The 71755-nt window shown below is 37.6% G+C and overlaps 6 protein-coding genes and 2 pseudogenes across 6 annotated transcripts; 6 read left to right on the forward strand and 2 right to left on the reverse strand.

The window, feature by feature from the left end:
* Positions 1–2128: 2128 nt before the first annotated feature.
* On the reverse strand, positions 2129–5763 carry LOC110691722 (heavy metal-associated isoprenylated plant protein 3-like). The gene is made up of 4 exons (XM_021868655.1): positions 4433–5763; positions 3638–3822; positions 2913–3000; positions 2129–2799 (listed from the first exon to the last, which is right to left on the reverse strand). Exons 1-4 carry the CDS (start codon positions 4659–4661, stop codon positions 2468–2470), a joined length of 834 nt encoding a protein of 277 aa, XP_021724347.1. The 5' UTR covers positions 4662–5763; the 3' UTR covers positions 2129–2467.
* A 10670-nt stretch (positions 5764–16433) lies between these two features.
* LOC110691676 lies at positions 16434–21483 on the forward strand (annotated as a pseudogene).
* Positions 21484–21789: 306 nt separating this feature from the next.
* On the forward strand, positions 21790–28366 carry LOC110691723 (pentatricopeptide repeat-containing protein At1g30610, chloroplastic-like). The gene is given in 13 exon segments (XM_021868656.1): positions 21790–22359; positions 22742–23100; positions 23605–23663; positions 23821–24073; positions 24816–25007; positions 25637–25718; positions 25857–26045; positions 26251–26364; positions 26703–26793; positions 26870–27027; positions 27325–27747; positions 27843–28031; positions 28033–28366. Coding segments are annotated over 13 exon segments (2328 nt in total). The 5' UTR covers positions 21790–22305; the 3' UTR covers positions 28198–28366.
* A 128-nt stretch (positions 28367–28494) lies between these two features.
* On the forward strand, positions 28495–29893 carry LOC110691678 (60S ribosomal protein L19-3-like). Its single transcript, XM_021868615.1, has 3 exons — positions 28495–28525; positions 28636–28949; positions 29762–29893. Exons 1-3 carry the CDS (start codon positions 28495–28497, stop codon positions 29891–29893), a joined length of 477 nt encoding a protein of 158 aa, XP_021724307.1.
* Positions 29894–33640: 3747 nt separating this feature from the next.
* Positions 33641–35938, forward strand: LOC110691679. The gene has a single exon (XM_021868616.1). It carries the CDS (start codon positions 33641–33643, stop codon positions 35936–35938), a length of 2298 nt encoding a protein of 765 aa, XP_021724308.1.
* A 4877-nt stretch (positions 35939–40815) lies between these two features.
* Positions 40816–42457, forward strand: LOC110691680. The gene is made up of 4 exons (XM_021868617.1): positions 40816–40939; positions 41021–41076; positions 41163–41237; positions 41679–42457. Exons 1-4 carry the CDS (start codon positions 40816–40818, stop codon positions 42285–42287), a joined length of 864 nt encoding a protein of 287 aa, XP_021724309.1. The 3' UTR covers positions 42288–42457.
* Positions 42458–66867: 24410 nt separating this feature from the next.
* On the reverse strand, positions 66868–69036 carry LOC110691681 (protein FAR1-RELATED SEQUENCE 2-like). The gene is made up of 3 exons (XM_021868619.1): positions 68481–69036; positions 68341–68429; positions 66868–68010 (listed from the first exon to the last, which is right to left on the reverse strand). The coding sequence occupies exons 1-3, from the start codon at positions 69034–69036 to the stop codon at positions 66868–66870; spliced, it is 1788 nt and encodes a 595-aa protein (XP_021724311.1).
* Positions 69037–71166: 2130 nt separating this feature from the next.
* The window catches only part of LOC110691724, a 5678-nt pseudogene continuing 5089 nt past the window's right edge, over positions 71167–71755 (forward strand).

Here is a 71755-nt window from a genome sequence, read left to right on the forward strand (position 1 = left end):
AAAAGTGATCTAGTCATCTGATTTTTTGATGATCTGATGATTTTGATTATTGAATTAGAGTAATTAATTGGAGTAAGAAAAAAGAGAAAAGAATTTTGAGTAAGTTGAAGCAACAAAGCAGCTTGTGAATTGTGATTAATGTCGCCCACAAATATCTTAATTTTGTTTTCCATTTTTTATGCCAAACAAGAGGAAATGGATTGGTTGTAATCGTTTGTGTTTCCTTAGTAATACCAAATAACTAGTAAGGGTAACACTATATATTACCCTTTCCCCTCCTAATTTGTTTCCATTCCGTTACCTTTACTAAGTTGATACCAAACACCCCCTTAGAATGTAATGTATTAATTTGTAATATGTCATTATTATCAAACTGAAAGTAGATTGCTTATATATGTACACATTGAGACACTATGCATGTTTTTATTTCATGCGAAGTTGTACATGTATACGATTGACTTACTTAACTGTGCCTGCAGTAAGAAGGGGCTGCCCAAACTATCTTAAATATGAAAAAAAAATAAAAAAAATTGAGAGCCTTTTGCCCTTAGATTTTGCAGTGTTAATGCATACACTTTTTTAACATTAGATCTATTATATGTGCAGAGACATGGAATTAGTGTGGCTTTGGCAACTTCATTTAGGATTTTGCCGAATATGCTGATGAAGAAAAGCTGCATTTGTTGGACACCTCCTAAATTGCCATAAAAATTCCAAACTGCCATAATAATTCCAAACTTCTTGGTGCAAGACAGACGATATTGCCTGACTAGTGATAGCCATAATTTCTTCTCACTGTGCGAGTATGATTAGGTTAGATATTACGCAGTTGCTGTAGATAGGAAATTTCTGAAGCATGTTGAACATCATTTTAACGGTTGCTTTATTATGAGTTAGTATTTGAAAATGGATGAATGATTTTGATGCGTAATGAGGTGTATTGTGTATATATACAAAAGAGCGCAGATCATCTGCTTGAAATGGCTACAATGCTAAATTCATTTTCATTCCTGGTTGTCATTATGAATAAAATGAATGACAACATTGATGAAAATTTCAGCCCGCTGTTTTGGCTGCTTCAGATGTTGGCTGCTTCTCCGCTTCCATCAAGTTGGCTGCTCCTCAGCATCCTTTAAATTGGCTGCTTCAGATGCTACTACCCACCAGTACAAAGGACCCCTTTTGTTACATTTTACGCTTTCTCTTTATAGTGCTAACAATCAGTTTTTTTTTTTGGGGGAAAGAAAACAAACTAGCTCATTATTCAACAAAAGGTTCATAGTTACATATGGGGAGATTTCCATCGGACATGTTTTCCCAAACTTGCTCGACACCAAAGGAACTAGTTTAGCGAGATGATGGGCTATTTAGGCTTTTAGCATATATTTTTCGAGCTTGAAGCACATTTTTATCAATTCACTACGAAGTATTTGTTAATTAGCTAATATATTAGACGCTTAATTTTAGTTTTTTTTTTTCAATTGTCCCAATTAAGGAAAAGAAAAATGAATACAATGGTATAAAAATATGAACCAAGTAATAGGGTAACTGCAGCATGTACAAATCAGTGTTGTGAGTCTAGTGACTGAGACGCTCAGACTGAGTTAGGAGAACGAAAATTAATTGGTTTTGGCTTTTTGGGCACCAAAAACCATTTCAAGGTGAATATATGTTTTGTTTGTATTCTCTATTCCCCTGTTTGTCTGCTAGATTGCTACCAATTGTTGTGGCTCCTATTTGGGATTTTTTTTTAATTTTTTATTTATTACTACTATTACTATTTTTTTTAATAGTTTGATTTTTAATCTTGGTCTAATTTTGAACTCACAAACTATTATACGAATTATTTATTTTAAAGTACATAAAGAGTATAAAGAAAATGTAAGTATTCTGTCAAAAAAAATTAAATAAAATAAAAATATATAAGTGTGGGTTCCACCTTAGAAGAAAATGTAAGAGGTAAAAAGTACTCGCACTAAAAACAATTAATTTGGGTTAATTTGAAAAGAGAAAAACAATTAGTTGGAAATGGAAGGAGTAGTTTATAACAAGCTTGTTAGCTTATCCTATAATATAAAGCATTTACAAGTTTATATCTATCTTCCTGTCGTTCATGAAGAAACTAACATGACACCCAAGTGATGCACGGCTTTTAAATCAAAATATTAGTTTTCTCAAAATTATTAATAGTAATGGGATAAGAATATTTAATGAAAATTGCGCTTTGATTGATTGACAAATCTAAATTTAACTTTCAATATTAAACATAATAAGAATGTTATTGTATGATTAATTTAACTATCACCTTCCTAATTCGATGCATAAATATATGAAAATTTCATTATTATTTACAAAACATCCCAAAATTTCATTATTTACAAAACTCGTCAAAGTGTCTTGACTATCCTTCCCAAAAAATGGCCACAAAACCCATCAAACCCGGCCCAAACCCACTACAGCCCACAACTCACATAATTGCGCAGGCATTCGGGTTCTCATCACTGAAGAACCGGGGAGCCTCGAAGATCTCAAGAACCCGACCCGACCCGTCAACGATCCCGACATAACCCGACCCGTCAACAATGTACTTAAGCTCCTTCTTATCACCACCACCTCCGCCACCGCCTCCGCCCCCGCCGCCGCCACCGCCTTCTTTCTTCTCCTTATCCTTCTTATCAACGACGATCTCCACCGTCTTCTTAAGCTTCTTTTGCAGCTCCTCAGCCATCTTCTTCCCCTCTATCCTTCCTGTCACCTTCACCAAGTCCTTTTCCTTCTCAATGCTCACTTCATGCACACCTGTTTTATTCATCAACCAATACAAATAAATGAGAATTGTTAAATATAATCTACTGTAAAAAGTAAAAATAATTGTAAAAAGTTCATGTTCTTGTAGAGTTTGATAATTTTACCACTGTACGATCTAATTGTCTTGTACAATTTGTCACCACAGCCGTCGCAATGGTATGCAACCTTCAACGTCACCGTTATCACTGGCATCTGTCATTCATTAATTCACCAGAAAATATTAATCTAAATTATAAACGAAATTTATTAATTTTTTGAATGAAAATGAAAATTATTTTTGATAATTTCCATTTTAAATGCGGTACAGTACTATTTTCTGAAGCGAATTAATGCAGGTGTGTTTTTTGAAGCACAGAGCAAATTAATAATAAATGTTGTTACTTCCATTAAAGATAATTAAGGAGTGAATGTATTATCAGCATTATCATATTTTACCCAATTCCGTAGCGTTAATGCTGGAATGCACGATAAAATCACAAGTCGATGTTAAATAAATTAAATGTCAAGTATTACTACTTTGGACAGTGGTATATGAATCTGACAAATTCCCAAATAAGTCAAGACTACGTTAAACCCCTAAAGCAAACACTTAACAAATACAGTAAAAATCAACTTTAAAGATTAAGAAAAACAGAGTATGCAACTAATGAGTAATAATATTAAGTCGGAACCCACAAAACAAACGAGTCGATTGGTGTAATTAATGTTCGTTATTCACACTTCCTCTTTTAGCCTCTCAAAGACTCAAACCCAGTCCCTAATTTAATCATTTCTAACCAAATATACCAAGGTAAAATAATCATTCATTCATTTATTCATAATTTCATACCTCTTTGGGTTTTTCATCTTTGTTTTCGCTCTTTTTGTCATTGTTCTTCGAAGGTTGAGGAGAGATGAGTTCAGTCTTCTTCAGAAATTTCTGGCGGAGTTTATCAGTGAGTACAACTGGATCAACTTTGTTTTGGGCCATCACTTTCACCTTGTTCTCCCCTTCAAACTCGACATTTAGAACACCTGCATTTAGAAAACCAATTATTTTCAGATTTTGAACTAATATATTCAATAAATTATAGCATAACGCTTATTTTCTACCTATTTTGACAAATTTCACAACTATTCAGAAATTGTCCAGAAAAAATAAACCAAAAACAGAGGATGAATTACTTTTCCATGTTAGAAATATTTACTCCAGTAAATTTTCACTTAAATTGATTCTCTACTAATTTTATGAGATTTCACAAATAATAGAGATTAAAACAAACGCAATAACCAGGGAAGAAATTTGCAGAATGAAATAAATTTAAACATTTAACTATTTTCTACCTATTTTGTCTAAGTTCACATTTAATGAAAATTCTCTTAAAAATAAACAAAAAGTGATTAAAATCAAATGATTAAGAACGAACTCCTAGAATTTTTATTTATTTACCTTTGTTTTTTTTTTTTTTGTTTGTCATTATCCCAATTTCAAAGATTAAATGAAAACAATTTTCTACCAATTTTATCCTTATTAATAAGCATCGATTATCTCAAAATTCTCAATAACATACCCACAATGTACAAAATTCCAGAGAAAAACAAATTTCCTTAAAAAAAAAAATTGAAAAAAAAGTAGGAAATTTACCAGGAAAATTGAGAAGGAATTTCCGAATCCGTTTCGTGCAACCTTCGCAGTGCAAATCTGTTTGGATTACGATGTTCAGATAAACACCGCAACCGCCACCTCCGCCGCCATTGTCATCCTTCTTCTCTCCTTCTGCACCACCACCACCACCACCACCACCACCACCTCCACCTCCACCTCCTCTGTTTTTTTTCTGTAAATTTCGAAATGAGAAAAAATTGTAAGTCATCAGAAACAACGAAGAGAGAGAAATAGAAAGAGGAGAGAGAAAGAGAAAGAGAAAGAGGAGAGATAAACCTTCGCCATTGATGAGTTGAAGCAGAGCTTGAAAAATTGCAGAGAGAAAATGAGGGGGAGAATGAAAGTGGAAGAGAGAGACGGAAGAGGGTATTTATAAGAGGGGGTGTTTGTTGTAATAATGAGGGTGATATTTTTGTGATTTATTTCTGAATTTGTACTAACAAAATAAAAGAAAAAAAAAGGGAAAAAATTGATTTGCAGTGTACTGTACCGTGGTATGTGGGTTTGTGGTGGTGTAGTAGAGAGCAAAGAGGAGTGTGTTTTGCACACTGCACTGTCATAAATGGGGAGGGAGAGCAGAGGAGAGAGAATTGTACGATATGTGTGTTGTCTGTATTTTTTGGCTAGACTTGACTTGTGCCCCAACTTTTAGGAGGGAATAATAAGGGTACCATGCTATGGCTACATTCGGAATCGAGTCTGGTGGGTGAGTCCGTGATTGGGCTCGAGCTTAGTCCAGACCCTCCTTAAATGGTACCAAGCCTTTTATGTCATAACTTTTGACCAACCTCATATTAATTTCTTAGATTTATTTCTTCTTTAACTTTTATATGTAGTATGGAAACTAATACGAATTGTTTATTAATAATAACATGAGTAACACACTAGTTTGGGATGATTATTGATTCATTGCTACATAATTGATTATGCACATACTATGGGAAGTATGGAGTAAAAATGAGCTACTGTATTATATAGAGTAACATTGTACTTTAATTATTTGTAAAAATTCATGAGTTTTTTTTTTTTTTTTTTCCAATTGAGCTGGTAATATGTGACTTAAACTTTGACACATAATTGTATAAAGGAACTAATCGATCTGAACTTTAGCTTGTATAATTTTTGATATTATTGGTGAGCTTAAAATAAAAAATAATTAAACAAGTTTTGTTTACTACAAATTGTCCATTCCTGTATTTAGTTGGATTTTGCTAATGTAATGATGAAACTAAGATTGAAGATAAGCACTAGATCTTTGGAGGTTAATTGTACATATGAACCATGCGATATACCTACGAATTCTCGTATAGATTTTCAAATTTTTTGTGTCATTATTTAAATTATTTAATCTACTTTCTAAAACATAATATTGGGTGCAGGGGAACTAGTCTAGCTTTTGGTAGAATCAAGTATACAAGTAGCTTAGTCAAGTATATAGGAAAATGATCGATAATAAGAAATGGTAATGAAACCAATACTCTATATGATTCTATAAAAACCCAATTTATTTCTACTATTATAGAGGATTTGGCTTGCTCGATCTATGACTAATATAAAGTTGTGTTGCTGAAACATAAACATGAGATGAACTATTAGATTTTAAGTGAAATGAACCAATACAAATATCTAATACGCACCATTTGTTATATTATGTATATTCTTTGTTTTTGAAAATTTGTAATACTTAAAAAGTGACACATGTAATATAAGAAATGAAGAGTGAAAAAAATCACTTATTTTGAATTACTCATTTATCCTTATATAGTTATATTCCCACTCCCACCCGCTTTATGGATGGTATTTTATTTTTGGTATTTTTGGAATTACTCATATGCAAGTGTTCCAATTTAAGAAAATAGAGGAGGTGTGTTTCAATAAAAATATACTTTACATGATTTTATTAAATCAAACTCAAATTTGTTTCTTTTAATTTAACAACGACATTGAGGATTATATATAATTACTCTATGTAAAGATTATTGAATAACATAGAATCCAACTTGTTCAGATTATGACGTATATAAAATTGTGATGTTTAAACATAAACATGAGATGAACTTTTTACAACCTAATGCGCGCTATACACCCAATAATATACGGGATTTGTTAAACATCGCCCACAAATTACTACATAAAGCCCACAAAATATACTTGGTTTGACAATTTTGCCCATTTGTGAAATGTTACCAAAAACGAAAAATTATGACATCGAAAAATCAAATTAAAAAGGACACTTGGTTTGACAGTTTTGGCCATTTGTGAAATCTACCAAAAACGGAAAATTATGACATCGAAAAATCGAATTGAAAAAGACACTTCGTTTGACACTTTTGGCCATTTGTGAGATCTTACCAAAAACAGAAAATTCTGACATCGAAAAATGTGGAGCCGTACTGGGTCCCCACGGAAGACCGGAGAGCCGAGGGATGCCGAAGAGCCGTCGTTGCAGCAAAACGAGGTAAATCAACATGGACCACCACCGTCGGGGTTGGGGCGCCTGGCCTGGAAGCCGGTGCCATGGCGATGGCGCTTGGCTAGGACGCCGGCACCGTGGCAGTGGCGCCTGGCCAGGACGCCGGAACCGTGGTGGTGGCTTCCAGGCTAGGCGCCACTCCCACCGTGCCGGCGTCCTGGCCAGGCGCCACTGCCATGGTGGTGGTGGTCCAGCGAGGCGCCACTGCCTTAATATTTTTTTTTTTAATTTTTTTGTTTTTTTTGTTTTTGTTTATAAATTTGATAAATTGAAATTGTTAAAAAAAAAAGAAAATATTTTATTTGAAATTATGTTTTAAATATTTGTTAATAAATTTATATTATAATTTTGTATGTGGAAATTAGATTTTTAATTTGTTTGTTTTTTTTATTTAATAAATTTGATATCCCTAAATTTAAATTGTAAAAAAAAAAATGTATAACTTGAAATTATGTTTTACATATTTGCTAATAAATTTATTTTATAATTTTGTATGTGGAAATTAGATTTGTGTTAATAATTTACAAAAAAATTAATTATGTTTTTGTGTATGAATACTTTTAAACATAATTATGTTTTAATTTTGTATGTGTATGAATACTTTTATAAACGATTATGTTTTAATTTTGTATGTGTATGAATACTTTTATAAATGGTTATGTTTTAATTTTGTATGTGTATGAATACTTTTATAAATGATTATGTTTTAATTTTGTATGTGTATGAACACTGTTATACATAATTATGTTTTGAATTTTGTGTTAATTTACGCTTTACATAATTATATGTATTTAAATATAATATGTAATTGATGCAGGATTATGGTGGAGACGGAAATGATTACAGTGGGATATTTGTACATGATGGTCCCTTCGAAGATGCTCAACAAGCGATTGATTGGGCTAAACAGGTTGCAATTACTTCTGGTTTTTGCTTGGTAGTAACAAGTCATAAATCTCAACGGGATGGTAGAATTATCGCATTTTGAGATGCGACCGTTATCGCAAAAGAGAAGAAAGAGATTTCAGTACAGCCACTCAGTTTGATACAAAGCGGAAAGGTTGTGGGTGTGAGTTCAGAGTAAAGGTTCGGCAACTAGAGAGTCGTGAAGGTTGGGAAGTGAAGGGTTACTCCAAATGGGGGTATCACAACCATGAGATTATAGTATATGAAGTGGGTCATCGACAGTTGAGCGGCTTAAGTCCTGCTGCAAAACTGGTTGTCAAAGAAATGAGTGATGCTCAAGTGAAGCCTACTAAAATATTAGCATCTGTGCTAGAGAAATTTCCTGAAGACCAGCCAAATTGAAGACACATCTACAACGTTAGACAGCAACTGAGGTTTGAACGGTCAGAGGGAAGGAACCCTATACAACAGCTTCTACACCAGGCACAATCACGTGGTTACCTGTTCTGGTATGATTCTGATGAAGATACAGCGGAGGTGACTCTTTTATTCCTTGTGCATCCTAATTGTGCTGATATGATCAAGTCTTGGCCATCTGTCATTTTGATCGATTCAACGTACAAGACAAATAAGTACAGGTTCCCACTGGTTGAGATGATTGGGATGACTCCAACGAACCAGAACTTTCTGATTGGTCATGCAATCATCAAGGATGAGACGGCTGCGAGTTATTACTAGGTCTTGGAGAAGCTGAGAAACTACATCAACCCTAATGTTCAGCCATCAGCCATCGTCAGTGATTGTGAGGGAGGTCTCTTTGCCCCCATAGCAAAGCTGTTTCCACAATCGAAGCACTTGTTGTGCACATGGCACATCAATAACTGTGTGAAAGTGAAAGCCTACAACCTTTTCAACAAGAATTTGGAAATGGCAGAGAGATTGGTGAATGGTAAGTGGCGGAAGATCCTACAAGCTACCACAGAGGCAGTGTACGATCGAGCATTGGCTAACTTCAGGGATTCGTACCAATGGTGTTCGGCAGTGGTGAACTATGTGATGCAGCAGTGGGTACCTCACATGGAAAAGTTTGTCAAATATTGGACAAACCAAGTACTTCATTTTGGAAACACTACAACTTGCAGAGTTGAGAGTGCTCATAGAGCTACTAAGGACTGGACTGATTCTTCCACCGCTGCTTTGGATACACTGTTCGAGAGAATAAATAAGGCAATTGAAACTCAGAAGAACGACATCAGGAACTCTCTGGAGGACTCTAGGAGGCGACATGGTACGATGTATAGCCATTTCATATTTAAGATTCTACATGGGCGTGTGTCACACTACTGCTTGGGGTTGATTCTGGCCGAGCACAACAGGATGAGGGAGTTGGCGGATGAAGTTGATGTTCGGTGTGGATGTGCTATATCAGTAACTCATGGATTACCTTGCGTATGCACCATTCACCGCGTAATTACCTAAGATAGGATGTCGTTACACGTTGATCAGGTTCATCCATTCTGGCGGACGCTCGTTATTGGTGAGCATGCAGATACGCAGATGGTCGACCGCGAATAGGAGGAGTTGGAGCAGTTTTGTTCGATGTACGACCGAGTATCCTCCAGTCATCCTTCCATTATTCGTGATGCTACTCACGTACTGCATGACATGTTCAACACGTCCTGCTTAGATCACGAGGAACCTGAAGGGGTCGAGCGACGTAGAGGTCATCAACGGCGGAACATGAGTGCGTTTGAGTACATTCGTGGTCGTGGTCGTGGTCGTACATCGTCATCCAGTCGTAGCCGGTCTTCTTCGTCTGTGAATATGCCCGGCATTGGTACAATAGCTTACTTTAATTTACGTTTTATAATGGTTTTGATTTTACTGCTGACTTGTTCACTGTGTTTAATGATATGTTCAATAGGAAGATTTGATATTGACCAGTTTCCATACAAGGATAGGATACCTAACATCATCATGTCATACTTGTACGGCTGGAATGATGTAGTTGGAGATGGTAACTGCGGATTCCGGGTCGTGGCAGATGTGTTTCAGATGGGTGAAGACAACTACGGTTTAGTGCGTCAGTTGATGTACAGTGAAATTGCCTCTAACTGAGATGTTTATCGTCATGTGTACCAGGACGGCTTGGATAGTGCTCTGCGGCGTATCCGGTGGGGAGGAGGACCTTGCGGTCTAAATCATTATTTCGACGCGCCACTAGATCTCTTTGCCGTTGCAAACATTTACAAGTGTGCAGTAATGCATTTCGGGCTGGGATTGCATAGTCGAGCTTATTATCCTTGTACAACGGTTCTCCCTTGGTCATCGCGTGAGACTGTCACTACACCGGTCAGGGAGTTAGCTATTGCATTTCTTGGGTCGTCATACAAAAATTTCATCCGGCTGGACCTGTCATCCTATTTTCCTGTCCCACCGATCATACCTCGGTGGTACGACATTCGCACAGCAAGCGTAGAGGGTTGGGATGCGCTGTATCATGACCAGATCCATCAATGGAACACCCTAGCAGCTTTTTAGTTTTTCTTTTGTACACTATTTCTGTGTAACCTTATTTTTCATGATGTTAAAACCTAAAACGATAATTTCAAATGTTAGAACCTAAAACGATAATTTCAAATGTTAGAACCTAAAACGATAATTTCATTTGTTAGAAACTAAAACGATAATTTCAAATGTTAGAAACTAAAACGATAATATCTTGATGTTAGAACCTAAAACGATAATTTCAAATGTTAGAACCTAAAAGGATAGTTTCAAATGTTAGAACCTAAACGATAATTTCAAATGTTAAAACCTAAAACGATAATTTCAAATGTTAGAACCTAAAACGATAATTTCATTTGTTAGAAACTAAAATGATAATTTTAAATGGTCATGACTAAAACGATAATTTCAAATGTTAAAAACTAAAACGATAATTGCAAATGTTAGAAACTAAAACGATAATTGTAAATGTTAAAAACTAAAACGATTGTACTAAATTCTGCAAACTACAAAGATAATGTCCTATTTCACAAACTAATTTGATAATGAAAAAAATGTTCAACAAACAAAATGCCAATAACATCAGTAATCCCTCTTTTGCCGCCGACTCCCAATGCGCAAGGGTCTGTTCCAACTCATCAACAGCAGCTCTCGCTGCTGCACTCATGCTGTCCTTCTCCAGGGAGAGTTTTTGTACGCCTTGCATTACCTTTCCCATCCACTACACACACAAAAAAAATATAACATGAAATTGAATAACGATATATAAAACTTTAAAAAAACGCAACAATAAATTTTTGTGCAGACATACCGCATCTACGGCAGTTGGCGGTGGATCATGACCATCGGCGTCGTCGCTATGGTCGAGGTCTCTAATCAACCTCGGGTGCGAATACCGGTTGTACCATCCATGTAGTGCTGGTCACACATGGGAGGCACCCCAGTAGGTGGCCTCTGCAGCTCCGCAGTCCATAAGTGGGAAACCATCGGAAACTGCTCCCACGTGGCAATCATGCTATCCGGCCATTGGACGACGTACTCCTTCCACGACGCAGATCAGACCGCCTTACTCGGCCATGCCGGTGGAGGAGGGACAACTTGGACGAACCCAAGCTGGCGAAGACAGTGCTGGGGCATGTACGCCTCCACGATCTCACGATACTGTATGAGTCCCGTGTAAAGGGTCCTGGGTACCCTATTACTAGGGTTCTGGCCGAAAGGCATCCAGTTCACCTGCACAAAATGTTTCAAAGTAGTAAGATTCTATAATAAATGCATTACAGTACAAATTTTAAAATAATTTATACACTTTACCTCTAAGGGGGAAATCCTGTCAAGCAATAACCGTATCGATCGGAGGCGGTCAACAGACTTCTTCTCCAACCGCGGACTCCACGCACAGGCACGGGGCATCCCATCACCAATAGGAACCGGGTCACGGTGTGGTCGAAATGCAGGAATATACTCGTATATCTAGGTCTGCAATAAAGTCAGACATCCATTGATGCCTGCCGCGTCAGCCCGACTCGAAAATCCTAGTTGGTGATACAGATACGCCAACGTAGCCGACCCCCAAGAAAACTGACCAACACTGTCGGGCTCACACGCATCAACTATGTCGCGTGGCCTGAGCTTGTTTCCGCTCTTATTCGGAAACAAGGTACACCCGAGGAGAAGAAAAACATAAGCAGCCAGCTGTGCATCGTGCATCCTACATGCACTGGGGTGCAAACAACGCAGCAAGACGGATGCGATCTTCATACCGCCGTGGTCCCAAACACCAAGCACCCCGGTGTACAGCGCAACCTTGTCCACCGCCAACAGCTCCGCCAGCAAATCTGCCTGATCCGCATTAGTCACAACTGAAAGGCGTTTACCCTCTGTGAGAATCCCAAGAATGGCCTCGATGTCATGCAACATGATCGTCATCTCACTGAATGGAAGGTGGAAAGAGTTCGTATCTGGCTGCCATCGCTCAACGAAAGCCGTGATCAGCGTCCAATCAATCTTATCGTGCATGGTGGCAGGAAGGTGATTCACCCCAGTGCCCTGCAGTCGGTCGAGCATCTCGCTCTCCACCGGCCAAGCCTCAGCCCATCTGCTCGAATCGCTACAAGTCTTTTCCCGGGTTTGGCATTTCAAAATACCCGTCACCAAACCCCTCTCCTGGTCCTCCTAGATACGGGTAGCTATGTGTCCTAGAAAGCTAGGAATCACACTCCCGTCTACAGGCCCCCCAGGCATCGCACCCTTAACCACCCAAGAATCATTAACGGCCCTCGACCGTTTTCAGCTTGCCCCAGACACGGTGGACGCAGATGATGTGCCAGATCTACTCACAAACCTACCATCCCTACCCTTACGCACATCTACCCTATGCGTCTCATACATGTCATCTAGCCTCTGACTGAATGGACCGTAATCATCATATGGTCCACTCCTATCGTCCACATCCTCATATGCGTCCTCCTCCTCATCCCGATGGTGAACCTGTTCTCTACGAGCCGAAGCCGAAATACCACGAGATCTAAGATGTCTGGGCCCCGAGCTCTCCATCGAGTAGTTTCCAGACCTAATAAGGTCTAGAATCTTCCCCGCACCATGACGAAAATGCGACACCTTCAAAAAATTAAAAAATGTATACACATTAAAAAAATTAAAAGAAAAATAATTACCAAAAACCAAATCAAATGAACTAAAAATATACTAGCAAACTAACTTGAAAAAGAAATTAACAAAACACTTAAAATAAATTACAGAATAAAATCTACACAAAAAAAAAAAAACCAACACATACAAACTTTATATAAACATAAAAGAAAAAAAATAAAATAACCTAGACGAAAATATATCAACTAAACAGAAAAACATACTAACAAATTGCAATAACAAATATAAAAAAAAAATTGTACAAAACAGACATACAAAGAAATGCAAAGGAAGTATAAACGTAAAAAAAATATAACAAAATTGAAAAAAACTTAAAAAAACATAAAACACAAACAAAATATTAATTTCAAAAAAAAAATTACTGAAAAAAACAAAAAACAAAAATATAAAAAAATTATGATTTTCAAAAAATAAACTGATAAGCCGTGTTTTGTGCATAATTGTTAGCTTATTTCTAGTTGTTTTTATTAGTTTAGCCTAGTATTTTAGTTCATTTTGGCTTAATTTGGTTTAGTTTCGATGATTCGATGCTTTTATGGGTAGTTTCGTTGTTTTTGATGTATTTCAGGATTAACGGAGCTAATTTGGAGATTTTATGAAGTCATGAGGCTAAACCGAGGCCACGGACCTTCACAAAGCTCGTTGGTCGAAGAACGAGTCATTTGGGCCCTTTTGGAGTGAGGCACACCCATGCCCAGCCGAGGCACGTCCGTGCCTGAATCTCAGAAGTTGAAGAAGTTGTGTTCGATATGAGGCACGCCCGTGTCTCATAGAGGCACATCCGTGCCTGCTGCTACCATCAGATTTCATGTGAGGCACGTTCGTGCCTGGAGTCCAGAAAACAAGAAAAACCTTACACGAAGTGTTGTAGGCACGTCCGTGCCTCTTAGGAAGACTGCGCGATATATTTTTGTTGCGTTTTCTTATCTTTTTCGGAGTATAAATACTCTAGACTTTGTATTATTTCATTATTGAGTATTTTATTAGCATCTAGTATTTTCATTATTAGACCTAGTTTTCTCTATTATTTTTACATTGCTTTTGTAATTCAAGATTCAAGTTCTACTTTGGCTATCTCCAATTAATTCAAGATTTGGTATTTCTTTTCATCACTTATTTCTTAATTATGTTTTCTTTGATTATTTTTGCTATTGCTTATTTTAATATGTGTGAGTAGTTTTTATATTCCAAGATCTAGGGTTGCCCAATTGTGATTGATGCATGAATTAATTCTGTAAATTCTCTAATAACTACTGCAATTGTTATGCTAAATTGATTGTGATTATGCCAATACTAGATTAGAGATAATTCGTATTGTTATTATTTCATAGTTTCAATCACAACGAGAGTTGGGTTTTAACGGATTTGAGTAAATTAATTTAGGGTTTGAAATTCATCACGAGAGTAGTTGAATTGATAATTGGGAAGTGAAGTAAAGTGTTTAATGTCTCTAATTTGCATGATACCATGAGAATAGGCTTGATTGTGGGTTAGGGAAGCCATTGATACTCGAGAGAGGTCCTTGGTATTGGTTAGGGTTTGCTTTTCCCCGTGTTAATTGGAATTGTATGTTAGGGGTAGATATATAATTGCATCGATCGTAATTGCGGTGATACTTGATCTTGGATATTTTAGCTTATTGATTCATTATATTCGTTTGATTTATTCTAGTTTTCCATACATTAGCATTTAGTTTATTCCACCATTGTTTGATTCTTGCTTGGTAATTACTTGAGTTTAGATAATTTAGGTGAACTTTAGTCTCTTGGGATTCGACCCTTACTTGTTCGACTACATAGTTAGGAGGAATAGTTAGGTTATTTTTGTTAGGTACGCGACACGCCTATCATAAACAAAATTAAAAAAAACTGATTTTAAAAAAAAATAACCATTAAAAAACAAATAACAAAAAAAAATTACTTAAACAAACAAAAAAAAAAATTCCGATTTTCAAAAAAAAAATTCTGATTTTCAAAAAAAAAAAAAAATGATTCAAAAAAAAAGAGAAAAAAAAGGGCGCATGGCTGGGAAGCCAAACCATGGGTGGCGGCGCCTGGCTAGGACGCCTTTCCGGTGGTGGCGGCGCCAGATTCAAACGCCATGGTCGTGGTTCCGGCGTCTGATTCTGGCGCCACCACCACCGCCGTGGCATCCTCCCCAGGCGCCCCACCTTGCCTAAGCTGGTTTTTTTTTTCTTCTTTTTTCTTTTCTAAACAGAAAAAAAAACCTACCTTTCCACCGTGAGACCTCCTTCCCTCCGCCGCTAACTCCTTGCCTTGCCGCCTCGACATTGCCGGACTTTGATTTTTTTTTTTTAAAAACGTGGAATGAAAGTGGCACAGATTTTTTTTGGGTGATGAGAGAGTGTTTGTTTTATTTTTTGGGCTAAGGGCAATATTGTCAATTCAATTGAAATTTGTGGGCTTTAGTTGGTAATTTGTAGGCGATGTTTAGCAATCCACAAAATCAAATGCTCCTTTCAGCCCTTTGAGCTCTAGAAATAAATTAACCTCTCATTCCCCCCGCTCGGCCGCACCTCATCATTTCTGACTTGCAGGAGCTATCAAACAAGACTGCAAACAAGCTCTGAGTTTCCATGATCAGGTCAGTTTCAAATCAATAAAAGGGCAAAACTTTCTTTCCAATTTCATTTCTTGTTAATTTTAGGTTTTGCTCATTTCACATGCTTTCAAGTATTTCTCTGTATATTATCATTCAAACACAAAGTTAAACCCTAAAACAGTTTAAATTGATTCTCAAGCTTTGCAATGAAAGTTGCTGGTTTGAGCAATTCCTCAATTCTAGGTAAATTAGCAAGAAATAAATGGAATGTAATTCCAATTCCACATGGAACAATTCCTGAACCTAAAGGTCAAGACCTTGATTGTGTGAATGTAACACATAGCCATCTTATACACTCTGATTGGGAAAAATTGGAGAAATTATCAAGTGGTTTTACCCCATTTAGATTTAAGCATGTATTATTGAAGATTAAGAAGGATTATGTTCTTTCTTATGAGTTTTATAAATGAGTTCAACTCAAACACCCTAAGTTTCACAACCTTGAAACTCATTCCATGATTCTCCATGTTTTGACCAAACACCGGAAATTTAAGTCTTCTCAATCGATTATGAAGGATATACTGAGTTCGCGGCGGTCTATTTATTTGCCACGTCAGTTGTTTCAGGCTATATTGAACTCGTATCGGTTGTGTGATTCGTCTCCTCTTATGTTTGACTCGCTTTTTAAGACTCATGCCCATATGAAGAAGTTTAGGAATGCTACCGCGACCTTTTGCCACATGAAGGATTATGGGTTTCTTCCTACAATAGAGTCTTGTAATGCTTACATGAGTTCATTGCATAGTTTGAATCAGGAAAAAATTGCATTGGATTTTTATAAGGAGATTCGGAAAAAATGGAATTATGCCAAATGTTTATACTATGAACATGGTTATTTATGCTCATTGTAAGCTTGGTAGTTTGGAAAAGGCCTTGGAGGTGTTTCAGGATATGGCAAGTATGGGTATCTTTCCTACTGTAGCATCACATAATATACTTATTTCTGGGTATTGCAATAAGGGCCTCTTCACCTCTGCCGTGAAGCTAAAAGCCTTGATGGAAAAGGACGGATTGAAGCCGGATAGTATTACCTATAACACCCTCATCAATGGATTTTGTAAGCAAGGGAAATTGTATGACGCGAACAAAGTTTTTAGTGAGATGAAAGCAGCACGTGTGCCTCCAAATACTTTAACTTCCAATACTTTAATAAACGGATATAGCCAGTGGAGTAATAGTGAGATAGGATATGAAATTTATGAAGAGATGCTGAAAGACGGGGTGAAGGTTGATATAGTGACGTATAATGCTTTGATATTGGGATTCTGCAACGAGGGAAAGACTAAGAAAGCAGCCATTATGGTTAAAGAACTTGACAAGCAGAATTTAGCCCCAAATTCCTCAACCTATTCTACTCTTATTTTAGGGCAGTGCACGAGAAAGAATTTTGAACGTGCATTTCAATTGTACAAGAGTATGATAAGAGATGGTTGTTATGCAACGAGTAATACATACGAGATTTTGTTCTCTTCTTTCCGTCAGAATCGTGATTTTTATGGAGCAGTTCAGGTTTTGAGGGAAATGCTAGGGAGAAGTATGGTTCCTGGTCCTGAAACTCTCTCTGAGTTGTCCAATGGGCTTTGCCAAAATGGAAATGAAGATTTGGCTGTAAGCTTGCGCAATGAGGTGGAAGCTAGATGTCGTAGCTGAGGCTGAGGGGTTCTGGAGTTGCCTCAAGGTTTTATTTGAAGTTTGAAACAAATGGCTTTACAGCCTTCACCTGATGAGTTCCACTTTTGAGGTTTGCCACAACATGAATACAAATACCTCTCTTCTGTTACCTTTGCTCTTATATTTATTTTGGCAATTTGAAGTGTGAAAATATTTTTTCTAGGTGGATGAATAAAACTCAATGTCCCTCCTCACACTCACAAGGATGTATGGTTATCGCTTATTTCATAATATAACTATATTAAAGGATGAATCAAACCCTGTTGCCAACTAGTTCACATCTATCATCCAAAAAAAATTAAAAAAATAAAAACAAATAAAAAGGCGAAAGAAACATTGGATTATGAAATGGATGAAAAGTTATACTAAAGGAAATCTTCTGTTTTTGTCATTCTTAACAACATTTACTGATATTTATCATTACAGGACATTGGGAGTTTGGGACGTAGCAGTGTAGAACTATAAGAGGTCCTTAATGTTTCCCGGTGTCCATGTTAGGCATGCAGTTAGGAGATTGTTAATTGGCAAGTCTATAAATGGATATAGTCATATAGCTCTACAACTGGGCTGACAAAGCAGGAGTTATTAGGAGTTTGGTCTAAATCAACTCATCTTATGGGATCTTCTTTGAGAAAACTTTGGCTGAGGGAGGTGATTATAGAGTTCTTAGAGGATGGATTTGTGCTATTGTATAAGAACCATGTTCATCCTAATCCCTAAGCAGTCTATCACAAGTTCACGACTCATCTGCCACCTATTGTATAAGAACCATGTTCACCATCATTGGATTGTTACGAGTCAACTGAGAGGTATAGCGGGCCAACAACGTGTTTAGAATTTTATCCTTTTCTTTTGGAAATTTTCACTTTTGCTACAAGTAAAACACACGTATTTCACTTTTGCTATCAGGGAAAATTTTAATTTAATTTTACTACCATACCAAAACAAGTTTGTGAAAAATTGCTACCACACAAATGGTTAACCAACATATATGATGACATTAACATATAATTAACAGAGTTAACAAAAACAACTTCAAAAACAACAACTTCAACAAACAACAACTTCAACAACTACAACAACAGTAGCCAACTACAACAACTTCAACAACAACAACTTCAACAACAACAACAACAACAACCGACAACAACAACTTCAACAAACAACAACTTCAACAACAACAGCAACCAACAACAAAAACTTCAACAAACAACAACTTCAACAACAACAACAACAACAACAACAACCAACAACAACATCAACAACAACAACAACAACCAACAACAATATCTTCAACAAACAACAACAACAACATCAGCCAACAACAACAACTTCAACAAACAACAACAACAACAACAACAACCACAACAACCAACAAAAACAACTTCAACAAACAACAACAACAACAAAAACAACAACAACTAACAACAACAACTTCAACAACAACAACAACAACAACAAATAACAACAAACAAACAGACTAATCAACATTTGAATAAAAAAAAATTAGGGCATAATTAACTTACCCCAAAATCAGCCAACAGCAACAGCAGTTCGCCAAAAATATGTGTCATCGACGTCGGAGGAGAGGGAATCGTTGGGAGGCGACGGAGGGGAGAGGCGACGGAGGGGAGCAAGCTATGGGCAACGACGGAGGGGAGGGATGCGTTTAGAGGTGTCGGTGGCGACGGAGGGGAAGGCTGCGTTGGGAGGAGATGGAAGTAGGGGTGTCGATTTTTGGGCGAAAATGGTGGTAACTGATTTTAGAAGAAAGGGGAAATCATTTTTGTAAAAGAATAACTAAATGAAAACCGCTACTTGAAGTAGTGGTTTTTAACCCGTACACCGTTACTTCAAGTAGCAGTTTTATTCAGTACAACGCTACTTGAAGTAGCGGTTTTTAAAAAAAAACCGTTTTAAAAAAAATTCCCACTGAACCGGTGACGTGGACGGTATAGTGAGAATATATAAAAGAGTTGCTGTATTTTGGGAATTACATAAATTTCCAATATTATTTAAGGAAAGCGCTCAATTATACGACCCAATAATATGACTAGATCTAACATGTTTGAACGACTCATTTACAACCTCCAACAAAGGGGTTTAAGCCTTTAGTAAAATCAAATGCTCCTTCCAACAAAGGGGTTTGAGCTCTAGAAAAAAATTAACCTCTCCCAATTTCGTTTCTTGTTAATTTTAGGTTTTGCTCATTTCACCTGCTTTCAAGTATTTCTCTGTATATCATCATTCAACCACAAGGTTAAACCCTAAAACAGTATAAATTAAGAACACCCTTCTATTAAATTTGCTTGATTCTCAAACTTTGCAATGAAACTTTCTGCTTTGAGCAATTCCTCAATTCTGGGTAAATTAGCAAGAAATAAATGGAATGTAATTCCAATTACACATGGAACAATTCCTGAACCAAAAGGTCAAGACCTTGATTTTGTGAATGTAGCACATAGCCATCTTATACACTCTGATTGGGAAAAATTGGAGAAATTATCAAGTGGTTTTACCCCATTTAGATTTAAGCATGTATTATTGAAGATTAAGAAGGATTATGTTCTTTCTTATGAGTTTTATAAATGGGTTCAGCTCAAATACCCTAAGTTTCACAACCTTGAAACTCATTCCATGATTCTCCATGTTTTGACCAAACACCGGAAATTTAAGTCTTCTCAATCGATTATGAAGGATATACTAAGTTCGCGACGGTCTATTTATTTGCCAAGTCAGTTGTTTCATGCTATATTGAACTCGTATCGATTGTGTGATTCGTCTCCTCTTGTGTTTGACTCGCTTTTTAAGACGCATGCCCATATGAAGAAGTTTAGGGATGCTTACATGAGTTCCTACTATAGAGTCTTGTAATGCTTACATGAGTTCATTGCATAGTTTGAATCAGGAAAAAATTGCATTGGCTTTTTATAAGGAGATTCGGAAAAATAGAATTTTGCCAAATGTTTATACTATGAACATGGTTATTTATGCTCATTGTAAGCTTGGTAGTTTGGAAAAGGCCTTGGGGGTGTTTCAGGATATGACAAGTATGGGTATCTTTCCTACTGTAGCATCTATACTTATTTCTGGGTATTGCAATAAGGACCTCTTCACCTCTGCCGTGAAGCTAAAAGCCTTGATGGAAAAGAACGGATTGAAGCCGGATAGTGTCACTTTTAACACCCTCATCAATGGATTTTGCAAGCAAGGGAAATTGCATGACGCGAACAAGGTTTTTAGTGAGATGAAAGCGGCACGTGTGCCTCCAAATACTATAACTTACAATACGTTAATAAATGGGTATAGCCAGTGGGGTAATAGTGAGATGGGATATGAACTTTATGAAGAGATGCTGAAAGATGGGGTGAAGGTTGATATGGTGACGTATAATGCTTTGATATTGGGATTCTGCAAGGAGGACAAGACTAAGAAAGCAGCCATTATGGTTAAAGAACTTGACAAGCAGAATTTAGCCCCAAATTCCTCAACCTATTCTGCTCTTATTTTAGGGCAGCGCACGAGAAAGAATTCTGAACGTGCATTTCAATTGTACAAGAGTATGATAAGAGATGGTTGTTATGCAACGAGTAATACATACGAGGTTTTGATCACTTCTTCTGAGGGAAATGCTAGGGAGAAGTATGGTTCCTAGTCCTGAAATTCTCTCTGAGTTGTGCAATGGGCTTTGCCAAAATGGAAATGAAGATTTGGCTGTAAGCTTGCGCAGTGAGGTGGAAGCTAGATGTCGTAGTTGAGGCTGAGGGGTTATGGAGTTGCCTCAAGGTTTTATTTGAAGTCTGAAACAAATGGCTTTACAGCCTTCACCTGATGAGTTCCACTTTTGAGGTTTGCCACAACATGAATACAAATACCTCTCTTCTGTTACCTTTGCTCTTATATTTATTTTGGCAATTTGAAGTGTGAAACTATTTTTTCTAGGTGGATGAATAAAACTCAATGTCCCTCCTCACACTCACAAGGATGTATGGTTATCGCTTATTTCATAATATAACTATATTAAAGGATGAATCAAACCCTGTTACCAACTAGTTCACATCTATCATCCAAAAAAATTAAAAAAAGAAAATAAAAAGGCGAAAGAAACATTGGATTATGAAATGGATGAAAAGTTATACTAAATGAAATCTTCTGTTTTTGTCATTCTTAACAACATTTATTGATATTTATCATTACAGGACATTGGGAGTTTGGGACGTTGCAGTGTAGAACTATTAGAGGTCCTTAATGTTTCCCGGTGTCTATGTTAGGTAGGCAGTCGGGAGATTGTTACATGGCAAGTCTGTAAATGGATATAGTCATATAGCTCTACAACTGGGCCGACAAAGCAGGAGTTATTAGGAGTTAGGTCTAAATCGACTCATCTTATCGGATCTTCTTTGAGAAAACTTTGGCTGAGGAGCTGATTATAGAGTTTTCAGAGGATGAATTTGTGCTATTGTATAAAAACCATGTTCATCCTAATCCCTAAGCAGTCTATCACAAGTTCACGACTCATATGCCACCTATTGTATAAAAACCATGTTCACCATCATTGGATTGTTACGAGTCAATCGAGAGATATAGCGGGCCAGCAACATGTTTAATATTTTATCAAAGGGTGTTTTGGCAAACTATCCTCTTTCTACCTTCTTCAACATCTATCCCTCCCTCACTTATCTGAGATATGAATTTTAACTTTCTAGTTTCTACTGCGGAGTATCTATCATGCCATTAAGCTTCCCATTTCTTGTATGAATTGAGTATTTGAGTGTGTCATGTACATCCTTCAGCAAAATTCTATCTTCTTGTTTAATTTGGGTAATACCTTTCAACTATTTCAAGTTCCAATTTTTATTCTCTGCTGTTCAAATTACATTCAAACTTTGATAATTACGAAGAGGGATGTAGCCAATTTGATTAAATTTTGGTGGGTTTAATATATTTTTTTTATTTATTTTTTGGGGTAGCGCTTTCAGGTGAGCTTAGAGAAGCGGCTGCAATGCCAGTGAATTCAATGAGTTGCATTTCATTGCCTATGGGGTTCATGCTTCAGGTATTTATTCAATAAATTGACAAATTTTTATTGCTATTTTGGAATTATTTGATGTTTTAAATTTCATTTTTATTTTTTTACAGTATAATTTGAAACTATGAGTAAATTTATTGTGTACAATTACCTGCTAAAATTAAAAATTCACATTACAAAACTACAAATTGTATGAATGATTTGTCTATTGAGCAATTGAGATGTTGATTGTCTAAAATATGGGTATAATATGTAAAATAATTTGAGTTATAGTAAAGAATACTAAGGAGTAATATCTAAATTTATGTTAATTGAGCAATTTTTTGTGTGTAATCTTTATCTGTGTTGCAATTTTCAATCATTTTGTAATTGGCCTTAATACAGTATATTTGTCATTTATAAATTTCAGACACCTGCCATTGGAGTTGTTTCTAATGTGAGAAGAAAGAATGAGCAAAAATTGGTTTTAGTATTGAGACGACGAAATTATGTTAATAATGCTCTCTCAGCTTCACAGATAGAGAGAGACAATATTGTGAAAGAAGACACTAAATTTAAGTCTTCATTTGACAAGTATTTGAAGGCGATGGAGTCTATTAGACTTGATAGAGAGAAGAAGAAAGTTAAGGGAGGGAGTGGCCCTGGAAAGAAGCATACTGATGTTGCATTCAGTAAAGATGTTCCAAAGCATCGGAAACGGGGTGAGACTGTTCAAGAAACGTGGCTTCAAAAGTCGGATTCTAAGGAAGGAGATAAACGCTATGAAAGGTTTAAAGGAGTTGCTGTAAAGAAAAAGGTGGGTGGTAGGGTTCAAGCAAGAAGCAATGTTGCATTCAGTAAAGATGTTCCACAGCATCGGAAACGGGGCGAGACTATTCAAGAAATGTGGCTTAGAAGGTCGGATTCTAAGGAAGGAGATAAATTCCCTGAAAAGTTTGAAGGAGTTGCTGAAAAGAAAGAGGTGGGTGGTAGGGTTCAAGCAAGAAGAAATGTTGCATTCAGTGAAGATGTTCCACAGCTTCAAAAACGGGGTGAGACTTTTCAAAAAACATGGCTTAAAAGGTCGGATTTTAAGGAAGGAGATAAATGCTCTGAAAGTTTTGAAGGGGTTGCTAAAAAGAAAGAGGTGGGTGGTAAGGTTCAAGCAAGAAGCAACGTTGCATTCAGTAAAGATGTTCCACAGCTTCAGAAATGGGGTGAGACTTTTCAAAAAACATGGGTTAAAAGATCGGATTCTAGGGAAGGAGATAAATGCTCTGAAAGTTTTGAAAGAGTTGCTAAAAAGAAAGAGGTGGGTGGTAAGGTTCAAGCAAGAAGCAATGTTGCATTCAGTAAAGATGTTCCTCACAGCATCAGAAACAGGGTGAGACTGTTCTGAAAAAGTGGATTAAAAGGTTGGATTCTAAGGAAGGAGGTAAATTCTTTGAAAGGTTTGAAGGAGTTGCTGAAAAGAAAGAGGTAAAAGGGTTCAAGCAAGAAGCAGTGTAGGACCACAGAAAGTGTTGAGCTATGTAGGATCAAAAACTGGTTTGAGCAAGAAACTTGATGTGGCCACCACTGCTTCTACAAGGACCAAGTTCATTAAAGAGAAGAGCATGCCAGTGAACGAGATGAGTGTTGATGATGATTTGGGGACGGAAAGGTTTATCTTCCAACAGTCTGAGTTGCTTAATGGTGACCTGGATGGTCCGCGAGTTTCAAAGATGATAATGGATGAAAGGATAGAGAATCTTGCTAAATGGTTGGTATTTGCACTTCAGCACACTGGCATACAAATATTCTTTTATGCATATGCTAAATTTTTTGTGCTAGTCTAGGTGCTTGAATGATCTCAGATTAATGCAATTTTAACTTAGCCCTTCCTAAGACTTGGGGAATACCTTTAAGTCTCATCGCTTGTTGTCAAAGTTGTACAAATCTATAAAATTACATGCTCCTTTCCCCAACCACCCTAGACCCTTGCATGTGATGTGAAGAGATATTAATAGATATGTGATCGTTAAGTGTTGAATTTGGTGTATTATAAGGGGAAATTGAGAAAAAAAAAAACAAAAAGGGGGGGGGGGGGGGGGGGGGGGGGCTACATGCAAGTCATATGCGATATCTGGTTTTCATCTATGGGGGTTCCTCGAATTATGTGGCATTTACTCTCTTGTCCCCCATCTAAAGAGGAGAGACTCGGAGAGCATGGGGAGTGAAAGGAAAATAAAAAGGAAAGTTTGGGAGATCTTATATTGCATTGAACCTCAAACTTCATGCCCCTAAGTAGTCAGCATATCTTTCCAACTATTAGAGAACAAACCAAAAGTAAGTTTTTTTTTTTAGGTATCTTTTTGGTTGGCATCTGGCATGATTGGCCAAATGCTATATGCAGTTAGTTTTAGTGAGTAGTAGTTCGCGTTGTGGTGTTATTTACTTATGTATTTACCTATATATGTGTTTTATCTAGATATAGTTGATGACATATTTTGTTTTTCAACCAGTTTAAATTATGCTGATATGGACATGCCAGAGTGGATGTTTGCTAAGATAATGAGAAGTGCCAGAATTAGATATTCTGATCATTCTATGTTTAAGGTTATTCAGATATTGGGTAAATATGGAAATTGGCGAAGGGTGCTGCAATTAATTGATTGGCTTCAAATGCAAGAGCGCTACAAATCCAATAATATCAGGTTTGTTTCTCACCAAGTCTCCATTATTAAGGAGTAACGGTTTAAGTAAGATGCCAATGATGAGAAAGATTTTAGAATTCGTAAAAAAAAATCCCCTGATTTACCCTTTTCTTATCTCAAAAATGGCTAGGTAAAAAAAATACATTATTGGCCCTAAGGCCCATCATGAATTATTTTCGATTTAGGCTTCCCTCTTGCATGGGATCATGAGAAAGGGCCTTTACTCTTCTGTCTTTTAGAATTATGAAGAGCTTCTTTGAATATGCTGCAATTCGGTTATAGTTGATAGCCATAGAGGTGAGGAGGGTGGTCATAAAAAAGATGAAATACAAAACTGTTCTATATGTTCTCATTCTTTGAGAGAGGAAATTGACAGTGGTAAAGCGTCTTCTAGTTTTCCTTGTCTTGTTTGGTTATTGTTTCTGTTCCCTTCTCTAGCTTCTTTACAAGATGACTTCTTGACATTGGTATCAAACATATGTTATTTGGGCCTTTGTGTCTCTTTATTCAAGCACGGCCATTCTGCATTAAGTTGCAGATTATACTGTGCCTAATGTCAGATTTGTCATATACACAATATCTATCTGACACCGAAATTTACTTCTGTTAAATCATGCTTTTAATTTTAGATATGTCTACACAGCTGCACTTGGTGTGCTTGGGAAAGCAAGACGACCTGTGGAAGCACTAAATCTGTTTTGCACGATGCAGGTATTTGTTTTTTATTGATTAAGCTCCCCAGTGTACCCGTCCCTCCACCCTCCCCAGTTGTGGTGTTTGATTGTAGTTTAAAATAATAATTTCTTCAGTATAGGGTAAACTCTGACTGATGCTTGTATTCCACTGCAGCGACACAAGACTACTTATCCTGACATCGTAACTTATCGCTCAATTGCTGTTACTCTTGGGCAAGTTGGTCATATGAAGGAACTTTTTGAAGTAATTGACAACATGAGATCTATGCTAAAGAACTTCAAAGTTGAAGATCACGGTGATTGGGATCCACGGCTTGAGCCCGACATTGTAATTTACCATGCTGTAAGTACAATAAGAGTAGAAATTATTTGTTTCTATTGTTGTACTAGTGGACCATCCTCATCAAAATTGGCATCTAGGATATATATGTTGAAATGATTGAAACAAGAAGATTAATGATGATTGTAATAAAAGAGGGTGTGGCAAAGAAAAAGAGTTTTGATGACAGCGTGATATGAAAAGGTGATGAAGTTTAAATTGCTTTCAGGTTTTGAACGGTTGTGTTAAGAGCAAACAATGGGAAGGAGCAGTATGGGTTTTGCAGAAATTGGAAGAAATTGGTCAACAGCCAACAAGCACAACATACGGACTTGCTATGGAGGTAGAATATCTTTGCTCCATTCACCTCATGAAAACATAAAAACTATTGTGCAAATATTCTGTGAGTTCAATTCTTTCTTTCTTTCTTGGTTAATATAGTTGTTTCAATAGCATATGGCTTGGGATCTTCTCTTTTGGTTGTTATCGTGGATGCAGTAAATCAATTTAGGTCTTTTTTTTAGCATGTAACTGATTTTCCATTTCAAACATGACAAGGGGGTTGCAATTATTCCCATACATGCATGTGCTCCCATTTGTCTTTGTTGAGCACACAGATTCCTGTGATATTTTGATGTCTTCAGATTGATAACATAGCTGATAACTGTAACCTTGAACCAGGTTATGTTAGCATGCGGAAAGTACGACTTTGTCTATGAGTATTTTAAGGAAGTGCAACGATTTACTGTCCCTAGTGCTTTAACATATAGAGGTATAGCCTATCATCTATTTTAGGATATTATTTCTTGAATGTTTACCTGATGACTTATTTAGTTACCACTTTGCAGTTCTTGTTAATACTCTTTGGAAAGAAGGTAAACCAGATGAGGCTATTGCAGTTGTTCAAGACATGGAATATCAGGGACAAGTAGGTCCAGCCAGTCTTTATTATGACCTCGCTCGTTGTCTCTGTAGTGTGGGAAGGTGTGAAGAAGCACTGATGCAAGTATGTAATAGTTTACATCGTATTTCATCCAGCATTCGTTCCTACTATACTCCATTTCTGCATTAAGAGGCTAAATTGTTTTTTTTTCAAGTACTAAACACATTCTCTTAATGGTATTAATTTGGGCAAATACATATACATGGACTCCTATGCTATATTAAGTCCCTAATAGCAAAAAAAGGAAAAAAAAAAATGCAAGCTTGTGCTAAATGGACATGTTAGATACTGTCTATCATCCTATGCTATATTGACTCCCTGATAGCAAAAAAATCATGCAAGTTTTGTGACACATCACAGGTCGACAAGATATGTAAAGTTGCTAGTAAACCTCTGGTAGTGACTTTTACTGGTTTAATCCAAGCCTGTTTATCCAGCGGAAATATTCATGATGCGACATACATCTTCAACTATATGCAAAAGTATTGCTCCCCAAATACTGCAACTTGTAACATTATGCTTAAAGCATATCTTGGATATGGGATGTTTGATGAAGCTAAAGAGATCTTTAAAAAGATGATACAAAGTGGACAGGAAAGCAGAAAAACCAAGAGCGGGATTGTTCCTGATGCCAGTACATTCAATACGATGCTAGAAGCTTGTATCCGGGAGGAAAGATGGGATGATTTCGAGTATGCCTATGAGCAGATGCTGATGCATGGACATCCTTTCAATACCAAGCGACATCTTTGGATGGTCCTAAAAGCTTCTGCTGCTGGAAAGGTCTGTCTGTAGCCCACATCTCTCTTTATCAAAAAATTCTTCTACAAATCCGTACTTGACTTTCTAATTAACTTCACAAATTGTGGATTCCCTAGGTTGAAGCAGTTGAAGCAACATGGAGACACTTGGTGCAAGTTGATCATATCCCGCCACCAAAACGCGTTACAGAAAGGTTCAGATTAAAAATGGAGGATGACAATCTAGTCGAAGCAGTTTCAAGCGTTGCTTGCCATCCTTCCAGTCATCAGCAGTCATATTCAAAGGAGGCATGGTTAAAGTTATTCTGAGGAAAATGCACATTGTTTCAAGAAAGAAGCTCTTGAGCACTTGATATCTGAGGTGAACAAGTCTCTCGCCAAGAGCGAGACACCAAACCTCATTTTCCAGGATCTGCTCGACTCTTGTATGGAATTTGTTAGGGATGACAACTTAGTAGCTAGTTCATCTTGAATAAACAAAGACCTTGTAAAATTTCGATGTTAGGATTTCCCTTGTTTTAGAGGAAGATGTTGGAAATTATAATTAATCACTTGTATTGATTTTATTTGTAGTATCTAACAAGGAAGGGTCGTCACTCAGGATACGGCATGCGCACCATTAACCTGTGTTAATTGTTGAATTTTCTTTTGTCTAAATTTGTTGGTTTGTGTATTGACTTAATGTGTAGTTGATGTGTATGAAGCTCCTCACATTAAGTAAATTAGCTACCGGAAACACTAATGATCACTTGGAGAGCATTCAACAATAATGGCATGTGATTTTTCTAGTGAATTGTTGTGTATTGCCTGTTACATGATAAAATGGGAATCATTTGGTTGATAGCTAAGTATTAAGGCTGTTGATATTATGAAACTGTGCAATATTGAGCAAGATTTTGGTCTATTTTAGGTAAGCGTAAGGGTACCAGGGAGGCTAGGCTTTCAACCAAGATTTTGTGGGTGAGGAGGATCAGAGTTCTTAGGAGGTTACTCCGTAAGTACCGAGAGTCAAAGAAGATTGACAAGCACATGTACCATGACATGTACATGAAGGTCAAGGGTAATGTGTTCAAAAACAAGAGAGTATTGATGGAGAGCATCCACAAGACTAAGGCTGAGAAGGCTAGAGACAAGACCTTGTCTGACCAATTTGAGGCTAAACGTGCCAAGAACAAGGCTAGCAAGGAGAGGAAATTGGCCAGAAGAGAGGAGCGTTTGGCACTGGTAAATTTATATGCAATGTTTACTTTGTAACTTGAAAAAAATGTCTATTGACGCATTTGGATTTTCTTGCTACTACGTGTTAATAACATGTGTTAACCATTCTACAAGGACCAAATGCTGAAGCACCCAAACAACCTGAAGCAGCTGCGGTACCAAAGCTGCTGCCAAGCCAACACAGTAAGTTGATTGTTCTCTGTAATTGCTCAAAAGAAAATTTCCTATTCTGTGCCTGTATATTTGATTTACACAAGTATCTAACCTGGGACCTAATACTTTGCAGAGCCAAGAAACCAAAGAAGTGAAGTGTATAGAGCTGATGAGGAAATTTAGGGTAGTCTGTGGACCTTGTTATTTTGTTAGCATAGATATTTTTTTTTTGCACCTAATATGTTTTGTGGATCTTGTTATGTTATGACTGAGATAGAGTTGCTTGATAATCCTGATACTCAGTTTGAAATGTATTACTTTCTTTTCACATGTTAAATTGGTTCCATATTATCTAGCTGAGTTCGAGTATGTGTTTTGGAACGTGGTTTCTGTTGCTGTACACGCGATAAATTATAGGAAATCCATATGGTTGTGCTTTCCTATATAGCAGTTAACATAGTACGACTATACGAGCAATCACTTTTGTTAAAGCTTAAACCCTGAGATTTCCTATTTCAGTGTAGTTGGATTTTAAACTTGCGAGGTGATATAGATTAACTTCATATCTGTTTTTTCTTTTGCTATTTTTGTTTTAAATTATTGTGAAATTGACAAGGAAGATTTCTAATTATATTAGAAGTGTTATTTTTTGTTTTGTTCTGCAGGAGTTTAGTGACATGACAACCATCAAAGCAGAGGATATTTTGTCTACTCTCCAAAGTCTGGAACTGATCCAGTATCGCAAAGGGCAACATGTCATATGTGAACCTATTAGCTCAATTGGTAGAGCACTATGAAAATGCATAGGGGACGTAGGTTCAATTCCTACATAGGTTATCTTTATAAACAAAATTAATTAAAAAAATAAAAATCAAATTCGTACTAAATTATATGAGCAAAAAAATGGTTTGAAATGATTTATAACTATAAACTTTGTTACAATTAAACTCTCATACAAACTTGTGTTTCCACATTACATAAATGAACCTACATGGGATTCGAACCCACATTTTTTGTGCATTTGCACAATGCTCTACCCTTGAGCTAGTAGGCTAACGTATTTAAAACATTCAAACACCTCACAAATGAGCATTAATTTGACAAAATGAGCAAGAATCATTTGCTCCTTTGACAAATGAGCATTATATAGTTTGCTCATTTGACAAAGGAGCATTGAATTTTTTTGCTCATTTGACAAATGATCAAAAAATAATTTCTCATTTGACAAATGAGCAAAAAATAATTGCTCATTTGACAAATGAGCAAAAAATTAATTTCTGATTTTGATCAAATTATTTGCTCATTTTTGACAAATTAGTAAAAAATAAATATTAATTTTTGACAAAATGAGCCAAAATTATCTGCTCATTTGACAAATGAGCATTAAATAGTTTGCTCATTTGATAAATGAGCAAAGAATTGTTTTGCAATTTTATAACCTGTAATAGTGGGTGTCTTTTGTATTGTTTTCCCAATAGCCAAAAGAAATAAATTTCATTAATTACTCAAAATTTTCAAACTCTGCATTTTCACACTACTCTACATGCTAATTGAGTGTAGTTTGCTCATTTCTTTGCTCATTTGTGAAATGGGCAACCATTAGTTTGCTCATTTGTCAAATAAGCAAATAATTAGTAACTCATTTGTAAAATAAGCAAACATTTCTTTGATCATTTGAAAAATGAGCAATCGATTTTTTGCTCATTTAGCAAATGAGCAAATAGTTAGTTGCTAATTTAACAAATGAGGACTCACTATCAACACAAGATAGTGAAGAGAGTGAACAATTTCACTTTGGCAGGGACGATTGGTCAAATTAAGACTCGGAGATAATTGAACGGGAAATGGAACATGTTGAGCCGGATCTCGCGTTGTCTCCTGGTCGACGATTGGGTCTTAGTGGTGATCCATATGCAGAATTTACGCAACAGGGGCTTGATCTCTCAAAGAAGAATGTGAATCATGAGGGGCGTCAAAGTGTTGGAGGGGAGGAGGATAGGCAGGATGTTGATCATTTCGGCTCTTCAAGGAGGGAAGGCGAAGTAAACCCTAGCAGGTCTTTTGGTGTTAGGGTTTCGGAGACTCTAGAAGAGGGGCACTTTCATCCACCCCCGACCAGGCCCTTTTTCGGGGGCTCAAATTTCGAGGTGGGGGAGCCTGCAAGGCAGGAGCATAGACAAGGAAGGGGTCTTGGTACTTTGTTTCACACTCTGGGTATCTCGGAATGGGCTTTATCTCCTATAACTTTTGAAAGGAGACAGGAAGTAAGTCACGGTCGGGGGGAGAAAGGGTTTCAGCAATGGGCTTTTCTTTGACTAATCACGCCCATAGTTGGCTGGATAGTCCTTAAATTATGGCTACAAGAAGAGAAGATGATTTTGAGCAGCAAATTGATGATAAGTACGCAAAGATTATTGAAGCAGGCACCATCTTGTCTTTGGGAATCCAGAATGCCAGGAGGTTGGAGATACAAGAACTGCGTGGCAATGCAAGACCTACTTCGACACCTTTTCTAAGGCTGTCAACGGCGGATTTAGCGGGACTGCGTAATCTCCCCCTCACGGAGTTCGATCCCCCTAATACGCCGGTATCTCATTTTAGCTCTTTTAACTTTACAGATTTGTTTAACTATGATGACAGTTCTAATACCAAGAAGAGAATTCGAGAGGCAGTTGGTCACAAGCCACATTCATATGAAGGAGATTCAGTTAGATATAGTGAAACTGATTATGAGTGGGCTGAAAGAAAGAGGCTCAAAAGGCTGCACAGGTGGTCGGAAAAGGGAGGATTTTCGATTTGGTTGCGAGATGAGAATGGGGGGTGTAGGTTTGCTTCGAAGGCAATCTTGGATCCGGACATGGCGAGAGAGTTCGGGGTAGACATTGACGGAGATCTGCGCATGAGGGGTAGGAACAAAAGGCCCCAGGACCATTCTTCTTCTTCTTCTGAGGCTCCTAAAAGGCAGAAAAGTGAAGAGGTGACATCGCCTTTGAGGGAGGTTAGGGATGATATGGACATTGATCTACAGTTATCCATTTTTGACTCAATCAAGCTTACTACGGAGGGTGAGGTGGCTGCTCTTATCCAGCCCCTGACAGAATTATGAACATCGTGGATTGGAATTGCAGGGGCCTAAATGACCCACACACCCTTGCAATCCCTTATCTTGTGTGGCTTTATCGTACGAAATTCCCTAAGTTTTTATTTGTATCGAAAACTAAGATGGATGTTGAATCGGCCACGTCTAGGTTAGTGTCTTTAGGTCCTACTACCACTTTTGGGTGGAATTCGGAAGGTAGTAGTGGTGGCCTTCTAGTTTTAGTTTGGTCTAATGAAGTAGTAGATTGCTTGTTTTCTTCTAAAAACTTTATCTTATGTAAGATGAATGAATCAAATGGTAGTTGGAAGTATATCTTGTTTGTTTATTGCGAACCTCAAGTTGAAAAGAGAAGGATAATATGGGAACAATTGCAATGGTTTTTAGAAGAGTTTAAAAATGTTCTTGTAATAGGAGACTTTAATCAAGTTGAAAGTGGAAGCGACAAACTAGGGGGTTCAACTAGAATTAGAGGCCTGGAGGCCTTTCTGGATTGAAGGTTCAGCAGCAATGTGATAGAAGTTCCTTTCTCGGGCTCGAAATTTACCTGGAGCAATAAAAGGGAGGGAGATGAGTTGATACTAGAAAGGCTCGATAGGGCCTATGTGACAGAGGAATGGTTTGATCACTCTCCGGATGGGAGAATTATTCATGAACCAATTGTGTGTTCCGACCATGCGGCTATTACTTATCACGACCAACCTTCAGAAATGGTCTCTAATAGGCCCTATCAAATTGAAAATTGGTGTCTTGCTTTCCCAGAAGTCAAGAATATGGTGCAGCATACTTGGAATGAGGAGGTTTCAGGGTCTTTCATGTTCCAGCTTTCAAGGAAGTTAGATAGGCTAAGGTGTAAACTCCAATACTGGTGTTTGGAACATAAAAAAGTTTGGGGAATAAATTGGAGGAAGCTTACTAAGGATCTCCGAAGCTCTGGGATGAACATCAGCTCAATTCAGGAAGGGGAGGGGTATATTCGGTAGATAAACCACCTCATCCCGGAAAGCCAACTGAGTTTTAGTTTTTGGAATCAAAGAATGAAAGCGAACTGGATTAGGTGTGGGGACTGTCCAACACCCACTATGTACAGGAGAGTGAAACAAAGGCAGTTGCATAACACAATCTTAACCCTAAGAAATGAGGAGGATGCATGGGTGGAGGGACAAAGAGAGGTTGAAGAGGTGATCTTATCCTCAATCAAGGATATCTACAACCCGGTTTTGCCTGAGAATCATGGGGAATATATAGTTCTTCTACTTCGACAGCTCGACATCCCCACTCTCTCAGAAGAGGATCGTACTTGGCTTGATAGGGATTTCTCGGAGGGTGAAATTAAAAAAGCTATGTTCGATATGCATGGCTCGAAGTCTCCTGAGTCGATGGGTTTACGGTGGATTTCTTCAAAACTTATTGGAAGGAGGTTGGAAATTTGGTTACAGATAGCGTAATGCAATTCTTGAAGATAGGAAATATGCTCAAAGAATGGAATCAATCTCTGCTGGTGTTGATTCCAAAGGTTAAGGTTCCTGAACTTGCTAGCCATTTCAGACCTATTAGCCTGTGCAACACGGTGTATAAGTGCATTTCTAAGTGCTTGGCGAACAGGCTAAAGTCGGTTCTGCCAGGTCTTATCACGGAAAATCAGCATGCTTTCATACCTGGTAGGTATATGGAGGACAATATTCTTTTAAGTCTAATAAACTCGAAGAAAAGGTCTAATTTTACAGCGGTAAAGATCGATATGTCCAAGGCATATGACAGAGTGGATTGGCTCTTTATCCTGAAAGTCCTACAAAGTCAGGGATTCTCAAACCACTGGATAAGGATGATCTCACAGTGTTTTTCGACGGTTAGTTTCAAGGCAATCATAAACAGGAAAACTAGTGATCATTTTGCTCCTAAGTGTGAGCTGAGACAGGGGGACCCTCTATCCCCGTACCTTTCCATTCAGTGTATGGATATTTTGTCACGAATGTTGAACCTGGCCGAGGATATCAAGAAAATTCAAGGTCTAAAGGTATCCCGAAGGTCTCCATCTATTTCTCATCTGTTCTTTGCAGATGATGCCATGCTCTTCTTCAAGGAAAATAAGGAGTCATGTATGTGTATCTCAGATATTCTCCATAGGTTTGGTAAAGCCTCTGGCCAGCAGCTTAACCTCCAAAAGTCTGTCATCAAGTTCTCGCCGGAGGTTGATATTGATATGAAAGTGAGTATGAAACAAATCCTTTCGATGCCAGAATCAGCTAACATGGGGATTCATTTGGGAGCTCCGATTGACATCCAAGGGAAAAAGAGTAGCTACTTCCAATTCTTGGTGGATAATGTTTCGGAAAGAATTATGGCATGGGCATCTTTAAGGCTCTCTCAACCAGCAAAACTGATTCTTATCAACACGGTGTTGGTAAGTATGTCGGCACATGTTATGAAATGTCTGAAACTCCCTCAGAGTGTTGTAAGCAAGATTTATGCTTTGATTACTCATTTTTGGTGGGCGGGAAAGGGGGATAAAGGGATACACTGGGTGAGTAGAAGTTTCATCCAACTTCCTAAGAGTATGGGAGGTTTGGGAATTAGAGGTAGTTCATTTATCAATGATGCTCTCCTCTTCAAGCAAGCAACAAGAATGCACCTTAATCCCCAGCTCCTACTTTCAAGAGTGCACAAGAGTTTCCATCCATGTGGCATCGGTAGTATCATTGGTCAGCTTATTAGAAATTCTTCAATGGGAAGAGTAAGTCTTCAAAAGGCCATCCAAGCGTTTAAGAAAGGTTTTGCTTGGAAGGTGGGAAATGGCAATAATATCAAGGCCATTAGTATGCCATGGGTCGATGGTAACATACCAACTGTTAAATCAAGTCAAACTCTTAGAGTAGCAGCAAACTGGAAAGTGAAGGATTTCATTAACAGGGACGATTATACTTGGAATGCTGGTAAAATAAAGGAGTGTTTCGACTGGGAAAGTGCGAAAACGATACTGCCAATGGAGCTCCCTCGGTCTTCGGAGGAGGATGACTTCCTTTATTGGAAATATCATCCGTCGGGAAGGTACACAGTTAAAACTGGGCACTATTATCTATCAAAAGAAGGGGAGGTAGAGAGATCAAAATTCTTAGCAAGGGATCAAGAGCTTGTAAAGCTAGTGTGGAGACTGGTCATTCAACCAAAATGGAACGTTTTTCTTTGGAAGCTCTTTCATGACGGTATAGCAGTTAAACTTAACCTGGTAAGAAGGGGAATACGAGTAGAAGCTGTCTGTGACCATTGTGGGGTAGAATTGGAAGACAGCCAACACCTCTTCAGATTCTGTATTCTGGCAAAAGAATTTTGGGAGAACAACTCCTTAACTATTTTCCCTGATTCTTCTGGATTCAACTCTTTGGAAAGATGGATCCAACATTATATCCTGCTGTTTAATAGCGAGGATGGTAAGAACAGCAACCGATGTGCTTTGTTTGTTGCAACGTTATGGGGGCTATGGAAAACTAGGAACGCAAGATGCTTCAAAGGTACACCGGGGTCGATAAGTTTAGTAAAGGAATTTATTAATCTGGCCATGGAAGATCATGAAGCATTTATACACAAGACAAGGTCAACAAATGAGTGGAGGGCCACTAAGAGAGATGATCCGATCATCCCTCCGGGATTTAACTATGTGCATCTGGGAAAGGAATACAACGGCTTTGATAATTTCATTATGGAAGTCGATGGATCCTGGGATAAAAATATAAGGCGAGCAGGATAGGATGGGCTGTTAAAACTAATCACAACGGTTTTGACCTCGATAAAGGAGGAAAACATGGAGCAACAGCGTCAGTTCTACAATGTGAAGCCTGTGCTTGCCTGGAAGCAATGAATTGGGCTCGAGAGAAAGGGATACAAGGAATTCTTATTCTATCTGACTCCATTGGTCTCCTAAACAACCTGCAGGAAAGATCTGGTAAGGACATCTCGATAGTTTGGTTATTAAAGGAGATTAGGAAAGTAGGGGCTTCGTTTCAAAGATGCACAATTTTAAAAGTCCAGCGGGATCAGGTAGGAAAGGCCAATGACATAGCTAGGAACTGCCGGATTAACCTCGCTAATTTGTAGTAGGATTGTTTTATGGTTTCATCATTTGTTCTTGTCAAAAAAAAAAAAAAAAAAAAAATTAACAAATGAGCAAACACTTAGTTGCTCATTTGTCAAATGAGCAAATAGTTAGTTGCTCATTTGTCAAATGAGCAAACATTTCTTTAATCATTCATTAAATTAACAAGTATTTCTTTGCTCATTTCATCCAAATGAGCAATCAACAAGCATATGATATTCTTGTAATAAGCAGAGTATCATCCACATTCATTCAAAAATCTCAATAATAACACAATGGAGTCCTAGGAAGCCAACTCACAGATTCGCCACATAAGTTCATGTAGGTCTGAGGTTGTTTGTCCACTTGCCTCCATTAGCATAGACTGGTAAATATACATGGAGATCAGAGGTCTCCTCGAACTATGAGAGAAAAAGGGAGGGAAAAAAAATAAAAGAGTACTATAATTGAAAACAAGGGATTTAGAGAAGTTGTGAGGAATGATCAGCAGCAGCTGACGTTTTCCCTTGAAGATAGAAATTGCACGTCGAGTATTTAGAAGCTGCAGCTACTCTCACAGACAAATCTTTCTCTGGATCATTAATCTTTGATCTGTAGTCAAAAGAAGAAAAGGCATACCTTAATAAATTTTAAATCTGACCATTAAAACAATAGTTGATGGGCATAAGTTAACTTAAAAAATCATCACATCCAAACAATTTTGAAAAGCTAAAGTAACGCCAACTACTAACCAGCTTTTGCAAAAAAAAAAAAAAAAAAAAAAAACTTTAGCTCACAATATTAGCTCACAAAATTAGTCCTCATTTTGTTATGTGGTAAGGTTTAAATTGGTTGTCCTGATATAAGTTCACTCACTGTTTCATCAAAAACATTTCTACTAGCTCTTCTATACTTCTTTAACCTCTGTCAAAAATTAACTAAGACAAATATTGTTGTGGAACAAAAGGTTTTAACAAAAAAAGAACAAAGACGACGAGAGGCAATAGAGTTTACATTCTATAAGCTACAAATTTGAATATACAACCAAACATCACCCCACAATGCAAGGATTAACTAATTTCCTTGAGCCATGTGATGCAAGCATTAGCACATCATTTACACTCCAAAAAAGTTTTTTTTTTTTTTTTTTTTTTTTTTAATGACAGATCATTTTCTTTTATATTTATGCCTACAATTCTGCTAAGGTCAATAAAAACACTTTCTTAAATATGCTAAGCAAGCTCTTATTTTCATGCCTACAATTCTATGCTTCCCATTTAAGCATTATATAATCAAAGTTTAGAATGCAACACTGATGAACCAATTATCAGTCAATAGAGCCAATTATCAATAGCAACCAAAGTAAAATTTTCTAGCAGAACAGAGCAAACATTTTTTGCAGATCGAATACATATAAGAACCAAAGCACGCATCAGTAGCATAGGAAGTTATCAAGTAAAAATAAGCAATCACATCGTCACATGCTAAATCAGTTTAATCTAAAAGTAAGTAGTAATCAGATATATAGCTGAATGAAATGAACATATACTCTCATTAAAGCAATAGTGACAAGGACTAAAGCTCTACCTTAAATTGTTATCTACAATTCCCATATGCTGCATCTCAAATATAGCGTTCCAATGTACATGTTGCAGGCCTTGATCACAATGAAGCATCATTTCATTTACTTGGTTCAGCGAGCATTCCTACCACAAGTGAAATACGAGTAATTTTAGTTACTTTCATCTAAATAAAATATTAGCAAATGACTTTTAAGAAGTATATACAAATGATATCAATTAATATCATTTTTTTGAAAATCTAACTAACATCATGGGCCCTAACATGTAGGAAGATGATGATAGTTGCTGGTTATTTCATTGTCTAGCGGTTATGTCAGAACATATAGAAATGATACCTCCTACAAACAAGACTTGCCCAGGTAACGGACAATTTTCTAGATGGCTTAGACAACATCCCTCTATGCATATTTCTTAACACTCTTCAACTTTGGCTTAGAAACATCTACTCAAACCGAGCCAAAATTAGGCTAGGACAATGTTAATTCGCTCTAGAAAAAGTGCATACTCCCTAATCTTCAACTTAAACACCAATCCAATTTCCATAAGGTATTTACTTCGAAAATCTGACCAACACATGGAAAATACATGTATCCAACAATATAACATCAAATTGCTCTAATATTACACTAATAACATCAAAGTTTATACATGATTTTTTCACTAATTACACTAACTCAAGACACACCAATGCCATTTCATATGAAATGTTCATGAATCATCACAGGCCATTCATTTTTAGTGATTATCAAAAATAATATTAGTGTACATAAAAAGATAAAGTTTTAAGTCAGACGACAAGTTCAAGAATCATCATAGAAACTCAAATAAAATGAGCAAAGTAAAATAAAATGAGCAAATAAATAATGGACAAAACGAAAGCAATTCATGATTTGTTGTCAATAAAACCAAAAAAATCCTATTTAAAATCATGCTTAATAGAAAATTTACAGAAATTGTAATCAACGTATTTTACTTCTAAAGTTCCAAAATACTAAAGAAATACATCACACAATTCTTCAATTGCTCAATTACAGTGACAAAAAATCGAAAAAATCAATAAATTGATTGTGTTGACAAGTAAAAACGCTACAAAATAAAAATCAATAAATTGTTACTTACATTCTTCGTTCATAGGTAAGAACTGGAGATTTTGCTTCGTTGTTGGGAGCTTGTGTTGAATCCATTTAGCAATTCATGATTTCTAAGGTTTAAAGTGAAATTGAAAAATATTATAAGATAACAATATTTAAAGATTGAAGCCAAAAATCAAATTATAAGTAATTATTACAGACCTAACAAAATAATTGAAGATTCAAGCTGAAAATTGATGATATTGAGGCATTGCAATCGAAGATTTATGGGAAAGAAAGGGAAAAGTTGGCTGAATTTCTAGAAAAGAAAGGGAACATCAGATGAGAGAGAGAAAAAGAATTAGCTGCAACAATTTTAGAGAGAGAAAAAGCTAGGCTAATTTTTATAAAGTTTCTTAGAGTCCATATCAGCGCATAGGTGCTATATGCATCCTATGTATATAGGAGGGCAAGGACAAAAATTTACAATCCTTGAATGTTGGTGAGTTGCACGTGACCCCGTTATTATTTGAATTGTAACGGATCCTCGTTTTTGTCAATTTCAATATTCAAGGGTTTTTCTTTCTCTTTCAGTTAGGTCCAAAATTAGTTTCTTTCTCTTCATCTCTTCTCTCTATCTCATCTTCTCTAATCTCACGAAGCGGCTCTGTCTCATTGATTGTCGGCGGGAGGTGCATAATTCGACGGCAGCGTAGTGAGGTGGTTTCCGGACAAAGATATTCGTTAGTGAGAGTATTAGTTGCGTTGTTTCACTGAAAAGTATAAGTGTACCCTGTAGTTACTGTACTCTGTTCCAATGAAGAGACTATGACGGTGGTTGCTGCCGAAGCTAGAAAAGAATTTTGGTGCGTGGTAATCGTGAGCAGTTGCGTGAATTGTATTCCGGCAGTCGTTGGTTCCTTTGATTGAAGGTATGGGCTGGAAACCGACTGTAACAATTTTGCTATGGACGCATTTGTTGGCTATTAAGAAATTTAAAAAGCAATTGTAAATTGTTTGTTGTTATGAAGTTTAGTTTACGTAATTTAGGGTTTTGTAGTGAATTTACCGATTTAGGGTTACCTATGTTGATCATTTATTTAATTGGGAAAAATTTTAGTGGGCGTGGTTCTAAAACCCTTAATTAGAATGAATTTGTTGTTATGATGTTTTAGTTTATGTGATTTACGGTTATCCAGTGAAATTAGCGAAATAGGGTTTCCTTTGTTGATCATTTTTATAATTGGAATTAATTTGAGGATGTGAAACCCGTAATTGGAATGAATTTGTTGTTATGATGATTTAGATTATGTAACGCTTTGGTAACCTCTGAAATTTGCTACCCTTTGTTGTTTAATTGTAATGAACAAGCGAAATTGTTTTGGGTGTGGTGGTAGGAGTGTTGAATTAAAGTATTTAATTTAATTTGAATCCATGTAAATGAGTGATTAATTGTGAGTTATTTGTGGAAGACGTATTGAATTATGAATAAGTGATATTGGGTTATTGTTACATTAAGAAATTATGACTGTTGTGGTATGTATATGTGAATGTAGTGGAGAAATTATATGTGAAGAGTTAAGGGTTTGTTGAAATGGTTTTATGTAGTTGGGAAATCCCATTTATTGAGCGTTCATTTGAGCTTGGCAGGAGGAAATAATGCCGAGGAAGAGCAAGGGATCAGGAATGGTGAGTTATTGTTTGTTGAAATTAAAAGATTGTGTGTTTGCTTAGTGATGGTTGTGTGTTGTAGTTGATTTTTGGTGGCAAATATTTGTGTTTGTGTAGGCGCGGTCGAAAGCCGTGAACGAAGAGGCGCCTAAAAAGTAAGCAGCTAGTAAAGGGAAGAAGAAACTGAAATCTGATCCAGTTTTTGAGGTAGAGTATTTAAAGGACTCTGATGAAGCTGGTTTTGATGATCGTGGTTATGCTGAATTTTAGTAGTGATGAAGCTGTTTCTGATGATGCTGCTTCCACATCTGGTGATTATGAGGAAGATGATGATACGGAGGACGATGGTCTAGGTAGTGAGGAAGAACCAGAATAGGACAAAGTGAGCTACCAGGATTTCCTGATCAAGTTATTGCGGGAAAAGGTTGAAAAAGGGAAGTGCAAGCGAGGTCATATTGAGAAAAGGACAGGAAAAAGGGGCAAGCTAAAGGTATGTCATGTTACATGGAAATGATAAAAGCTTATTTGTTGTGTAATACTTGGATGGAGAAATGAAATGTGTAATGTCATGTGTAGGTCGAGAAGACGAAGGGAGAAGTGGCGAAGGAGAAAGGGGTTGTCGTTAAAACCCAATCAAGAAGTACGCAGAAGGTACTCTCTGAACATTATTTGTTGAAATCCATGACATGGAAATGTCTGTTGGGAGTTCTGTGGTTGGGCCTTTGTTTAGGTAGTTGGGAAAATAAACTGAATTACTAAAGATTAATTGTAAATTGTACTTGAGTTGTGAGTTAAGTATGAATATTGTGAGTCCTTAATTGGATGTGCAAGATTAAAATCCCTTATAGAATATTCACAAGTAATTAGAATGGGATTGTATAATTAGTTTCCATTTAGCTGGTTTATATGGAAGGACAGTTTCTGTAATTTAGTTGGAAATGTAAAAAATTGAGGTAACCTAAAAAGGAATTAGTTAGAATTGAAGAATTTGAGTAACCTAGAAGGAATTTAATCGGTTAGTGGTGTTATTTTGTGAGGCTTGGGCCGGTGTCATTTGATTGAAGTTTGTCTTGTTTGAATGTAATGTTGTAGGCCCCAAATTTGCATGGTGTGAAGGCTTTTGCAACTGCAGTGAAGAAGTTTGATGACTCTAGGATGAAGCTGGTCATAGAAATGGGTTTTGGAGGGTTGTTAAGTATACCCCTGACTTTTGTACCCCAGAAGTTTGTGTACTGGCTGTTGACAAGGGTGATGGGTGATGGTTCGATAACTTTTGGAGATGAGTGTGTGCTTCCTTTGAGTCCTGTGCAGGTCGAGTACGTACTTGGGATTCCCATGGGGTCGAAGGAATTGCCGTGTACGATTCCTGAGGATAAGCAGGCAGAGCATAGTAGAATTTTGGAAAAGTTTGGGAAAAATGAACACATTTCATTAGTAGCTGCTTTGGGGGCACTGATTCGAAAGGATGAGGAAGGTAATGTGTTGTCGCTATCGGATGACGAGAAGGCTGATTTCAAGATAGCCTTTCTCATAACAACTCTAGGCTACTTATTGTGTGCTACGGCAAATACAAGCTATCTTGGGGTGAAGCTTGTACCGTCGTTATTGGTTTACGATGAAGCTGATGAGTATGACTGGTGCACTTATGTATTTAACTGGATGGTTAGTAGCCAGGAGTTTCCAAAAGAAATTTGCTCGTGATGGATATGTTGCAGGTTGTGGGGGTTGTATCCTTTTTTGTTGGTGAGTAAAATTGGGTATTTTCCACCATACACCAAAAGCTTTTTGAGTAATTTTATTAAATTTTGCAGTTTTCTCGTTTGTAATGGTTAGTTGAACTAAATCATCCATCCTGTCCATTTTTTTGTAGATTTTTTATCTAGATCACCTCAATCGCGTCCCAATGAGGTGGGGTGTGAGACCGAGACTCGAGCATGGTCCGAAGAAAAGATCAATGAGGCGGTTGGCGATGATAAAAAAAGAATCTGGGAATTTCGAAAAATTGCCGGTTAGTATTAGTTTGACTTTCATTTGATGTGGATACATCCTTGCTGAAGCTGTTCTGTTTGATTCTTTTGCAGTCTCTGGATGTAGCATATGGGGAGGAGCATCCGTTGACTCCTCGGGAGGTTCCAAAGCAAAGGGTGGAAAGAGTTGACGTACAACAGACTACGCAGGAGGTAGACGCGGAAAATATTACGCGGCTGGTATAATGCAAGTCAATGATAAGTTTAGATGTAACTCTGTATTTTATAAAATAAGTGACATGTCCTAAGGCAGTTGTTAATAGTTTGTATTTATGCTTTCCTGAAGGTGTTAGATAGAATTACTCCGAAGTTGGTGGCTGTGATAGACTTGAAATTAGCTGACGTTATGAAATCAATGCATCAGCTGATGTCACAGTGTGTTGACGTAGCTAATGCCCAGAGAGTGATTAGGGGGAAGCCAATGGAGAGGGGTAAGCCAACGGAGAAGGAAGTTGTTGTGCATGAAGATCAGGCTTTAGGTAGTTGTTTGTTGGAGAAGGAACAACTAGAAGAAGGTGCGAACGGACTTGGTGGGGAAGATCCTCATGCTGATACAGTTTCAGGTGAAGATGACCTGGATCGTGTGGTTCAAAAGATTTTGGTTGATCCACTATTTGCAGAGGCTGGGGTTGTGGTCAAGGTGGTTGATGAAGGTGTTGTCTTAAAGTTCCATGGCTGGTGTTCTGATCATGAAGTGGAAGATGAGAACATGGAGCTTGGACCTGAAATAGTTGTGGGCTTGCTTGGAACGAGGGGAACTACCGTTGGTTGATGCTCGGTGCAGTTTGGCAAATTCATCTTCATCTGATGAGGAAGATGAGTCTGCTAGGAAAGGGGTCGGAACTACTGATAAGAGGGTGGTGAAACCTACAGAGGCAGCCTTGTCAGCCATGTTCACCAATGTGTCAAACACCCCTCGCCATACAACGGTCGAGGCACGTCTGCTGCAGTTTGTAAAGCGCTGGAAGGACTTGAAGGATCCACTTAGGTAATTCAGAAACGTGTAATTGAGTGAAAAGTCTTTTTTGTGCATGCCTTTTGTAATATTTTGGTTTTAATTGTAAATTATAATATGTTTATGTGTATACTTGGTGTTATGTTGTTGCTTCACTTCATAGCCCTGGTATTGTGTTGATAAAGTGTGACCACATGGAAGCCAACCAGAGGGATTGCTATGAAGTGGTGCACCATAAATCGCGGGTTTCCAGTTATTATGTTAGAATGGACAGTGTGCTATACACCAAGCAATGGGCCACCAAAGACTTTTGGAACAGAAGCAAGCGTATATTGCTTGACCTAAGCTTTTCGGTAAGTGGTTTGTGGTTCATTTCAGCTCTGGGGAGTCATATTTACGTGCACAGTAGATGATCATGCTTCTTGTTTTTTTTGTCTGGATCGTAGAATCGACTGTTGTTGAACGAAGGAAAAGAAGAACATATTTGTAACAAGCATGCCAAATCTCATTTGAGCTTCAAGCTGTCGTAGATTCGAGCAGTCAGCTACTTACTCTCATAATTCAATACTGTAGGTTTAAATGTGTTTCATGCATATACTCTAAATTGTGCTTATGGCATTGACATTGTCATTTTATCAAGTCTTTGTCCCAGTGCTCGAAGTTCCTAAGGATTCCCCTGACGAGTCGCACTGGTGGTGCTTAGCATTAGACATGAAGGCTCGACAGTTGTGGATGATAGATTCTATGTACCCTGAGCCGTTCACCACACATGCCAAAGAGTTTGATCTTCTGGTACTAATACTAATGCCTTTCATTCTAAACAAACATGGTATTTACTGGGACCATTTGGTTATGTGTAATGTGTTCGTCAAACTACAGGTTAGTGGTATCGATGTCCTTTTCCGACTCTGTGACCCAGCATGGAAGGCTGGTCAGCTGCATTCTTGGACGAGATGCACTGTTGAGATCTTAGAGCCAAAGGATAAGTAAGCACTTGTTTCCTTATTTGCTTACTATGCCAATAATTTTCAGCCTAGCTTAAAGGTCAAAAGAACGTATGTTCAACTTTTATGTTGATCGTGGTCCTCCAATGTGCAGCTCATACTGTGGTGTTCTTATGCTGGCGTGTATTAAGTTCTTTGCCAGAAGATTCACCACGAGGTTCAGTGTGGTAAGTGGTGTATATATCTGTGTTTTGTGTTAAGATCTCTGAAGTGGTTGGCTACAGTGTTTGTTCATACATTTACAGAGGAAGATTCCTAGTTCTCGGGCAAATTTGTTCTTGGACGACGTGCAGTGTGAAGTGAACGAATTGAAAGATGGTTTGGGGGATTTGATTCCAGGTTCTAGGAAAACAACGCGAAAACTGTGATGTGTTATGTTAGTGGCCTGGGCAATGGTGTAATTATTTTCTGGGGTTAAATTGTGGTGTCTCTGAGTACTGTCTATTGAACATTTAAACACTTGCTGGAAAACGTACTCCTCCCTGAGGTGGTCTGTCCACTCAGGGGTAACTATTAGGTTGCTTTGGCTGTGGAGGTGGTCTGTCCACTCATGGCTAAGTGTTTGATGTGATGTCTGCATTTGATGTTTTGTTGGGATAACTATTGGCGCGACTCGTTTTGTTGCATTTTGCAGATTATGCAGCAACTTTACATGAATTACTTTTTGCAATCTACACGAACAGGCTAATTGTATTAAAATCAACATACAGTGCCAAAGGTACATTGCAAGTGCCAGTGGTGGAATATAAATGATATTCTTACAATTTAGTTCACAATTGCAAGTGCCATTTGTCTTTGCAATGGTACATTAATTTGGTGTGGGTTGTACCATTTATCCGTCACTGTTTTCATGAATTAGGATGGATGTAATCCCCCGTATTTTTAAATATTTTATAAATGAAATTTTATTTTAGGGTTTTTCTATATAGTAACCCTATTAATTTCACTTTTCTACGTTGTGCCCCAACTTATATCACTTTCTACACTATAACCCCAATATAGATTTTGTTTCCATATGGTAACCTTGCCGTTATCCCGCCGTTAAAAAATTCCGTTAATGGGGCCCACTCTCTATTTATTAATATTTTTTTATCGATTTGCGCGTTGGAAAACCTTATGTTAAAGGTTTTAGGGGCTATTTTAGTCCTTAAGGACCCAAATTAAGCTCAGATTTCACAAAAAAGTAATGTAAATGCCTCGTTTTGCTTATTAAAACGTGAACACGTAAATCGAGACATATTTTAATAAGCAACACGAGGTTTTCCAAAATAGCCCCCAAAACCTTTAACGGAAGGTTTTCCAACGCGCAAATCGATAAAAAAATATTAATAAATGAAGAGTGGGCCCCATTAACGGAATTTTTTAACGGCGGGATAACGGCAAGGTTACCGTATGGAAACAAAATGTATATTAGGGTAACAGTGTAAAAAGTGATATAAGTTGGGACACAACATAGAAAAGTGAAATTAACAGGGTTACTTTATAGAAAAACCCTTTATTTTATTTATAATATTTATTTGTATTTTTCCAGAATTTAATTTTAAAAGTTTCAAATTTTTAATTTGGGTCAAAAATTATTTTAGGCTAAATTATTTTATGAACCTATATCTTACAATCTATCATCATAAAAACAAAGCCTAACCCATTTGTTTATTTAATTGGCCCATTATTTTCATGAGGCCCAATTCTACCTACAATTCTCTCCTATAAATACCCCATGAATCCCCAAATTTTTTTCCCACACAAAAAGGTTAGTATTATTTTCTTCCTCCTTTATTTCTTATTATTTTCATAAAGCTTATGTAATTGATTTTTGGGTTTTGGTTTTTATTGCTTGAAATTAGTTTATTTCATGTTTTTGATGGTTTAAACTAATAATTTCAGGTTATAATTCACTACACGAAAAGAAGAAATTGGCAACGGTTCAAACCCCCCCAAAGGCAACGGTTTTGAACCGTTGAGTATTTGAAGGTTGCCAAATCCCAAAATAATTGGCAACGGTTCAAAACCGCTGCCAACTCAAGCAATTGGCAACGGTTAACCGTTGCCATTGACCATGGCGCCCTTTTTTTTTGTTTTTAAAAATAATTGGCAACGGTTAACCGTTGCCAATTGCTTGAGTTGGCAACGGTTAACCGTTGCCATTGACCTTGGCGCGCTTTTTATTTTTTTTTTAAAATATTGGCAATGGTTAACCGTTGCCATTGACTTGTACTTTTTTTTTTTTTTTTTTTTTGCTGCAATATTGACCTGTATATTTTTTTGGGCTGTAATATTATTAATATTATAATATTAATATTAATAATAATAATTAATATTATTATAATATTAATATTAATAATAATATTATTATTATTATAATATTAATATTAATATTAATAATAATATTATTATTATTATTATTATAATATTAATATTAATATTAATAATAATAATAATTATTAATATTATAATAGTGATAATAATAATTATTATTATTATGATAATAGTAACAATAATTAGTATTATTAATAACAAAACATAAATAATAATAACAATCGCAAGAGATGATATAAATTAGAAAAATGTTTCATGTATAGTACATAATTAGTTAGCTAATGCTAGGATTGATGTAGTAGCTAGCTAGTAAACGATATTTACAAATTAAATGTGATGTAGGTCGCCAACATCTCCCGAATTACATGGAGTTCCTCGCTCGTGTATGGCTGTCCCGTTTGCCCCTTGCAAAACTTAGAATGCACAAAACGTGAGTTAGCAGAAGTGAATTAATAATAATTGGGATTATTTAAATGTGACTAATGCTTGAGATTACAAGAAAAGAGCAAGTAAGAGGTTTTGGGACGCAATTTCAACCAGAATGGCCCAAGTAAGGCCATTTTGGCTACTAGGATGCCTATTTTCTATATTTCTTTTCTATTGAACTCATAACTTGTTAAAAAATGTCATAATCATTTAGTTATAGGTGACTCATGCTTGAGATTACAAGAAAAGAGCAAGTAAGAGGTTTTGGGACGCAATTTCAACCAAAATGGCCCAAGTAAGGCCATTTTGGCTACTAGGATGCCTATTTTCTATATTTCTTGTCTATTGAACTCATAACTTGTTAAAACATGTCATAATAACTTAGTTATAGGTGACTAATGCTTTAGATTACAAGAAAAGAGCAAGTAAGTGGTTTTGGGACGCAATTTCAACCAGAATGGCCCAAGTAAGGCCATTTTGACTACTAGGATGCCTATTTTCTATATTTCTTGTCTATTGAACTCATAACTAGTTAAAACATGTCATTATCACTTAGTTATAGGTGACTGATGCTTGAGATTACAAGAAAAGAGCAAGTAAGAGGTTTTGGGACGCAATTTCAACCAAAATGGCCCAAGTAAGGCCATTTTGGCTACTAGGATGCCTATTTTCTATATTTCTTGTCTATTGAACTCATAACTTGTTAAAACATGTCATAATCACTTAGTTATAGGTGACTAATGCTTGAGATTACAAGAAAAGAGCAAGTAAGTGATTTTGGGACGCAATTTCAACCAAAATGGCTCAAGTAAGGCCATTTTGGCTACTAGGATGCCTATTTTCTATATTTCTTGTCTATTGAACTCATAACTAGTTAAAACATGTCATTATCACTTAGTTATAGGTGACTGATTCTTGAGATTACAAGAAAAGAGCAAGTAAGAGGTTTTGGGACGCAATTTCAACCAAAATGGCCCAAGTAAGGCCATTTTGGCTACTAGGATGCCTATTTTCTATATTTCTTGTCTATTGAGCTCATAACTTGTTAAAACATGTCATAATCACTTAGTTATAGGTGACTAATGCTTGAGATTACAAGAAAAGAGCAAGTAAGTGATTTTGGGACGCAATTTCAACCAGAATGGCCCAAGTAAGGCCATTTTGACTACTAGGATGCCTATTTTCTATAATTCTTGTCTATTGAACTCATAACTAGTTAAAACATGTCATTATCACTTAGTTATAGGTGACTAATGCTTGATATTACAAGAAAAGAGCAAGTAAGAGGTTTTGGGACGCAATTTCAACCAAAATGGCTCAAGTAAGGCCATTTTGGCTACTAGGATGCCTATTTTCTATATTTCTTGTCTATTGAACTCATAACTAGTTAAAACATGTCATTATCACTTAGTTATATGTGACTAATGAATGAAATTACAAGAAAATACCAATATGAGGGTTTAGGTCGCATTTTCGATCAAAATAGCCCAAATAAGGCAATTTTGGCTTCTATGATGCCTATTTTCTATATTTCTTGTCTATTGAACTCATAACTTGTTAAAACATGTCATAATCACTTAGTTATAGGTGACTAATGCTTGAGATTACAAGAAAAGAGCAAGTAAGTGGTTTGGGACGCAATTTCAACCAAAATGGCATACCTTTTCAAGCTGACGTGTGGCTGTACAATGACTCATCACTATGTCATACATGAATCTCATCACGTATAGGCCACAGTCAACTCCGTTTTCCTGTTGTGCGCACTAGCATGAGGAACAAAGCACATGAATCAAAATGCATAGCAAATAAGCAACATCTTAAGCATTGTAAAGTAAGAAAATCACAACATCATGGGTGAATTACCTTAGGTGCTTTCCATGTAGGACCTCGAGGAGATCGAGGATTTATCTTCTTCATGGTACTACAAAAAATCAAAGGAATAAGTTCAAATTTGACTAGTATAATCAATACATATGAGTTAAGATATGAAAATGAATAACAAGAAGTGAAACAAACTAGATGCTTACTTTTGCAGTATGGACCTCACGAGGCGCTTTCTTACTTGAGGTAACCGAGCAGAATCAAAGTAGAAGATTGTGTTACTGGAAACACAAATCACAAGTAGGGTCCAATGATAACTACACACGAGACAAACAAATCAATAGTTAGCCTATTACAACAAATAAACTGGGAAAACAAATGAACTTGACTAGCATAATCAGACGTACTCCTCATAGTATGGGACGAATATAAACTTGTCTCCCGCACTCACTGATTGCCTGATACCCCGTTCAGCATAGTACAACATGTCAGCGGAGTTGCCTAAGATTCTAGTAGTGGACATCTGCTCAGGGCACAACCACTCAACTTGACAAGGAGATTCAAGCTCCCATATTTGCTCCTGAAGTGCTCTGCATGCATGATAACAAAATGTTAATCGAAAACCAAACGACAAACACCACTAAACTGAATAACATAAATTGAGTACCAGTTGAATTACCTCATGGATATTTGAATGAGGGAAATGTTAAGCATTGCACCACTTAGAAATTCCTTCACATCTTCTTTGAATAGCCATGCCGTTGCATCATCATCGTAGTGGAACATTTCCTTAGGAAGTTGGATTTGGATGGGGCTGTCATTAGGCAACACGCAAACACGGTTGTGCAAATAAGCTAACTCCTGAGATAGCGATTGAAGCACCGTGTCTTCAACTAATGGAGTAGCTTGCGTAGCTGAACCTCGTGAAGGGCTCTTCATCGACGCTTTTCCACTCACCGAGCCATGTTCACTCCTGTTCTTTGGCCCCTCCTCCCTCTTCTTTGGAGTTTGGATTTTCCTCGATGGCTAATAAGACAAATCCACACAAATGGTTAGAAAAGATTTCCATCCAACTCTTGGGAAGAAAAGATTAAAGCGTGAAATCTAAATCTTAATTACCTGGTTCATCAACCGTGTCCAAGCAGATGGCCATAGCACAAAACTACCTTTTGCTGCCCAAAGTGTAGTGAACTCATCCTCCTCCACGGGCACAGGTATTAAGATGTCCTCGGACCCGGGAACCACAGAATGGATACCGACAGAATAATGCTCAGGCAGAAGAGGTCGAAGATGGACCGTACCTTGTTCGGCCGGTTGTGCACTACCATAGGCAACAACATTCAAAGGTCCATCATATGATTCGCCCGGGTGAAGAAGTTCACAACGGGTCTCTTCCTGCACCAATTAGGAAGATACTTCATTTAAATATTCATAACTAAGTATCTCAGGTGTAATATAGGAGTTAATTCAAGCATTGAGCTAAAATCATGAAAAATGGGCAAGATAGAACTCATTTTGGCCATTTTGAACCGTAAATACTCTATATGAACCTAAAACTTGTGAAGTTGCTTTTTTAATGTTGTTTCAAGACATAAATATTCATAAATAAGTATCTTAGGTGTAATATAGAAGTTAATTCAAGCATTGAGCTAAAATCATGAAAAATGGGCAAGTTAGAACTCATTTTGCCCATTTTGAACTGTAAATACTCTATATGAACCTAAAACTTGTGAAGTTGCTTTTTTAATGTTGTTTCAAGCCATAAACATTCATAACTAAGTATCTTAGGTGTAATATAGGAGTTAATTCAAGCATTGAGCTAAAATCATGAAAAATGGGCAAGTTAGAACTCATTTTGGCCATTTTGAACCGTAAATACTCTAAATGAACCTAAAACTTGTGAAGTTGCTTTTTTAATGTTGTTTCAAGCCATAAACATTCATAACTAAGTATCTTAGGTGTAATATAGGAGTTAATTCAAGCATTGAGCTAAAATCATGAAAAATGGGCAAGTTAGAACTCATTTTGGCCATTTTGAACCGTAAATACTCTAAATGAACCTAAAACTTGTGAAGTTGCTTTTTTTATGTTGTTTCAAGCCATAAAAATTCATAACTAAGTATATTAGGTGTAATATAGGAGTTAATTCAAGCATTGAGCTAAAATCATGAAAAATGGGTAAGTTAGAACTCATTTTGGCCATTTTGAACCGTAAATACTCTAAATGAACCTAAAACTTGTGAAGTTGCTTTTTTTATGTTGTTTCAAGCCATAAAAATTCATAACTAAGTATCTTAGGTGTAATATAGGAGTTAATTCAAGCATTGAGCTAAAATCATGAAAAATGGGCAAGTTAGAATTCATTTTGCCCATTTTGAACCGTAAACACTTTAAATGAACCTAAAACTTGTGAAATTACTTTTTTTATGTTGTTTCAAGCCATAAATATTCATAACTAAGTATCTTAGGCGCAAAAAAAAAGAAAAAAAAAAACCAAAACGAGTGCAAAAAAAAAAAAAGGGAAACCGGGCGGGAAGGGCAGCGGGTAGGGCAGCGTGTGCACAGCGAGGAGGCTGCACAGCTGCTGCAGTGCAGCTGCAGCCTCCTCGCGTGATTCCTCACAGCCTCCTCACAGCTGCAGCCTCCTCGAGAAGAAGAAGGAGGAGGAGGAGAAGGAGAAGGAGAAAGAGAAGGAGAAGGAGAAGAAAGAGAAGGAGGAGGAGGAGGAGGAGGAGGAGGAGGAGGAGGAGGAGGAGGAGGAGGAGGAGGAGAAGGAGGAGAAGGAGAAGGAGAAAGAGAAAGAGAAGGAGAAGGAGAAGGAGAAAGAGAAGGAGGAGGAGAAGGATAAGGAGGAGGAGAATGAGGAGAAGGAAGAGCAAACAACAACAACACATCACATCAACAAAGCAACACCAACAACACAACACAACGAAGAAACACCATTTCACAGCCAACTTAACCATTTCACAACACAATCCAAAAACCAATATCATTATCCAAACAAGTAAGTAAAAAATCACCTGTAGAATAGGAAAGTCATGAGGTGTCGGAGTATCAAGCCCCCTTGAGTTCGCATGTGAAGGAGTACCAATCTGCAATAGTGGTATTGATAGTGAAACATTAATTAGAACCGTACCCACGTAACTCAACATATCAAAACCTATAGAGTTGAATTCTAATCATGTATCTCCTCGCGTGCATTTATCTCCTGTTCTCCTTCTCTTCGTGGGTGGCTACTTGAGTCGGCCGGTGTTGTCGAGGAAAAGGGCAAGGTCGGCAAATTCATTTGCTTCGCCCATGCATTGAACTCTTCGCGCATCTCATTGCGCACTTGTTCTTTAATTGATGCCACTGTGGCATCGAAGTTTTGTGGCGAGTTCACACTTGCTCGGGATCTTCCAGATTTGGTATATTCGGGACCCATTACCTTCTCCCATCCTAGCAAGCTCCCCCAGCACCTAATACCCGTCCCGGATGGTAGGGCTTTCCCATAGCCAAGGTGAAGGGATCCTTCTCTACCGTCGGGACGAGCTTGCCTTCAACAAGCTCTCCAGTGTACTCAAGCTGTAGCAAAAACAAAATGGCAACATGAAGTAAGTGTTTATATAAAGTGATATACATGCAAATGAATAAAGTAGTTCACTAGTTCATAGTTGCTTACTAGCTTATCTGTCATTTCTTTGGTTTCCGGAGCCTTGATGGACCATTTTCCGGTTTTCTTGTCCCGCAAATGCATAGAGCAAAAGAAATCCCCAGCACGACTCACCAAAGTACTGGTCGTGGAGTCAGATGGCGCTGTGGAGGACCCTAGAAGCGCAGTGGGGTATACTCCTTCACTCACCCACGTATCCCTCCATTCATCATACGTCATTGCTCCCATATGATGGTGGTATTGCTTTTGCAATGCATTCCTGGAATTCTGCTCCCTCATTTCCTATGTAAAAAGATATATATGTTAGTTTCATTACTAATAAAAAAGACGATAAATTACAACACAATTTTCATCAGAGTTCTTTAAACTTACAATTTCTTCTTTTTTGCATTTTTGAAGAACGAAAGCTTCCCAATCAACCTTCGATATGCTAGGCCATATTTGCCAAGGGAGTTTCTCTTCATCGATGACATCATCATCACTGCCACCTCATTTCTTGTTCTTTGGTTTCCTCACAAGTTTCTTTGTGATAAACCGACGAACTAAGTTACACTTGAAGCTTCTGAATCTTGCCGCAAGAAAGGATTCAAACACCCTTCGCTTGGCGTACTCATTTGGAATGTTAAATAGACTCTGCAAGCACAAATAACAAACATTATTAGTTTGCCAATAACATAACAATAAATTGAAATTGTTTATAAATAATCACATCAAAAAAAACTTACCCTGGTATCATTCTAAAACGTGTTAATCAAGCCTGTAGGTACGTCGCTCATACGAAGCGTAATGGGAATTTTGCGCGCACAAATCCCAACTTGACCAACATACTGACGACGCCATTTACCTGAGGGTTGCCCTACCCTGTCATACTCTAAGACCATAGGACCGACAAGTTTCTTGAAAGCTGTCGTCGGACCCCTCTGCTTTTTCTTCGCTGGTGCCTGCACCCCCCCTCCACTTTGATCCTCACGAAACGGCTCCATAATGGCATTATCGATTGGAGGCGCTTGCTCAGCTGCAATTTCAAACTCATCTATCATTCTCTCCAATACATCTTGCGCTTGATCTTCTGGCTCACCCAAATCAGGTTCCTTGTTCACATCATACAGCTGGTCCCCATCATTAGATGAATCATCATCATTAGATTCAACATCCTCAACTCGAACACGGTATGGATCGTCCGCCACTAGATGTTAAAACCTGTCATTACAAACATAACACGTTATTAGCTGCTGAATTGTAAGGTAAACTTATAATCATATATAAATTGCTGAATTATAATACAAATAAACATAGAAAATGGTGAAGCAAGTTACTTTATGTCATTTAAAAGAATATAAGAAAAATGGGCAAGTAATTCAACAATTTCATTCAGTTTCACCTAAAATGTGAATTTTTAATTCTTTCTACGCCTGCAATTCAAACTAACAGAAAATATACAGTACCTCAATCTAATATTCCTTCATCGTGGTCTGATCTCATGTAATTGGCTTGGTCGTCTATCTCATTTGGCACAGCAGGTCTAGGAACAGTGAAAGGTGCCGAGTCATCAAAGGCATCATATTCTTCCTCATCCTCGACATCTCCAACGCCAAGGATTCTTCTTTTGCCGGCTAGCACAATAGACCATTTTGAGTCGGCAGGGTCAGATACGTAAAACACCTGCTTAGCTTGAGATGCAAGGATGAATGGTTCCGCACTATCATTCAAGTTGCCAAGATCTACAAGAGTAAAGTCATCAAATTTGACGTTACGCCTGATATTATCAACCCACTTACACCGGAAAAGAGCAATCGTGAAGTCACAATAATCAAGCTCCCATATTTCTTGAATTCGACCGTAGTATGACAACTCTGCATCAACGGGTGATTTATCCTTAGCACTTGCAAACTCCCTTGACGATGCCACAACCATTACACCACTGTTTTGGGTCGAGGATGATTTCAAATCTTGACGCTCAGTCCAAAATGTGTACCCATTTATGTCATATCCCTCAAATGAGCGAACATCATCCCTAGGACCATAAGCAAGCCACCTTACTATAGCTGTGACACTCTCATCCATTCCACCCATCACTCGATCACGAAACCAACTCACAAACTTCTTATTGTGCAACTGCATCAGTGCCCTTTCCCCTTTCGACGAAAACTCATCACGCAAAATAGCCATGTGCTCGTCTAAATATGGGTGAACATCTGCAACATGGTGCAACACATAAAGGTGTTCTTGTAAGAACTTCTCTCGATCAGGTGACATTCGATTCGACCCGATTGTGCCATGACCATCAAGTCTACCTTCATGTCAAGAAGTAGGAATACCAATAGGTTCAGCAACGGCTACATAGTCGGCCACAAAATTACCAATCTCCTCGGCTACGGTCCCTTGAATCATACTTCCTTCCGGGTAAGCCCGATTCCTAACTTTATCTTGCAATGTACCTATGTGTCTTTCAAAAGGATAGCACCACCTCAAGAACACTGGACCGCACAACTTAATCTCACGCACCAAATGAAGAATCAAATGCACCATTATGTCGAAAAATGAGGGCGGGAAGTACATCTCAAATTTGCACAAAGTCACAACCACATCCGCCTGTAAAGCATCAAGTGTACAAGGATCAAGCACTTTGCTACATATTGTATTGAAAAACGAACAAAGGCTTGTAATAGCTTCCCTCACGTGCTTTGGCAAAATACCACGTATTGCAATTGGTAGAAAAACTTGCATCAGAACATGACAATCATGGGATTTCATACTTGTCAGCTTCAATTCTCCATTTAAGGATACAAATCTTTTCATGTTAGATGCGTACCCTGATGGAACCTTAATGCTATACATACATTCACAAAACATCCGTTTTTCTACCCTTGACAATGTGTAGCAAGCCGGAGGTAAATAGGCCTTCCCCTCTTTGGCTTTTCCCTCATTTTTCTTCTTCGATGCATCCGCGGCCTTTCCCTTTCCCTTGCTCTTCCCCTTTCCCTTTTTCGAACCCATTTCTTTTTCCTTTTCCTGTTCCTTTCCCTTACTAATCCTTTTCTGAACCCACAATTCTGGACGCACCCCCATCTTTTCCAAATCTAAACGTGCACCCTTTCCGTCCTTTGTCTTGTTTTAAATATTCAACAGCGTTCCCACAAGAGAGTCACACACATTCTTCTCTATATGCATTACATCAAGACAGTGCCTAACGTCATGTTCTTTCCAGTACGAGAGCAACCAAAAGATTGATTCTTTTTTAAAGAGAGCAACTGATTCCGCCGCTTTTTCAGATTTCCCAAATACCGTTCGTACACCCTTAACCCGAGCGTAAACCTCCTCACCATTCAGTGGCCTAGGAGCAGTCCCCTCTTCCACCGTCCCATCGAAAGCCTTTTTCTGCCGACGGTACGGGTGATCGCGCTTGAGCAACCTTCTTGTCCTCAAATACACCTGTTTGAAAGAATGATCAAGGCGTCTGCTTGGCGTATCATCAATAAAAATGGGACATGCCTTTTTCCCTTTATTCTTATACCCAGACAAGTTGTCATATGCAGGAAAATCATTAACGGTCCACATAAGAGCTGCACGCAATGTGAACATCTCATTCTTATGAGCATCAAACACGGAAACCCCTTCGTCCCACATCTTTCTCAAATCATCAACCAATGGCGCAAGATACACATCTATGTCGTTTCCAGGTTGCCTTGGCCCCGATATTAAGAGTGAAAGCATTATGTATTTCTGTTTCATGCACAACCAAGGAGGCAAATTGTAGATCACTAAAAGTACCGGCCATGTGCTGTGCTGGGTACTAAGAGTGCCAAATGGATTCATCCCGTCCGTGCACAAACCAAGCCTTAAATTTCTGACTTCATCACCAAATTCCCCAAACTTCATATCAAGGTTCTTCCATTGCGGGGAGTCGGCTGGGTGCTTCAGCATTCTGTTTTTTCCTTCTTCCCTCTGCATGCCACCTCAAGTTTTTAGCGTCTTTTGGTAAAGAGAATAGACGCTTAAACCTTGGAATTATGGGAAGATACCACAACACCTTAGCAGGAGGTCCCTTCGTACCAGCATTGCAACTCTTGCGCTTGTAGCGCGACTTCTTGCATCTTGGACACTCCTCCAACTGTTCATATTCATTTCGGTAAAGAATACAATCATTAGTACATGCATGTATCTTCTTATACTCCAAACCAAATGGACACATGAGCTTCTTAGCGTAATAGTAAGACTTAGGAATTTCATTCCCATCGGGCAACATCTCACTTAACACGCTCAACAAGGAAGTAAAACTACTGTCCGTCCACCCATGCTTCGACTTAATGTTAAAAAGAGTAAGCACGGCTGATAGTTTGGAGTATTTTTTGCACCCAGGATACAAAGGCTTTTTAGAAGCCTCCGATAATGACTCAAACACGTCACCTTCAAAACCACGCATCATCTCATCCACACCTTCATCCTCAACCTCATCCACATGATCATCCTCAAATCCCTCCTCAGCACCATCATCAACAATATGTTCATCATTCTTGTATTCCTCGTCCACACGTATATCATTGCTTCTATCATCATGCACATCATACCCAATAACATCCCCACTGTACTCTCCTTCTTCACCATGCCAAATCCACACATTATATTTAACCCTAAACCCACGACAAACTACATGATCTCTAATGATATCAACACTATTGACCACCTTCACATTATTACAATCAACACAAGGACAATAGAGGCACTCGAAACCCATTCTTCGCTAATAAGATGAAGTCGTCTCGCAAAACTCTTGAAACCCATTAAAGAATTCCAATGTATCACGTCTACCATACATCCATCCACGATCCTTCTCCATTAAGTAAATTGTCTCTAAACATGGCAACATATTACGAATAATAATGTATAATTGCTACATCTACTATATATATAAATCAAATTCAACACACACCATGCATATAACTTTCATATACATACACAAATGAATATATGCTTCCAAAGGGTCCTTATCACTCCAACCTAACCCATCCTTGAACGTTTACTCTCACTAGTGAATGTATGTCAACTTTCCAATTTTAAGGAAAATCCGGCAGCATTTCCCCCCAGTTCTCCAAGTACACGACGTAGGTAATTACTTACCCACATATGTACCCAGAGAACATGGTGATCGAGGAAATGGTAAGCCAAGATGTTCCTTAAAACTGAAAAAAAGACATACATTCACCACCTAAGTGAGAGTAAACGTTCAAGAACAGTCCCAACCGGGGACTATTCAAGACTTTCTCCTAATGAGAAAGCCTTGAACGGGTATCTAGGCATATGATGATGCAAGCATTTCATATATTTATTGTTGTATTTAGTTTGTCATTATATAATACACAAGTCTAATAGCTAGCATGAAAAAACTTCCTTCACTATTATTTCAACACAATGTCCACATTCTAAATGATGGCATAATTCCAAATAAAAGAAAGCTTGTGACATTCTTAAATATCCAAGGTCTTCATGAACAAAAATACAAACAAGCCACCACATATTTTCCAAGTTGAAATGTGCCTGAAACTGGCGCCTTAGACTAACCGTGACAAGAAGCTAGGTCATTGTGGAGGGGGAGCAATGCACGTCTATTGGCAAACCATACATTACAATAAAATTATAATTACTAAATTGAAAACCAAATCCTCAAAAAACTCAAGAGTACGACGTAATTCAACAATGGAGTAAGTAAAACCTAATTTGCTAGCTACTTACCTTGAAGCTGCTTCAATGGAGGTGAGAAAGCTCACACAGCCCTTCAATGGAGGTGAGAAAGCTCGCACAACCCTTCAATGGAGATGGAGGGAGAAGAGAAGAGGGATTGTGTGGGAGTTGAAGACAAAACGAATCGAAGGAATGAGGAAGAAAGACGTTGTCTTCAATGAAGAGGGAGATGAGTTGAATGAAAGAGGAGGGGAAATTGTCTTCAATGGAGGTTCGTACCTCGCACCAGGCCACTTCAATGGAGAAAGAGGGGAGCAAGTTGAATGAAGAAGGAGGAGGGAAAACGCAGAAGGAGGGAATTGAAAACGCAGAAGGTTTTTTTTTTTTTTTTGCAATTGAATGAATGAAGACGATAGATGAACAGTGAGAGTAGGGAATGAAAACCCGCAATTTTTTTTAAAATTTAGCAACTGTTAACCGTTTCCAAACCTTTACCCTTTTATTTTTATTTTTTTTTTAAAAACGCAGTTGGCAACGGTAATGTTAATCAATTTTTTTAAAAAAAAAAAAAAAAAAATTGGCAACGGTTAACCGTTGCCAACTCTGATATTTAAAATGGCGCTCACTTAAGTTGGAAACGGTTTTCATGAACCGTTGCCATAGGGGGGTTGCCTATTTCTTTTATTCTACTAGTGATTGTTGTTTTAATTTTCAAATTTTGTAATTTTAAACCTAGGGTTTTAATTTAGTTAAATTGAGATTTTAGGGTTCTAATGATCAATTAATTTGGGGCTTTTGTTCCTATTGAATTTCTAATGATTAATTAAGCATAAAAACAAATTTTCAGTTTTTTGTAATCAACTTATGATCTCCGTTCTTAATTTTTTTTAATCACGTTTAGATTCTAACTCGTCTGATTTTTTTAAAAAAAACATAGTGTTTTTCGTGTGTAAACAACATTTTAATCAAAACTCACTACCTTTGGTAGTGAGCACCACCCTCTCGTGGCCATATTCAGCCTCTAAATATGATTTTCGAACAGTTCTTGATTTCTAACGAAGGTTTAATGTTTAAAATAAATTTTTAGATTATTAAAGTATTAATCTTGGGTTTAAATTGTATTGATTTCATGTGTTTCAAGTCTCTGATTTCATTAAACAAAGGTTCTGGTTATTTTATGATTATAAAGTTTGGAACTTTAAAGTTTAATCCTAAGAATAAATTTTCAGATTTTTGGTTATTGTTTTTGGAATCTTTAATTACATTGAATCGAGGAATTTTTGGGTATAAAGTCTACTAACTTTCTATATAATGTATGTAGTGATAAAGATTTCTATAATTTCAAGATTTCATGTGTAAAATAAATTTTCAGATTTTTATAAAGCTCTAAACTAGCTGTAATTTCATGAGTTAGTATGTATTTTAAGGTTTTTATGTAGGAAACTTAAACAACTATATATAAGCTTTTCATTCTAGTAAAGGGGAAGGTTTTAAAGTGTTGTTTAATTGAATTTTGAAGGTTTTAAAGTAAGTTAGTATTGCCGTAAACTATATTGCTTGGGTATTGATTGAATTATTATTGTTTGGGTTAGTAGAGGACTTTGTAGAAGGCGATTTCTAATTCCTAAAGTGGCCAAACAACTGGTTTGCTCAAGGTACGTACAAGAACACGAAAACCTTGACTTTAGAAGCATGTTTAAGGACTTGGAAAACCTTAGAATCATGTTAGGGAAACTTGTAGATTGGTTGAAATTGTTTGGTAGTGAGTTTGACTGATGATTAATGTGATGATTGGTTTGATTCATGTATGAGAAATGCGTATTAATTTTTCTTGTAAGTATTATGTATGCAATAACTTGCAAGGTGAGCTTAGAGACAAAGGTACAAGAATATATGGAATGAATTATTATATTACTCTTTCATGTTTATTGAAATGGAATGAGTAAAAGGAGATTTAAAGTCTTATGAGACGAGGTTGAGGATTGAGGTGCCTTATGCACTTAAGGTGTTTATACACCGAGGTAGTTAAAGGATTCAATACTAAATATTGTTTGTCACTAATAAATCAAGAATTGAATTTGAATTGTTTAAATGATTGATGTGTGATTGGTTGTATTGTTTTTCATTGAGTCAACACCAAGTTTAAACTTGTAAATCACGTAAAGTGCAAGATGGATGAGCAATAAAACTCTGGATTTGTGCACATCTAGAGTATTGACAATCAGGGGTTGGGGTTCACGGGGTATTAGCGGTGTACTTTTTGATCTACGAGTCTCTTGTTTTCAAATACCTTTTAAAACTATAAGGAGTTAGATGAGATCTCATACTAGCTATGGTCACGGAGTCGCGCCCGTCTGCCATTGGATGTTTATTAATGTTTCCGAAAGGAGGCATGGGGTTTTTCTTTTATTGATGTTCCGAAATGGAGCATGGGGAGACAACCTTGTCTATTGCTTAATCTAATCAATGAATGTAATGAAATGAATTATTGTTAGTGAAGTCTTAGTAATGTTAGCAGTTGAAGCGTGTGTTTGAGTCAATAATTAAATTGTGTGTGCTGATTGATTTTTAGTAACATTTTAGGGATTCTTTGTTATAATTCGTAGCTTGTATGTACACAACGTTGCTAATTGCGTGCTTTTGTGCGTCACTTTCCTAGTCATGGCCTTCGCCTTCTCAATGACCCTGTAATGATCCAATTTTTACACTTGTAATTTGGGGAGCAATTAATCACAGGTTTATACATAATCAGAACTTGCATCAGGGGGTGGGATTTTGAGTGGAGTGTTGGATATTTCCACACTTTATTACATTCATAAGTTTGGATTTAATTAAACTGTGGTTTGATTTATTTACTACTTTTATTGGGTTTTGAATAAGGGCCTTAATGGTTCCAACTTGTAAGACTAAATTTGGTTTTGATTTTTTTTTTTTGTTTTGAAACTTATTGATAACTAAGTTAGTTTTTCCGCTGCTAAATTCTGAACTAGCCTTAACGTTTGAACACGTGGCAGTAGCACGTCAGTAATTCTCTTGCAGATTGTTAAAGGTATTTACAGGTTTTTTAAAAGAGAGAATTATTGGGGTGTTACAATGGAAGTGCAATTCAGTAAAACAACAGCAACGACATTGAACATTACAATCCATAATTCATAAAATAATGCTAAGGAACGCAAATGGTAATCCAAATACAAACAAAACATGGAAAGTAATCCAACCACTGTTTACAGTTCACCCTTCATTTAGATGACAAGTTTTGGACTGATTGCCCCTTATGAAAGGGTCAGTATTCTCCTACCATTGGTTTTCTAGTGGTACAATTAAAAGTACTAAACGTACCACTTTGATTAAAGTTGTGCATATTCACTTCATGTACACAGCATAGGTACGTAGTATGTGCACACGATGCATATGAAAGGGTCATTATTCATGTACACAGCATAGGTACGTAGTATGTACACAGCATAGGTACGTACCACTATGATTAAATGTACCAACGTCATTTCCTTTCAGTGGTGCATTTTCGAGAATTAAATGTACCACTATCATAGTTAAGTAGAATATTCAAGGTTCCCCCTACTCGTAATAACTTCAGAGCTAATACATGCATTAAACAGTCAAGGTTCAAGGCATAATCGAACATAGTGAAGGCATAGTCGAACATAGTGAAGGCATAACCAAACATAGTCTTAGGCATACAGAAAAATAGTTTTAGGGAAAGGCTAATGAAACTACAGTACTAATTAAACAAAGACACAGAGCATTGAAGAGTATTTGGTCCCTAGCATCTTCATCATAGGTCTTTTCCAAATCCTCAGTGGTGGTTGGAGCCATCGAAAGCTAAACCAGAATTGAAGTAGTAACTACCTGGCTCTGCCTCCTCGTCTGAGCTGAACGGGTCATGGTTCAATTCAACTTTTTGCGGAGGCCATGATGGTGTACGTGGTGGTGGAACCTGTAATTGCAAACAACATTTAGTTAGCTAAATAACTTACATTCCAAACAATATTATAAAACAAACAAATTACCTGGAAAACAGCATCAACAAGCAACCCATTTGGCTCACTCAATCTAGAAATTGGCCCTTAGCATATTTGGTTTCCAAAACATCATAACTCCACTAGGCCTTGACTCCGAGCCACATATTTTTGCTTCATATTCACCTGGGAGGTTACGAAAAACACAATTGTTCGCCTCATGTTTACCAATACGAGCTTCCAAAATGATGACCAACATGGGGTTAAATTTTTCGTGTAGGGCTGCGAAGTGCTATGTAAAGGAGGGCCTTGTGCACCCTCGGGCGTTCCAAAATAGAATGAGTGACCCCCGATCGACTACGCCATACTCTTCGGTTGAGGATATATGCTCTCCTTTATAGCTAACATGGTGGTACCGTTTACGAATGGGCCAGCGATGGTTAAGCCTGAGATTAAAGGTACAACCTTCAACTTGGAACCTCAGGTGGGTGTTAGTAGTATCGACCGTCATGAGGTGGAGGGTATCCGTGAAAGAGCCAACAAATATGTGGCGCCAAAGCGTGGGGAAACTGTAACCAACTATGGAGTCGGTGTTAAGATTGGGCTTCAAGTCAATTGCTTCCTCTATCTCAGGTGGTACTGTAAGAGGGGACGACAAGGAATTGAACCCCTCTATGAGCCAATACAGCATGACACAAGCTCCCTCGTCGTAGCAACCCACCAAGTCCTCTAAAAGAGGAAGGTGTCCCGAAATCGGCATGTCATCTTGTAACAGCATGCAATCAGTTTGGCAGCACATTGATTGGAGGAGATGTGCTCTAATGGATTGCACAGGCTGGTATATCCCATTATAAAAGTTATAGGTGTTCCTAAAATACTTTACTAAATTCAGGTTTATTTCGGACACCCCCCTCAGGTATTTTTGAAAGTACAATATTGGTTGATGTGGGTGGGGTAACAATTAGTGACCTGAGCTACAGTGTTTGACAATGGAGGTTCCAGCCATTTTAGTAGCTTGTAACCGGGGAAGGGGATGGAGATGAGATGAAATGAGAAATGGAAGGCAATGGATGCAGAGTATGGATGGAAACTTAATTTTGTTGTGATGAAATCCTTTCAAATTTTTTTAAACTGCTGCATGAGTTCCCCAAGGTATTGTCTTGTCAAATGAAGCACAAAGTCTAGGAAATAGTACAAGATAGTCACTGGGTGGTACATTTGACTTTTGTATTCGATGGAACTAAATGTACCATTGTACGTATTGTTAAAATTTTTACCTTCAGTTACGGTGGTGAATGTTGGAATGTTCACCCTGTTGCAGGCTACGTGGCCTAGGTCCAGTACTATGGCACAGAGCTGTCGTTTCAAAATAAACACACATTCATTCCAGTGGAACAATTTATAGTCACAAACATATAGGCACACTTAATGTAAAGATGTAATGGTATAGTTTTTGTGCCACTGGACGTAACAAAACTAACACAAAGGAGTTTGCATGAAAAAAATTAGTAATACTATTGCTACATTTTGCATATGAATACGCATATAAAAATTAAAAAGTTGTACACAATCTGCAAAACTAACTCTTAGTAAGAACTAGTGCATTTCGTAGATTATATGAAGGGTGACTCTTAGTAGGAGTTGGTGATGATGTGGCAATGGATAGAGATTAAGAACCCCATTTTAAGATGCTTCTCACTATTCATGGATAATGCTCTAACGTAAACTTAACTTACAAGGACAAACATAAAATGACACAAAGTTGTCTTAAAATAAGTCTAAACAGCTGGCAGTGGTACACTAATCGTTTACGAAATGTACTGTTATGATCTTACATATTCAAATGACGGGTGACGAAAATGGCAGTTCCCCAGATTATGCGTTCCCCAAGGAGTTGTCTTGTCAAAAGAAGCACAAAGTCTGGTTAATGGTACAAGTTAATCATTGGTGGTACATTTGATTGTGTATTCGGTTTAGTTAAATGTACCATTGTATGTATTGTTTTAATTTTTACCTTCAGTTACGGTGGTGAATGTTTAGTCTGTTGCAGGCTACGTGGCATAGGTCCAGTAATATGGGACAGAGCTGTCGTTTCAAAAGAAACACACATTCATTCCAGTGGAACAATTTATAGCCACAAACATACATGCACATTTAATGTAAATATGTAATGGTACACTTTCTGTACCACTGGACGTAACGGAACCTACACAAAGTAGTTGGGAGTGAACTTAACGCATGTTGATAGTTGCGAGAATAAGAAGGGGGGCGAGTATTAGTTCATGGCTGGTTTCCTTTCCTTGGAGTAAAAGAAGTTGCCAAAAAAAAATGGGTGGCCAAAGAAGTAAGAGAGTGTTGGTTGACAAGGGAGTGGTTGGTGATAAGAGCCCAAGGCGCCTTATGAAGCGGTTGGAATTCATGAAAAAAAATGGATATCACGACGTAAATGGTGTTGTTCGGGACTTGTACCTCCCCAAAAGAGGTAAAGAAATGATGTTTGCTCACCAGTCAGCCACAATTGCTCGTGGAGGGCTTGAAAATCCCATCATTGGTATAGATTTCCATCCGGAGTACCCTTTCCTAACTCCTTTTAAACTAGGAGGTCCCGGGTAATTTCGGATGGAAGCATTCTGTTTCATGCACTACGTTGTTGATGCTTACAAGATCGCTGTAAGTGTGAATCTTCGTGAGTTCCTGGAAAACATCATCTACTGGATGCGATATCCATACTATTGTAGACACTTGATAAAATTTTGGGAGCTTTTCCTCCCTATGTGTGATTGGCATCAAAATGTTGAGTGCATGCTCAATAACCACTGTGAGGAAGGTGATAAATTTGGTCTTCTACTACTTGGTCACGATTTCACGTTGGACTACGACAAAGATTTGATTCACGTCACGGTAGAGTGGCTGAATTTCTCTCTAGAGGATCCTTTTGACATGATCCATACGAGCGAAGAACAATCCATGTATTTTAGAAGCAAGATGTTAGCTGAAAACGGGTACGATGAGATGCAACACTTAGATCTTATCACCAGGGGGCCATTTCAGTACGACGACTACCCATCTTGGTATGTGCGTCGTTTGACTGAGGCGAAGGATAGGTTCGAGAACAAGTCCAATCCTGATTCTGGTGACTTTTGGGATGGTTATGAGCATATGGTGACCCATATGGGGATCCGTGGGAAGGGAACCATGATTTTGTGTTCGACTAGTTACATAGTGTTGTGTTGCATTTTCTATGTTAGTTGCATGTACGCATTACCTTCATTAGTCTTAGTATGTATTATGTACCACTGGCCAGTGAAATGGTATCATTATGTACCATTCTCGTTACCACGGTACGTCTTACTATGTTTTATGTACCACTGGCCTGTTTAATGGTACTTGGTTATGTTTCTTGTCATCAAAAACTACATGGGTGTTCTTTTCAGGAGTCATCGTCTAATGTACCACTATTGTATTAGGTGGTACATTCACAGCACTAAATCCTGTTATGAGTTGCCTATAATTTTGTTCACATTGGTTGAGAGACTTTTGTGTTTGGTACCAGTGCAAATGTGCTGTTTTGACGTGAAATTGAACTAGTCGATGATAGATCTGCATATGGAGTTTTAGCATCCAGAAGCGCAAACAATGTTTTGATAACTATTAATGAACTACGCTACTACTAACTACAGTTGAACGAAAACGGCTATTACAATTTAAAATAAACGAAAAGAGCAATTACAATAATAATTAGCCCAAATTTTATGATCTTTATGTGTTGGTGCTCTAACACCTCTACCCGTCGAACAACACCGCCAATGTGGGTTGGTGGACCATCCCTAATGAGGTCCGACTGAACAGCCCACTCCCAGTACCCGCAGTGGCGACATTTGTAGTACGGCCGCTTCGGATTCTTTTCCGACATTTGTAGATTATATGCCACAGCCGCAAATATTTTGCAAACTAAAACTACAACACGAGAAGAACTTATCTGCAGGGGCTGGTCTTTATGACGAGGATGCTGAAAATACAATATCTTGTTTAACTTGTAAATGCGTTAGGGAAATAAGCGTACTTTATACAATAGTACATGGTCTACTGATCCAACCTGTATGATAAATATGATCTGTATAATGAGTTAATGACATTTCTTTTTTTAACTTGCAGATTATCATTTGTTAAATTTGTGTTTCTGTTGTGTATAATAATATGTTTTACAGTTCTGAATAACACACACAAACACAGTAGTTTACAATATTAGCTACTTCATAATCAAACAAACCTATATTCATGTAACCACCTCTATTTTCAACACATGAAGATAATTGCCCAATGGTACAGTTCATGCACAATAAGTGTACCACTACAACATGTTTAAACAACAAGTACATTCCAATGCATTAATCAACCAGTTGAATTGATTACATTACAAGTGGTTAGAACCTGATGTACCAGGAGTACCTAGTACACTTGCAAAAAAAACCACCAGAATTTGTTCCCCTTACAGAAGTGAAGTACCCTAAGGAACCATCCAAATCCCTCATTTGAATCCCTCCAACCGATCGTACATAGTCGTTTGTTGAGAATGACATACTGTTATGTGCCGCCGCAACTTGCTTCTTTGCTGCATTTTTCAACCTAGCAGTCTTTTCTTTTCCCTTTTTCTCTGTGCAAGATGGATACCTCACGTTGGTTGTACGATGGGCCTTCTTCTTGGGCAGCGGTGGATCCTTAATCACTGCCGGGATAGATCCATCACAACTCCCCACAAAGGCACTAATTGGTGTAGGTATTGTATTTGGCAACCCAGATGCATGTGTGGCTGGTGTATTTGTACAACCAGGCCCCTTGTTTAAAGCCACAGAAGAAGGCGTTCGAACAACATAATGTACGCCATCATCCTCACCTTCGTTTTCATTATCCTTAGCCGACTCTTCCTGTTTTTTGGCAACCATTGCCAACATTTCATCGACTCTGAGGTCCATCAATTGCAACAACTCTGCCACAGCCTCAACACCCTCCTTACAAGCCGAAGCCTTTGAGCGAATTGGTTCATACATCCTCATCAATTTGTGATATTGCCTGGCTTCATCGGTTTTAAGTGGATCATGGTAAGCTACTTTCACTCGTGTGTGTTTCCTTTGAATATCCTTCCTCCAACGACGTAGAATATACTTCTCAGGAACAATGGAAACACCGCAATGGTCATACACGAAGATCATATGTCGACAAATGATTCCATGGCACTCAAAGTGTTTACAGTCACAACTGGCTTCATATGTATTACTGTCATAGCACACCCTATAGCATCTCCGAACCTTAGTCACAGATTCTTTATTTGCATATTTTGGCTTGATCCACACTCGGTCCTCAATAACAAACTCAACTTGATTCTCATCAACTTCATAGTCATCTAGGCGACGCACGTACAACATCCTCTTGCACTCCCGCTGAACTTCTTTGAATTTGGCGTCCGTGTAACACTTCCGGAATACTTCCTCCGCTGGGAAATCGGTAGCTAAATGCCTGACGTACCGTATTGTGTTGGAGTCCTCAATTCTTTCTGACTCGGACCTTATCTGCATTGCATCGCAGTATCGAAGCACAAATTCAGACTACGTTGTATGCTTATCAACATAACCTTTGAAAAAGTGATTGAAACTTTCCGATCGTTAGGTCATTTTCATCCCGGCCTAGAATAAATGCTTCAAATACGCTGGGATCCACATGTGCCTTTCCTCATACAGCCCTACATTTCAAAAAATTGCAAAACTGGCTTATCTAAAACCAAACAAACCTCATACACCTGGATTCCTATGAGTGGTACATTCACTGTCTCCGAAATGTGCCACAAATAAGAAAATTGGAAAAAAAATAACATTTAGTGGTACAAGAGTCTACCACTAAACCTGCTCATACTCTAAGTCAGAACTGAAACAGCTTCCAATCCCCTGCACATAGCCAGCTACACCACCTCTGCATACTCTAACAAAAATCACTAACAATCACAAAAAAAAAAAAAAAAAAAGAACATATGGACGTGTAGTACCTTCAAGCCAACTATTATCTCCTAGTTTGTAATAATCAGTTGCGCCCGCCCAACGATCTACAAATTCAACAGCATCTAAACTACCATAAATGATATTTTCAAACTCATCCTTTACAGCTTCATAGTCCTCATGCTTACCAACATACCTCGAAAACTTCTGAAGTATGTGCCATATACACCACCTATGGCAAATCTCAGGCATAATCAAGTTTACAACTTTCCTAATCGCCGGATCTTGATCCGTTAGGATTGAGATAGGAGCTTTACCCCCCATGCAATGTAGCCAAGTCCTCAACACCCACTCGTACGTCTCCGGCATCTCCCAAGAGATCAATGCACACCCAAAAAAAATACTCTGCCCATGATGGTTCACACCGATAAACACAGCAAAGGGAAGGTGAAATTTGTTTATCAAATACGTATTGTCAAAACACACAACATCTCCAAACTCCTCATACGCAGCTCTACTCCTCGCGTCTACCCACACAATATCTTGTAATGCGTCGTCCTTCCCAAACCGACATAGATGGAAAAAATTCTGATTGTCGCCACTCATTTTGTTGAAGTATTCTATCATGCCATTTGCATCGCCCTCAGTAAGCTCAAGTCTGGTTTTCTAAGCCACTGCATTCTCCAAGTCTCTTTGCGTAAATGTCATCTCCTCTACTCCATTACGCTCCCGCGCATAACAACTGTACATTTGGGATACCTTCACCTTAGACTTCTTCGCCGTATGCACCTGCTTGACCAAGTGATTGTTTTTCACCATTAACTCGTGCTTCCGGTACATCGCTACATCCTTTGACTTTCCCGGAGTAACAATGTGACCTTTGTGCTCCAAATTCAACCTTCGAACAACCCAGTTCCCTTCCTAATTAACACTGGCATACAACTCCACAGGACAACTGCATTTTTAAGTCTTCCGTTTCTGAACTGTCTCCTCATCTTGCAACAACCCTTCCTTTAGTGCATCCTGTTTACGCTTCCTTGAAGCATAACCATAATAGTCACAAGTCCACTTAGCATTCCTTCTCTCCTTACAACACTTTCCCTTTTCCAATTCCTTCTTCACATCCACCCACCCAGAAGCAGCCCTCACTATACCAAAACCCTTTTGTCTAGCATAACTCTAGAAATAGGTATCCAACTCATCCCAACCCCCAAATACCATGCCCAAAGTTGGGGGTGGTACTTCCTCTTCCACACCACACACAGTGTTCACCATTACTGTGTTCTTCTTTGGGGTTATGAATGAGGAACCTTCTGCACCAGCCCCATCAAACTCCCCTTCAACACCAGGCTCATCTTCATCTTCCTGATAATCTGCCCCCTTATCCTCAACCTCAAACCCTTCCCCCTCTTCATCCTCCTGCACCTCTCCTTCTCTTAATCCATCATCACTCACTAATCCCACACTCTCCAATCCCTCCTTATAAACAGATACATCATCCTCCCCACCATCTTCATATCCATCACCAACATCCACCTAATTCACATACAGAACCATGACTCATTGAAAATAAAACATTACAACAAATAACCAATAACCAAAAACATACACAAAGACACCAAACCCAACAAACTATATGATCACATAATTCATAACATTTTTTTTTAATTTTTCACACAAACAGGATCGACAGTAACTCATACAATTAGCAGCAACTCATCCTTCTCTCCATTCCCATTCTAAAACCAACACATTCCCATAAAATTATAATACATTAAACAAATTTCTTCAACTCAACTACAACACCCATTTTACCAAATAACAATGAACAATCAGCATTCATATCAAAGATTTTGACAATTTAACATTACCAATTACCCATTTACTTACTCAATTACATGGATTGAAGTTCATATCAAATTTACAACAAAGGGTCCTAACCAATTCAAATACTTTCCTCATTTACAATATGCCAACTTATTTAAGCACTACCACAATCACTATCAACAACTACTATAAATTGAAACGATACCAATAATTGAAATACACCAAAAAAACCTAACTTTTCAGCTAATTCAATTTTGTTTACTCCCCTAATTCATGCATTACTAATGTTAACTCAAACAAATACCTCATACACAACAAAACGACTTACACAGAGGTTTCGAACACTTACATTCTCACTACCAAAACGCAACTCCCTTGTGCAACCATGGCCTTCTTCACCACCTTCACGCAATGCTTCCTCTAAATCAACTCCCAATATATCAGCTAACCGATTTCGCTTTGTCAAAATGTAGTTCGAATTCACAAATTAACTCAATTTTTGGCTTTAATTTAGCTATAAGAATTGTGCATTTGGTGTTCATGGGCGAAACACTCATCGCCATGGAAGCCAACCTTAAAAATTTATTTATTTTTTTAATAAACTTTTTGCAAAAAGTTGCTTTTGTGGGATGTGGGTACTTTTTGGTTTCCCGCTTCAAATTTCAGTCCCCCGTTATTTTTCTCTCGGCTCCGTTGCATTTCAACCCCACTTGCCACTTTCAGGGCCCACCAACCTTTCATAAAGTTGCACTTAGTAACAACTTTGTCATCCTATACATTAGCAAACCCATCGGCGTTATACGCCAATAGTTATCCAGTTTCTTATATACAACTTAGATAGTTCTTTTATTTACAAAAAGTGTCATTACTTAAACCGGGTAGAGTTTGGAGCGTTGGATCTAATTAGATCCAATGGCTGTAAGTTGTTCTCACATAATCCTATTTATATATATATAATATCAACCATCAGACTGAAACAAATTGGACGGTTGTGATTAAATCTGGAAATTAAATTTATTGAACCAAAAAAACAAAAAAACTTTCGTTTCTCTCTCCTCTTTCTCACTGATAATTTCTTCTTTGTCAAACATTTTTCAGGTTTCCTCACCTCAATCATCTACTCAAAAGTCAGGAATTTGCTACAATCTACACCATTCTTCAACAATATTCTAAATTTGTTGCAAAATTTCTTAATTAAAGAGGTAGGCATTGTAAATTTGGTGTATTTCGATTTTTAGGGTTTAATTTTTTTTTTCTTACGATAATCGGATCTTATATCCTATCAATTTAGAGCATACATTTACAACTTCGTCAATAATTTGCTGTGTTTCTGATTCGTTAGGATCATATATCCTATCGATTCTGATAATTTTGGCGAATTCACTTATATTCAATTCCTGAAATTTGGTATTTGTTTTTAGCTATTTTTTTTTAAAAAAAAAAAAGAAAAAAAAAAGTGTTTTTAGCTCGTCTCTTCAGCAGCAGCACTAATGGCGGA

This window comes from Chenopodium quinoa, unplaced genomic scaffold (genome assembly GCF_001683475.1).
Source record: "Chenopodium quinoa cultivar QQ74 unplaced genomic scaffold, ASM168347v1, whole genome shotgun sequence".
Lineage (NCBI taxonomy): Eukaryota > Viridiplantae > Streptophyta > Magnoliopsida > Caryophyllales > Amaranthaceae > Chenopodium > Chenopodium quinoa.

Excerpts from the sequence above, each read along its gene's own strand:
- LOC110691722 (XM_021868655.1), bottom strand. The coding sequence starts at position 4,661 with ATGACTTACAATTTTTTCTCATTTCGAAATTTACAGAAAAAAAACAGA. Across the intron at positions 3,823-4,432 it reads ATTCCTTCTCAATTTTCCTG|GTGTTCTAAATGTCGAGTTT; the intron begins GTAAATTTCCTA and ends TTCTAAATGCAG. Across the intron at positions 2,800-2,912 it reads GACAATTAGATCGTACAGTG|GTGTGCATGAAGTGAGCATT; the intron begins GTAAAATTATCA and ends TGAATAAAACAG.
- LOC110691678 (XM_021868615.1), top strand. The coding sequence starts at position 28,495 with ATGGCATGTGATTTTTCTAGTGAATTGTTGT. Across the intron at positions 28,526-28,635 it reads TTTTTCTAGTGAATTGTTGT|GTAAGCGTAAGGGTACCAGG; the intron begins GTATTGCCTGTT and ends GGTCTATTTTAG. Across the intron at positions 28,950-29,761 it reads GAGAGGAGCGTTTGGCACTG|GAGTTTAGTGACATGACAAC; the intron begins GTAAATTTATAT and ends TTTGTTCTGCAG.
- LOC110691679 (XM_021868616.1), top strand. The coding sequence starts at position 33,641 with ATGCAATTCTTGAAGATAGGAAATATGCTCAAAGAATGGAATCAATCT.
- LOC110691680 (XM_021868617.1), top strand. The coding sequence starts at position 40,816 with ATGAAGCTGGTTTTGATGATCGTGGTTATGCTGAATTTTAGTAGTGAT. Across the intron at positions 41,077-41,162 it reads GAAAAAGGGGCAAGCTAAAG|GTCGAGAAGACGAAGGGAGA; the intron begins GTATGTCATGTT and ends TGTCATGTGTAG. Across the intron at positions 41,238-41,678 it reads AATCAAGAAGTACGCAGAAG|GCCCCAAATTTGCATGGTGT; the intron begins GTACTCTCTGAA and ends GTAATGTTGTAG.
- LOC110691681 (XM_021868619.1), bottom strand. The coding sequence starts at position 69,036 with ATGAGTGGCGACAATCAGAATTTTTTCCATCTATGTCGGTTTGGGAAG. Across the intron at positions 68,430-68,480 it reads AGATAATAGTTGGCTTGAAG|TGATTTTTGTTAGAGTATGC; the intron begins GTACTACACGTC and ends TGTGATTGTTAG. Across the intron at positions 68,011-68,340 it reads CTGACTTAGAGTATGAGCAG|ATAAGGTCCGAGTCAGAAAG; the intron begins GTTTAGTGGTAG and ends GATGCAATGCAG.